Source organism: Parus major, chromosome 4, assembly GCF_001522545.3.
Source record: "Parus major isolate Abel chromosome 4, Parus_major1.1, whole genome shotgun sequence".
Classification (NCBI taxonomy): domain Eukaryota; kingdom Metazoa; phylum Chordata; class Aves; order Passeriformes; family Paridae; genus Parus; species Parus major.
Window position 1 is genome coordinate 35,072,454 of NC_031771.1, and position 72,089 is coordinate 35,144,542.

The window sequence follows — 72,089 nt, forward strand, 5'->3', positions numbered from 1 at the left end:
GACAGCGACTGTAGTTAATTGTGATGGGTGACAGGTACGTTGGAGGCCAGTCAACTCCGTGAACTGTTGATGACTGTGGTATGAGGCATGGTATATATTAACAGCAAGTGGAAAATTTATGTCACCCATGACTGAAAATTCAAATCAAGTGCAGACAAATAAAGCAGACTGGAGGTGTTCATAATCCTTTTCCTTTCTTCTGCTTTCTTGCTGTCCTTAATATTAGAATAATGTGAGAATGTTTATTTCTCATAAACATGGAATAGTTTGGCAAAATAGTTGTAACTTTTTCCTCTGGAACCATCATTATTATTCCTGGTGCTATTATAATTATCTGTAGAAAAAAAAACAAAACAAGAAACCAGTGCTTTGGTTCAACCCACTCAATTTCTTCCCAGAGTTTCATTTGTGAACTTTATCAAAGCACAGTTTTGTTTACACTTTATCTGTGTCTGTTCCCTTAGACTAAGTCTTTGTGCCTTTTTTCTTCTCTTCCTTGCTACCAATTCTCCTTTATTAATATAGTGAAACATCAAATTAACTTTTTCTTTCCTGTTGTGAAGTAATAGCTGTGCAACAATCACATTTCTTTTTCCAAAACTGAATTGGAGATCTTGAGGTAGAATAGTAGTCATAGATGATTCAGTGAGAACCAGACATGATAGATTTGGAGAAGCTCTGAAAGAAGCCCTGTTAAACATTATTATCAGCAACAGAAGTTCATGTTAACTGTGCTTAAGACTTAGACACTGGATGAAGCAGGGCTGTCAGACCCATTTTGGGGGACAGAAACATTTTGACTCAGGGTTCTTTCCTTTTTGCATAAGCTGAGTGGCACAGAAGTCACTTTGAGGTTTCCAAACTAAATGCTCTACAGATCTTATAGCATGCCCTCTGTTAGTCTACCATACCATTGAAATTTAGCTTTATTCTATCACTATCTGATGTTAGTCCCCCAGTTCAATGCCAGAGTTTTATAAATTAATGTCTCTAATGTTAAAAAAACTGTAGCTAACTAGATAAGAGGGCTATGAATGTGAAATGTTCATCAGAAAAGATGGGCACAAATAGAAAAAAAATTGTCTCTATTTAGTTACAGGAAAGACTCTAAAACTATTTTCTTCTTTCTTCTAAGCCCCTATAATTCCTGAAAACAAACTCGGTATCCTACCAGGAGAATGTGGGATTATAACAGACTCCATGATTTTTATGTAAGCTAGATATTCATATCGCTTATGCATGTTTCCTTCCTTCATTTGATTCCTTCTTAAATCGATGATCTGAAGGTCTTTTTGGGACTCCAACCCTTATTTCCATTTAAGGTAACAGGAAACTCACATTGCTTTTTCTCAGTTCCTAGACACACACTGTGAGCAGCATCCCTTTCTTCTCTTCTTGTACCAGAACTTTTAAAGCCTCCTATGGCTACTGGGTCTTCAATAGTTCATTGGGATTCATGATTAACATGGCATTTTAGTGGGCTGAATTTCTTTTTACAGTATTCCTCTGTGTCAGCTCACATCATTCAATAACAATCATTATTTATGTGCTGTCCTTAATCTGAAAAGTACAGCAGGGAGGTGGTGCCTACCTACATCTTAATCTTCTACTAGAGAAACAGCTCTGATGAGATGTGCTTCTCTGATATTCAGTCATAATGGATTTCTATAGAAAGCATAGAACACGCATCTTACACCTTTTGCAGCACGGTCTCACAAACTGGAGAGCTGTAGCAGGATTGCCATATGTGCAGTTATTTATCAGATGAAGTTTACCTACAGAGGCCACTTTCTGCAAGATGTAATTTTAGCAGAAGATGCTGAGTTAGAGGAAAGTCTTCCCCAAAGAGTCATGGGGGTCGCAGTGTCAGTATAAAATTGGCATAAATTTCCAGCCAAAGGAAATAATGTTTCCACTGCTCCTTCTCTATCCACACTTCTCTGTGGTCTAGAGATGCAATATCTGGGACAGCAGGTAGATAATGTAAAGAACTGAACTCCATGCCAATAATATCTGAGCACTGGAACGTTAGAGAGTTTCTAAAAATTGTGAGGAAAAGCAGATTCTGCACTACTGACATTATTTGCCTGCTGTTTCAGCTAGCTCATACTCACTACACTCTGATAGATGCTCCAAGGTTTGGAGGCTTCCAAAATTCTGAGGACTTCCAGAAAATTGTTCTCTCAGTACAATGCCAGATACATTGTAAAAAGTCAGAATGGGTGAAAACAAGGATAACTTTCCCATCTGCATTTTCACATGATTTGGTTTCAAAAAGCGGAATTGAGCTGAAAGGTCTATTTACATCTAAATTATATGTGCCAGAATCACATTTACATTAGGCTACAAGATTAGAATAAACTGAAATTTAGTACTCTTGTACAGGTCTATAGGCTCGTGTCTACCTGGGTGTTCAGGTGAGAAATTTATTACCCATAAAGCGAGACTCAAAATGAGACTGTACAGAAGTTTTGAAGAATTATATGAGTTGTTCACTGTCAATGTACAGAAAAACATCATCAAACTGCTCTCTTTTATAGATTAGCTGAGGGGAGAGGAGGTTTTTGTTGCTACTATCTGATATGATAACTGTGGCACAACTCTCCACATTTCCTTATCCTTTTGTCCAGGCAGAGCTGTTCTTCTCTATCAATCTGCATCTGGTCCAGGTGGTGCAGCTGCAGAGAAGTGATTGCACAGAAGAGCACCAGGATGGCAAAGATAAACGTACTTGCACAGTGAAGCTTGCAAAGTGGCATGCCCTTCTGAGTACATTATATAGGAAGCTCAGTAGGGGATAATTAAACATCAAATCTGTGTTTCTTTGAGGTGTGAAAACAGTGGTTTGAGACAGTGAAAGAGAGGACAGTGGCCACACGCAGAGCAGAGTGAGTCTTTCTCCTATTAAAGCCAGAGGGAAAAGGATTCCTCAGAGAGAATGAAACACAAATGCTTTTACATGAGGTTGAATTTTTAAGGAAAAGGGCAGGAGTGCCCAGCCAGGGCCAGGTTGCTGTCTGTTGTTATGGCAACAGAGGGAGAATCTCCTATGAATGAGGAAAGAGTGGAGGGAGTGGGAGGGCAGAGAAGAACATGGCTTCAGAAAGAAGGCAAGGGGGTAGGAGCTTGCAAATGGAAAGAGAACAAAGCTAAGTGTCAAGGTCAGGCAGAAATGCATCTATGTCCATGACGACTGAAATGCCCTTAGAGACCCTGTGCACAGCCATTGCCTTTGTGGGTGGGCAGATTTGCTGGGGTCACTTCCACAGTCGTCATCTGGCTGGCGTGGTGCCCTGTCCTCTGCAGCCACTCCAGCTGAGGGCTTACATCTACCTTTGTTCACCGCCTCAGTGTGCATAATACTTACTAAAAAACTCTTTCCATTGTCAAAGACTCCTGCATCTGCCATCTTTTTAATACAGTGAACTGATCTCAATCAGTGAATTTTATTTACTTCTTGTGGTATGTTAGGAGATGTGATCCTTCAACATGGGAAGCTCCTTTTTTCCCAAGGAACAGGTGTTCTAGACAGAATACTACTTCCAAGGTGCACTCCAAAAATTCTGACTACTGAGATGTGCATATATTTTTGTCAGAAATAATGTCTTGATATATGATGGGTCCAGTAGAGAGAATTACTTTCTGTCATAGCAAAGCAACCCAGTAAGAAAGAATGGAAGTGCAGTATGAACCAGACAACCAGCTGGCCAGGGATGCAACTTAATACTTTGCTAAACAGATTCAAAATGAAATCTCTGTGCCCAGTGCACCAGAAGGAAGCATTATAAATCAGCAACACAAAACTAAGACTTTTCTTTCAGTCTTCATAATAAAAATCAAAGAAAAATAATGAACAAAGTAGTGAAACTTCCCCAAAGGGAGACTTCTGTTTTTGTTATTTTTTTCTCCCTTTCTTTCCTGAATAAAAAGTTCATGCTAGTCAGGCTGTTCATGAGTCAGTGCCGTTGTGAGAGCATGGCTATCCCTGCTCCTCCAGCACTTTTGAACTGGCTAGCCCATTTCTATCAAATATGACAGAGAGATAGGGTTTTCAGATGTTACACTCTTACAAGTTCTGTGAAAATTGCCAGCTAGGGGCAAGAAAAAGGCTACAGTGATACCTACACTGAGGGAAAGACCCAAGTATGCACTGCACCATTACTGAATACACACAATTCTTCTGTTGGAAAGTGTAGATAGGAGGGAGAGGTTATAAATGTTTTAATTCTTGGAAAAGCTTCAATCAAAGTTTGAACTTTATTAGACACCATCTAGCTTTCATTTTCCTTCTCTCTTTCCCTCCACATGCGAGTTCTCTAGTGTTTAATAAGGACAGGAAACATGCTGCAGGCTTAGTTTACTTCATTTAAAAAGCCATTTGATGAAACACAAATCATTTGAAAACACAACTCTATTAGTTGCAGTGTTTGTGGAACTATTTATTATTTAAAGCAAATGATAGCTGCATTACACTGTCTCAAAAAAGTTCTCAAGACCTGTCCATTGTCTTCCTATTACTCTTCATTTATTTTCTCCCTTTTTTCTGAAATATTCCTGTTTTCCAGATTTTTCTCTTAACTGAAGTTTCAAATCACTTCCCTAGAAGATAATGTGAATATCCTTCTCTTCCTCCCCACAAATATTCAGGTTTGAAATGTAATTCCAGTATGAAGGCAAATAGAATTCTAAAGACAATGTCTGGAATCTTATCTCACCAAGTCATGTGAAATTCTTTTAATTTAAAATCAAATATTCCTTCTTCTCTTATAGATCCTAAAGATCTCTTAAGCCTCTGAATCTCCTGGTCCATTATCATCAAACCCTTTTTTGGGGGGAGAAGTCATATAATTCAGTGTCCTCCTTGTATCACTTTATAATTTCTTCATTTTACTTTCCAAAATCACACTAATGTTGATTTTATATAGTTTTAAATTTCATCAATAGATGTGCCTACATCTGCCCTCTACTGGTTTTTCACTTTCTTGAATCTTATAATCAAAATAAAGATTGATAGAGTATTTGGACTGGTTGGACTAAAGTAAAAAATTGTAAAGGGAATTTGGAGATTTACAGCTGGGTTGTCCAACATTGAGGATTGAATCAGTTAGAAGTGATGGTTTGATGAAGACTGGCTTTCACCTTCAGAAGAGATAACACTGCTCAGGATGCAGTATCCCTGATGAACTACAATTTATTATACTGTTAATTGGACAGCAAGAAATTAAACATAAATCATTCAACAGAATACAGTGATATAAAATCAATTAAGTCATTGCACAGAAAAGAAAATATGAAGTGCTCCACGTTAGGGAACACTATGAAAAAGAGCATCAATTTTAATAAAACTTTTGTTTGATGCTTGATACAGTTATTCACACTGATTTCAGATGATTTTAATTGGGTTAAGGTCTTTGATTTTGAATCAGGAAAAACACTTCTAATATCAGCTAGTAGGGGCAAATAACCAAGCATCTACTGACCACTGAGTTACATGAGTAAAGGACCAAATTCAGAAATAATTAACAGACATCAAACTGTGATAATTTTCATCATGTTTCACCCATACAAGATGTGCAAGAAAGATTAAAGCCTGGTTTTTGAAGACATAAACTGTAATTTTTCCCTTCCTCATCTGCAGTGAGATAATCCATTGTATTTTCCAGACTCATGTTAGATGCAGTCTAAATTGTGTTATTATGCAAGACCTGAAAAACGAGTGAGTTTTCTGTAATTGCTGTAAATTGGCTGTTTCACACTCACTTCGAATGACAGTGGGGTCCTGTCAAAGTTCCCTATTTCCTCCATCTCCAGTTAGATAGCTTATTCATTTTAACTAACCCTTCCAAAACAGAGCACAATATAGGTTTTCCTTTTTTTTTAGCAAGATTTTGGATATGAGAATCTAGGTGAACCTCCTTTGGAAGCAGACTTTAGGAAAGAGAGAGAAACTCATATTCTTTGCTCAGTCAGTAGAAAAACACAGATGAGCTGCAACTTCTAAACAACCTAGATCTCTTTCAGGAATATCTCATCATGCTGCTTCAGGACTGATCTAGAAGTTAAGTGTTTAGGTTTATTTAATAAGTTCTTCATTTTACTTTCCAGAAGCACCTCAGTTAGCACTTACCAAGTGTTTTTGTCATATATCATAACTTGCAGTTCAAAAATCAACACCCAGAAATACATCTTTCATCAAGATACTAAAGCCACCAGTTACAAAGACATGCATGATAAATTAATTTTGCTTATAACATCTATTGGGATTTTGCTTATAAATGTACATATGCTGCCCCACACACATACAAGACTCCCTCTCTAATATTGCCTATTTAAAATATTGCACCTAAGGTCAATTTTTAAGTTTCTTTGCATTCAAATTTTCTGCCAGTGCCCTCAAATTAAAATCTACAATTGTTGATGTCTTTAAGTCTTAAAATTTATTTAAATGTTTCCTAAAATCATTCATTATTGTGGTTTTTATTAGCAAATATGCTGAAAACAACCTGTCATTAGATTTAATGAGGATTCCCTATGCCAGTTCAGTATACAAAAACAAATTAAGTCTATAATTAACTTATTAATTCAACACAGCACTAATTCTTAGAATTTTATCATTGCTTTCTGTAAATGGAAGTTTTAAATTCACAGCCTATCTTTAGTACTTGGGAATAGCTCCTGGAAACACGACAGCTGCTTCCCCCTCCCAGTCTCCCCAGTTATACTGAAAATCAAACCATTAATGTACTCAGGAGTGGTAAGGAAATTATATGTCTTAGTAGGTTCATTAAGAGCTCTGAAAACATATTTCACTATAAAATAATTTCTGTTCTCTTCAAATTGTCTAAAACATGAGGAATTTTAGGTAAGAAAAGGCTAAGGTGCTATGTTTCTTTACTTTAGACAACAACCTCTTACAAATCAGTACTAAATGATGCACAAAAATCCCTTGGTATCTTAAAGAGGGAAAAATTACATAGGTAAACAGATAAATCTTTAGTACATTTGTCTTTATGGGAGCAGCTCCTGCTGTTGGTCTCTAACCTGGAGGGCATTATTCTTTTCTAAATTGCCAGTAGTGTCTCACAGCACAGTGATAAATAGAAACCACTGAAAGAAATAACGTTCATTCTAACACACAAGAACTTTCCAGACAGACATTGGCCTCTGAGAACAAACACTTAGATGAAATAGATTAGTTGCAGTTGCAGAATATATCACTCTGCTTCCATATAAACCGGCATTATCCCAGCTGTGCAAATAAGTGCCTTTATGCCAATCATTAAGTAATAAATACATTTAAGAAAAAGTCTAAAACTTTAAGGAAAACGTAGGAAAAGGTCTTTCTGTATCAGCTATATTTTGTATGAAGCCAGTGATGTATTCCCAGCACTATTTTAAAAAGTCCCTAATAATGTAGATGTTTTTGTGTTATTTTGTGGCAGAAAGTTCCCTTTGTCACACTATTAATGAAACCGAAAAGAAACAATTCCTACAGAAATGCAATTAAAAGTACTAATTTAATAATAGGACAGAAAACTCCTTGGCAGTTTTTTCTCTTATTTAACATTTCACCTGAAGTACATATGCTAAGGCAGAAATTTTTTTGTTTCTGGTTATGCTGTAGTAACATTCAGCTATGCTCTTTGTGGTTTTCCTCATTGTTTCAAAAGTCTGACAAAATGGAAAACTGTCTTGGGAAGTACAGTTATTCTGCTTTGTCTGCTAGACATATGTCATATGGAATTCTTTTATGAATTGATGTGACTAATGATTTGGGCTTTGTTTCATGTAGTGGGACCCTAGGAAGGTATTGGGACACTACCAGCCATTTTCCCCATCACTTTTACTCTGGCCACAAAACTAGGAATTCAGGTACCTGGGATGGGTTCAGCTATCCAGGACAAACAGAGCAACCCCACCCTAATTACTTATCCTGTCTGAAAATTTTCTTGCTTCTTTTCTTTAGGTACCAGAAGAAGTTAGGCAGAGAGAGCCTGCCTTGCTCCTGGGGCAAGGCGTGTGTTGGGAGGGATGGGGGAGTGCAGCAAGCAGTGAGTCCAGGCAAGGATATAGAAGGGTGAGGAAAAAGGGTGGTCCTCTGGGCAGTGCCAGGAAAAGAGATGGATGCTGGATGTACCAAAGATCAAGTAGCCTGCTAGAAAGTCCTTGAATGGGCATAGATGTAGATGAGAAAATTGTACATCTGCATGTCATCTTCTTTCACAATAGAAGTTGTGTTTTCTGTCATCATTACTCTAAGATCAACCCTTTATTTTAAATACATTTTTTGTTTTGTTTCAATATATACAGAACTCAGTACAAAATCTGTACTTTTATTGACGTTTGGATTTAATTAATGAGATGTATTTTGTCTAGGACTACGTGTTTGAAAAGCTCTATTTTTTCTCTGTGGATGCACTTCAGCCAAAGGAGATGCTGAAAATAAAAATGTCCTTTTTTTGTTTCTGGTACTTTAACTTTTCTATTCAATCGTATTTTACTAACAACTGCTCTGTATGCATGCTATAACTTTTGTTTTATTTGATTACAACATTAAAAATTATACTTTTATAGTAAATTCAACTTACTAATTCAATATGATTATTCCCTATAGTTTGACAGTTGGTTTAGGGCACTATAAATAAGTATTGACTTCCAAAACGGTCAGTGGTCTTGTTTCTTTCCTACATCTTTCTGTAGATCTCAAAACAAAGAGCATATTGAACAAGCTTAAAACTTACCCATAAGCACTCCAACAGAAAATTCATAAAAGATATTGAAGAGGCTTGGGGGGGATCAGAAGCCACTGGACATCAATGGGAAGGTAGGATTCCTTTCTGTCTTCAATTTATGTTGGTGCAAATTTTAATTAGATGAAATGGATTATTAAACCTGCATGTTAGATCCAGGTCCAAAATGCAGAACAAAGGAAATGTCTGTTTGAGTTCCACAGGCTTCTGAAGCAGCCTGCAACCTTCCCTGACCCGGTTTCATGAATGTTTCTCCAACAAAGTAAATATGACAACTGTGCTGACTGGGGCTTTTTCATTTTCAGGGTGCTGTAGATTTCTTAAAATTCCATTTGTTCTGTCTTCATCACCTTTGATCAGCTTTTCTCATTTTTGTTTTACATTTTTTTGCCCTTCCTTTCATGTTCGTTTTCTTGTTATCTTTTCCATCCATCTGCTCTGGAGTACAGAATCAAAGTCTTTTCTCTTATTCACTTTTTTCTAGATTTTTTCATATTCACTTTTCTCTAGGATTATCAATCATTTCAAGGAGTACAGTAAAAGTTTTATAATTCTCTGTAACTATATACATCTGCTAATCATACTTTCAAAATAACACACAGGACACTTCTCTTCCCAACTGTGTAGTACTGATTCATATTCATTTACTTCATGTCTGATTGTAATTAATTTAGAAATAGCTGAGCTGGCAAGAAACAAGCTAGTTTGAAAATTGTGCCTTCACAGACTTCCAAAGTCACTTGTGAAATTATAGAAATATTTAGTTTCACTGAAGCCTAAGTTACCACACTGATGCTGCTGTATGTGCTGCTATCTGGTCCTACTCTTATAAATACAGTAGCTAACAATTTCAATGGAAGCATTAATGTAACTTCCACTTGAACTTTGGACTGTGGTATAAACTGACCTCTAATGATGTGGGAAGGGTGTGTTTTTGAATTTTGTTGTGATTGGCATTTTAAATCAGGAACTCCATGGATAGTTGAAACTGCATCAGCTATATATAGAGTGTTCTCTGATTTATAAGCAGTAAAGTATGAACCATCAAACATGTACAGAAAGTGTTTATATGTGTTTGTATTGACAGAATTTCCATATTTCTTGGAATAATTTTTTTTTTCCTATTATTTTTTATATTTCAAGTCTCTAGAGTTGCATTAATATTTGCCCTGAAGAAAAGAGAGATGTAAAAACCATAGGACTAAGATTTGTGTAAAATTCACATTCCTTTGACTGAGTAGATCAAGAGGCTTTGTATACTCATCCTTGAGGGAGACAAAAATTCCTCAGTAGCTTCCACTGTCCATATAATTTCATAATTCAACAGTGAATCTGCACAGTAGGGCACAGGATTAACTGCACAGTAAAAACTCCATCTCTACACATAGGAGGACCTGGTCTGAAAATAATAGTTTCTAGTCATTAAAATTTTGTGTAAAACTCATATGATCTAAGAACACACAACTAATTCCTATATTTTAGTAATCAGAAGTGCACGTTGTGTGTGCATTCCTACCTTGTCCATTTGTTCTTTCAAATGCTATTTTAAAATCTGTTGGCAATGAATGCAGTTTTCATCTTGGGAAAAACAAAAAGCAGACTGACCTGATTAATTTTCATTTTCAAAAAAATTAGTGATGCTTACCAAAATCATTGCCAGTATGCTGATTGTTTCAGTAGTCACACAATATGAAGGAAAACAAGGAAAATTCCAGAAACCTATGCAGCAAGAAGGAGGGACAAGAAAAATAGGTACATGAAAATGATAGACACAAGTGTTACAAAAATCAAATAATTTCATAGTAGTAAGTAATCTGGGAGGACAATGAAATGGTTAATGAGTATCTAAATCTATTTTGATCAACTGTATTGTTGAATTTATAGTTATGAATGTATTGAAACCCTGATACTTTTTCTAAACAAAAATCTTCCTAGAAACTCTGATAATGCAAGAAAACAACAAAGTATAAAAACCACTTGATTTAAAATGATGTACATAAGTAAAGAATTAGTGTATCATGATATACTAAGATAGAGTGCTGAGCATAAAAAAGTAATATGAAAATGAAATTAATTGCTTTAAACATATGTTGGGAATATGGCTCCTGGTAATGAAGCAGTAGTTGGACATATTGACTAAAAATAGAGGAAAAAATAACCCTACCTATTCCTTCTCAGTTCATGCAACTTTAGAACAGAAATCTGATGAGCAAAGACAAGTGTTTGAGAAATAAGATGACAGTGATGTGTGGATATTAGAGAGATTTTTACTGAATTGTAAAAAGAATTATGAATTACTCTGTATGCAAGAAACTGTGGAATTACCAAACTATAAGGAGAAATAGGAAATTCTCTGCCTCAGTGAATTTTATTGAGCATAGATCAAATCTAAATTAGATCCAGCAAAATTTGAAAACTAAAGATTGTCTGGTCTATATGGAGTTCTGTCACCAGTTCTTCACTTGCAAAGCAAAGTGAACACAAATTGGTCTAGCAGACACAGAGCCAGAAAAACTGTCACGCACTAAACCCAAGGGAGTAAATACTGACTAGATTATGCTTGAAATCCATTCTCCCGGATAACCCATTAACCTAGGCATTTATTTTCACATATCAGCACCATTACATAATGGTAAGGAGATAATTCTGTAGTTTCAAAAGCAGGTTTATTAAAGATGTGATAGAATCACTTCTATTTCTACTAAAATCCTGAAGACCCAAGGGAAAACTCACATGACATAACTCAATAGTTTCAAAGACAAGTTTATTAAAGTTGTGATAGTAGCTTTTCTGTATCCACAAAAGCCCTGAAGACCAAAGGGAATATTCCTGTGAAAATCACATTTCACCACCAAGTAGTTTGGCATAAGTCTCTTCTCAATCCAATAAAACAGAGAGTGACTGAAAATGCAAGAGGACATGGGGGTTTGCAGCTGAAGAAAGGGAGCTTAATGGACTTTGTAAAGTAAGGGAGGCCGTTCAATGTATTAAAGATAATTGGCTTAAAATATCGGCTTTCTGAAGCTTTCACAGATGTGAAGAGAGGAGATGGGAAAACTAACACAGGTAGAAAAAAAAATTCTCTCACCTAATCTGTGTTTTCTTCAGCTTATCATGTTAAATAAAGAACACAAAGGAGGCCAACAGAGAAGAAAGATTTGGCAACAGATTTATTAAATCGCTTCAGAGAGAACCAGACTACGTCTGGTTTACATTAAACTGAAGTCAATATGAAGATGGGAAGAGTAAGCACAATTTGATTTCTATCCTGAAATAAGTTGATATTTTAAGGCAAAATTTAACCTGATCATTTTAAGTCAAATAAATGGATTACATAAATAAATAAGCAAAGAAAGAAAGAATGAAATAAGGGGATTTGTACCTTCTTGTCAATACATTTTCTTGACTCTTATTGCATGGATTATTACATGCTACTGTATATAACATACTGCTAGATGCAATAACACAACCAAGACCAAACTGTTTCAAACAAAAAAATCTTGAAGAAGATTGGAAGAACAAAAACTTGAAGTTTGTTGGTTAGGGTATTACTAGTGCAAATTCAAGAGCAGGTTTGCTAATTACCATGAATTTCTGTTTCTAAATGAAGGTACTGATGCATTACCTTTTGGAATACAGCTCTAGTTGAACAGAGAGAGAGAGGGAGAGAGAGAGAGAATGAGAGAAATATGCACCATTTTCTAGGGAGACAATTATGTTTCCATAAGCTTCTGAGATACACAGATACACAAGAGGACAGTTCTGTTGAAGTTGGGTAGAGAATTTGATAAACAATACTCTAGCTGCTACAGCTTTTCTGCACATAAATAGATTTTAATAAGGCACTTTTGATTAGTATCTTCAGCATTAACAAGACTGAACTTATTAGGTAAACGCTATTTTTATTCAAACTAGGTTTTAAAGTCCAAACTTCTAACTTGTACAGCTCTTCAATCTCCAGAAATTTGACATTCTAATTTTATATTCAAGTTCACTAAATTCTATTTGCTAAAAACCTTATGAAATATTCATTTTCTAAAAACATATGGTAATGCATAGTTATCAAAATATTATCAAATTAAATTAGAGTTGGTCTCAAGTAAATAATAGTGATTTTTATAAAATAAAGTATATTGTCAAGTTTACAACTTCTTAAAGGCTTTCCTTAGCATAATAAACTTTATGAGATGGGTAAATGGGACCTTACCAAATTGCTGTCATATGCAATTACTGAGCTGTTTCATCAAAACTGAATATTGTGACAAATCTAATATGGTCTAGTACAACTTTGGAAAGCAGGTTTTTCAATTTTCTTTGGAACCCATGCAGCCCTTGAAAATAATCAATTCTCAGATGATTTCAGAAAAATTAATTAATTTACTAAAAGACATTTCTTCAGAAAAGCAGGTGTGAAAACAGTGAATTTGTTTGTTTAGAAAGATGTTGACTTCATCTGTATCCTGAGGTTTCGAAAGCTCAGTTTACCTCCTTTCCATGCAAACTGGAAGCAACAGAAAAGAGTAATCCTGGGCTAGGATTAGTGAAGAGTTAGGAAACACATCTCCAGTCATCTAGCTCATCTTCAGTAAGAAGGTGTTTCCAGATGACTAAAATTACAGATAAAAGTGTGAGCAGATCATCCTCAACATAATTTATGTATTCCCTCGAGTTCACTTATTAATTCAAAAATAGACCTGGCCTAACTTAGCAAGATGGCTTTTGTACCAAAGCTGGCATGTGTATTTGTAACTGCCTGTCTGGATTTGTAACTATATCCTACTTTAAAATTTTTAACATTTTCTAAATAAAAAAATAATTATTTTTATTAAGTAAGAAAGAAACACTTTGTGCAGTCAATGAAATCATACAAAGATCATAAAAATGTTTATCTCTTTCCATTAGGGGAGTTACAAAGGGAAAGGAAACTCAAGGTAAAGCCCAAACTATTCATGGTACAGGACAAAGTCATCATAAGCTGTGTCAGTGTCATCAGTGTCATCATAAGCTGTGACCTGGTGTGTGATGCACTACAGGCTGTGTGCAGAGACAGGAACAGGTTCCTGACTTACTACCGTGAGAGTGCTGTGAGTAAAATAATCTCTCCTAACAAACAGTTAGGACTGTTAGAACTCAGGTGGTCAAATCGCAGGTAAGACACCATTGACTTGGTAATGAAAGGTCCTCAAATGTTATTAATTTTTATTGGTTTTTGTTTCTTTTTCTCTTCATGGTGGTAGAAAAAATTGAAAATTCTATTAATATATAATATATAATTAGATAATACATAACTGAATATGATTTCTACATGGCTTTATTGCAGCTGGCAATACATATACTAATGTTAGAAACTCCTTTACATGCTTTTTCATTTGCCATAATGTTTTTCTAAGGAATATTTCAAAATTTTGAATGAGAAGTAGCATAGAAACACTAATTAATTTTAGAATCATAAAAGCAGACAATCTTCAAGGTTGGAAGGGACTTTTAAGATTGTCAGGTCCAGCTGTCAGTGCAGCACTACTGCTGGAACCCATAATTTACTAAACCACATCACCCACTGCACCATTCCAGGTCAGCTGCAGGTTTAGGATGCTGTAGATTTCAGGAAAACAAACCCCCAGTGCTAATTCTGATATTTTAAGTAGGATGCTGAGAACACTCCTGATGAGTCCTGATCAGTCCCAATCAGGTCTTGTACTATTTGCATATTTCGATTTTAATGACACTGCTACAGTAGGCTAAAAAAGCCTCAGAGAGCTAGAGTGGTGGATACTTCTTATCTGTAATATCCCTGTGGTCAGATTTTCTAGAATTGTGCCTTGAAAATCTCTGTAGTTAAATTTAGAAACTTTTAAATAGGCATTTTGTTCCATAAACATGTTTTGTTCCAAACCTAGAATTTCTCTCCTGCATTTACCCTCTCTGTGTGTTCATTAAATTGTAGATATGCCCTATGTTGTACAAGAAACTATTGATCAATCTATTTCTTCATTAATTTACCCATATCCTTACCAGTTTGAAACTAGTTTGTTAGTACAATAAATAGAATCCATGAAAAGCAGCACTATTTTGGAGAATGATTATTTTACTCATCCTGGATTTTTTTAAACATTTCAAAATAGGAAGAAAAATCAAGAACCTTCTCAACTGTCCCTCTTTTTTTCCTTATACATGTGAATGACTCCCAGTTCCTCCCTACTCTGGCAATGAATATTATATTTGAAAATAACTTTTCAAAACTAATAGTATGCATCAGATAGAGTCATATACTCTAAAGAGACTAGAGTCTCCCAATCACTTTTCCATTCAATTTTATATATTCTTTAGACCTTTTCCAAGACCAACAATAATCTGAAAAGCACAGGCCGTGAAACTTACTAGGGAAGAGCCTCATCAAAGGTGGTCAACAATAAGGCAGGGGAAAAAATCCCCAACATATATTTGTTCAATTCCTTTTCAGGGACATAACTTTAAATGAAAAATTCTGAAAGTACATTTAAGTTCACTCAAACTGATGTAATTCCGAGCTCCCTGGTCACAAAGGCTGCTTATTCTCAGAGCTGATCCTGCATATGCTAATTACGTTATCCAGAGATCATGAAGAAAAGACAAGTTCTTTGCTTCATGCAGCTATACCCCTTTCAATCAACCTCATGCTGAGAACCATTTATTACCATAACATATGACACAGAAAATCTTAAGAGGCAGTAAGGGGCAAATTTTCAGATTATCACATGCCATTCTAGCTGTGACTTTCTCATTAACTTTAAAAGAATCATGTGGCTTAGACCAGCTCAAAGCTCTGAAATATACCCCTACACATGCCCCAGAATAAACCTTTACAAACATAATAATTTTCCATATTTGACTTAATTTCAATAAAATAACAGAAGCCTGCAACTAAGCAGACTGTTCACAAATAGTCTTCAAACTGCAGACAGCCTTGCAGTGTGTTTGAGGTGACCTTGTGATATGCATGGGGACAAGCCTCAGCTCTTCAGCAATTCCAAGTCAGGAAGGGAGATAAAAGATAAGAAACTTCTGGCCATAAGGCACCATTAATGATCCTAGACTACAGTTAGCCATGCTAGTTTATTTCCTTTGACTTAGGCTTGCAAGATGCAGTTAATGAGAAAAGATTTATTTTTAAAAAATACAGAAATATAACTGAAGTAACGTGGACATAAAAGAACAAAGCTTTATTAGACAGGCACCCCGAGATAGTGTACAGCTTTATGCACTCAAAATGAGACTGGAACAATGATACGCCACCTTTTTTATCCTTTCTCCTCAAATGGAAAGTTTTTTACTCCACTCTACCCAAATCTTTCTGTCTATTACATGCTCAAAGGCCATAATTATTTCAAAAATAGACTTTTGAGAAAAGCACATAATTAGACCAGTGCAGCTGGTATAAAAATTACTGGCAGGAGTAGTAGTATCATTAAAAAATTGGAACTAAAGTACACCAACTATACTCCAGGGCAAGTTAAACACACAGAAACTCTAGTAAATATTTTAGCATCCAGCATAGTACACACTCAGGGCACCCAATTTTTTTTAACACCACTGATCCAGACTCAACAGAAAGTCATTTCTGCCAAAATGGAACTATAGTGCATTCTGGTTTACACAGATTTAGTAAGGTGATTTTCTTTGACTCTTTCATAGAATTAGACTGCAGTAGGAAAAAAATGCAGGTGTGTCCCAGAGTCACGCAATGATATTAGAATTCCAATTTTTATTTCATCTGTTTTCCTCTCTATGAGAAAAGTTTTCGAAATTCTGAACTGAAATACAAACTATTTTGTAATGGCTGTGTGACTCTAAAGGGAACCTAATATAGAACTTTCTCGGATAAGACATATCCCCTTTTGTTGTGACTTAGAATTATTCAAGAGCTTAGCCTGGGATGCTCTTAGAACTGAGATACCTACAACCAAAATTACACTTATTGATATGTCTACTTAGATGCCTAAAAAATTGTGTTTCTAGAACCGTTAGCATCTTATGTTTAATTTTCAAACAGCTTGAGGTCTAATCCTAGCCATGTGTGCACCATTTTATTTAAGGTCAAGCAGTTTCAGACTCTGCTAGAGACAAAATGGGATCTCTGTACCTGAAAGGTCTGAAGGTGTTAATCTGGCAATTATATTTTGTATTTAGTTATCTGGTCTAACACCAGTTTCACACCAAAATCCCACAGAGTGCCAGTTTATACAACAGCCTAACCACAAAAAAAAACCACAAAAAACCAAAACTTGAGCTTGGGTTAAATGATCTTCATGGTCTTCAGGTATTCAGTTGTATACTTTACCTCCACAAGTGATGAGAACCACTTAAGTGAAAGGATATATTCCTGATTGAATATATCCTGTATAGTGCTATATCTGTATAGTGCTTTAAAAAGCTGGAGATTCACTAGGTGAAAGAGTTTCAGGAATCTCCAGGGCTAGATACAGAATTTGGTTTCTTCATTTTTATGCTAAATATCCCTAAGAGAAGGAGCAGCAGCCTAGGAGGGAGAGAGGACAAGGAACCACAGTGCAACAAAAAATAATGGCTGGTCCACTGGGTCAGTCAGGAGACACTGAAATGAGCAGCCCTTGATTTCAACCACACGGTACACATGTGTTGTAGAGAGTCTACATATTGCAGTAGACCCAAAATACCTTTTTGTTTAAAGCTGGCTTGGGAAATATGAGCCAAAGATCTATTTTAGAAGTTTTTTCCTTTCTGAATCAATTTTGAACTTCAACTTCGCTTCCCTGTATTTGTCTCTTTATTCTACTGGCTTTCTGATCCTTTCTCCTCCTTTACCCCATGCCTTTTTTTATGTTTGTATCTATTTTTCTCCCCCATCATTGTCTTTTGTGTGTGAACATTATTATCCTTATCACTGTATTTTTACTACTCGTGAAAAATAAACACTTGAAAAATAATCACTGCACAGTGGCCAAACAGAAGGCAATCCTTCCTGTAAATACTACTTTTGTGTAATGGGAATGGTCAGATCAGTGCTAGAAATGTAGTGAGAACAATTCATCTACATCATTTTTTTCCTCTACAGAAACATTGCTGTGGTTTTTTCATTCTTTAAACTTCATGTAGAATTTATCTTTTTTTCCTCTCTTATTTTTTTAGGTCTTGCTCTTTCATACTTCTACTTTATGAAAAACAGGCTTCTGTCATACAGACTCTCTCAAAGTCATCATTCATCCATGTGTTAAGACGTTTGTGAGCTTTCTTTTCCTACATCAATGACACACAGTTTTCTTTTGACTCTAACACTTTTTGTTCTTCCTATTTTATAATGCATGCACAGTTGTGTTATAAAGACTCATCAAAGTCACCACTGTTCTACATTTATCTGCATTGAACTGGCTTTGTCATTTATTAGTCTTTTAAATGTTCTTTATATTTTCTATCTAGTTACATTCTCCTTCATTATTTACTGTTCCTCTATCATGTCTTTCTGATTCACATTACTCTGCTCTTTGACTTTAATATTCCGGGCCTAAAATACTTGCCACTAAATCTTCAAAGTCAAAAGTCTTAGCATTGATTTTATTCTAAGTTAGTAATGTAACTTACATATTAATATTATTTGAATAAACACACCCATTCCTGCTTTGGGAAGCTAAGAGCAGGGTTTTGAAACACTGTGTGAGGGTATATTAATGAATTCCCCATTGATTTTTATGGAAATGGTATTACTTTAATCCTGGGGTATGCTTTGGCACTTTAAATTGAGGCTCTAACACACATTTAGTAAAATGACTGCCCACTCTAGAAGCTGAATGCTAAATTCTGCCCTTGAGCCATCATACCACTTCCATTTCTTCAGAGTGTGGCACGCCAAAGCAAAGGGGAAAGTTTTGCCCACAGCATACACACTCAAACTTCAAATAGCAGACATTTTAACTTGGGATTGTTTAACAGTCATTAGAATTAATCACAAGCGTGGATCAAGAGAGAAAATCTCCTAAATGCTTCATATTTTTTATGCATCTCCTATGATGGTAGCAAGCTCTGCTCAGTGTGCTCATCAATCCCTTTATCCTGGGAAGAGAAAAATTGTTCTGTCTGACTTATTTGATGCTCTGTCTTTTAGTCAGTAGTAGATGACTCTAGAAAAAATAGTTCTGCTGGGTAAGGTGGACTGTGGGAAAGATCTGTGCCATTACACTTAATTAATATAAAATCTATGAGGCAAAAAACAGGTTAGAAAATGTATTTACACAGAAAGTACACTTGAGAAGATTTCCATCCATACTGGATTTTTTTGCTCAGTTGTGAATTTTAATGCAAACACTGCCAAAACCACAGTCTTGTGCTGTAGTCATAAAGAGCACTAAACACTGACCAGTAAAACAACTTCCTCATAAGCCCTGCATACACAATAGATATTTGAGACTCTTCCTCTCTTTCTCTAGCTGCTTTTTCCTTTCCTCTCTAGCTGCTTCTCTTTTTGAGTATATGTTCATACTTGCATAGTCTACACTGTCTGAGAGTTCATCAGCCAAACCAGTGAAAAAGACAACTATACTATCAACACTATTTTTTCATCCAGGACATTTGTTGTATGTTCAAGTTTCTCCGTGTTGGGGTTTTTATGCTTTATTTTGTATCGTCCTCTGGTCCTAAAGAACTTTTATAAACGTAGAAGTCATTTCTCACTTCCTTTTCTGTGTCTCCTTGCAACAATTTCTTCTCTCAGAATTTCTTATCTATTTATTTGTCAGGTTGCTGTAACCAGGTGTCATGGTTACACCCTGACAACAGCTAAGCACATTGTAGCCCCTTGCTCATTCCCCCACCAGGGGGCTCAGGCAGAGAACTGGAATGATAAAAGTGAGGAAACTCGTGGGTTGAGATATTTTAACAGGCAAAGCAAAGTAAAACACTCTGTATGCAAGCAAGGTAAAAGAAATTTTACTGTATAAATTCACCACTTCCCACTGACAGGCAGGTGTTCATCCATCCCCAGGAAAGCTAGGTTCCATCACGTGTTAACAGTGACTTTGGAAGACAAATGGTATAACTCCTAACATCCTTCTGCTTCCTTCCTCCTCACCTCACTTCATATACTGATCATGATGTCATATGCTATGGACTGTCCCTCTGGTCAGGGGGTCAGCTGTCCCTGCTGGAAGATTCTCCTTTAATAACTGTTGGCATTAGTATCATCTAGAAGAAAAAAGTGTGCATCTAAGTATTCAGGCTTCACTAAAAGTTATTGAAAAACTTTATTATAATTTTTGGTTATGCAATTTTCTACCCACCATCAATATTTACTAATAAAGTAGTAAATTTTATTGACATTTAATTCTTACTTTTTTGCTGCAGCTATAAATTTAGAAGTTGTATGATAAACTATCTATTTCAAAAGTACTGAAGCCATTGTAGAAACAGTTTGCAAAGACATCAATTCATTCTTTTCCTTGGGCCTTTGGTGAGAATTCCTGCAGTTCAAAAAGGGATTTAATGGTCTTCTATGCTAGCAGGAAGTGGATGCTGTGACCAACAGGGAAGCATCGCTGCAGATTTAGGATGGGAGATACGTGCCTTCACTAGCTTTGCAACTCTCTTCTCAGTGGAGAAATTATGGACTGCTGATGTAGAGTGCAGTCATGTGTCATGAGGAATATTTGCTGCTACTTGGATTCCTCTTGACCTCATTTCCTTTGTTTGGAACTTAGTTATTTTCAAAGCTCAGTTAGTTACATTTATTGTGTGCACTCTCTATAGTTTGTGCACATGATTAATCTGCCATTTGTATTCATTCTTCATGCTTGGAGGCCAACAAATACTAGGATTTCCTTGTACCCTCCAAAAATATCACTCTTCATTTTCTGGATTGAGCACAGAACATTTGCAGAGAACAATCTAATAGTTCATTCAAAATTAATTTAGATATTGAGCCTTAACTTCATAGCTTTACACTTTCCATCTTATGGAGTTATACAAATGCATTGTAATGAGAGAATCAAAGAATCATAGAATGTCCTGACTTAGAAAGGATCCACAAGGGTTATTGAGTCCAGTTCCTGGCCCCACACAGGACCTTTCCTTCTTTCCCAAAATAATGGGCAATAACCAGGGCAATTATTTTTAATGTAATGAAAAAAAAAGCTTAGTTGTTAACAATGCTTTACAGACAATAGTGTCTACCAACACATCTGCAAATATCATTGAGGATATTTTCTCAGTAAATGTCTGCATTGTGGCTCATCTTTCTGTCTCTCCATACCAAAGTTTGGCAAAAAACATTGGCTTGTGACATGTGAAGTTGTACATACTTTGTAGTTTACAAAGATGGAAACTCTCAGCAGAGAGTTATTAAAGATGTTTTTCTGTCACCATTTCACTAAGACATCAAATTGCATGTTACTTTTAACTTAAATGGAATGAAAGATTAAAGCATTTGCCTTGAATCAAGCATATTTAACTAGACTGCAAATGAACACCATAAGAGAAAGACATTTAACCACAGAGAGCTGTAAGTTGATTAAAGTATATTTTTCTTTTTCTTAATTTATTAAAAGAAGCTGATAATTATTAGTACATATTTTGCATAGTGAAAAGTGAAAGAAACCTAATTATAAACTCATACTAAGCAAAAGAAATAGACATCAAGAACTAGCTAATTTAACACATGATGCCTCTGTGCATTTGTGCATGCAGAGTGAAGGGACAAATGAAAATTTTGAAAAATCTCAACTTTCTATGTACCAAATATTTCCATGTAAATAAGTCAGAAATGAGCACCTGTAAGAACTGTTAGTGTGAATTGTCTTGTTGCACCGGGTGATTGTGAAAAGGAGAAATGGAGGAAGAATATGTTTATTCTCCACGAGATTCTTCCTAACTTCCCTCATAGAAATGTAGGAACTCTGTGGATCAGCTGGCCCTGCATCTGCTTTGCAAAGCAGTTGCTGAACTTGTGAGAGCTCTCATGAAAGCAAATGTGCAGGTGCATATTTTGTGGCAGTCACAGAATATAAGGTTTCAGAAATTTGTACTTGTCCTAAGGGAAAATCTAAAATATTCCCTTTTATGTCCAAACAACCTACTTCTTAAGAATTGTTATATATTTTTCCCTTTTAAATTATAAATTACAAAAAATTCCATAAATTCCTTTTATCACACTTAAAACATGGCAAATGAAGCAATTTATCAAAAGAGAAATCAAAAGTCTATTTTTTTTGCTTCAAATGGAAGAACATTTATCATCTTAAGGAAGAAAAAAAACAACTCCTGTGTTGTTAGCGTTTCTGGTATTCTAATTCCATTGTTTTTCCCTGAGTTTCAGTATATGTTCTATTTTATAAGACTTTCCATTCTGGTTATTTCTGTCAGGCCTGTAATGCAAAGTCATTCCATTCTAGATTTTCTTCAGATATCCTTTGTTTCTGACTGACAAATAAAGACGGCTTTATTTTTATTGTGGTGTATCCATAAGGACTGAATATTGAAAGTATTTATAGTTTCCAAACTTCACAGAGTTTTTCAGAAAAATAATCCAAAAGCAAAAGAAAAACTACAGAAATTCAGAAGTTTCTAAGAGACTACAAACAGACTAAAATCTATGCAGGACTGCTGGCATTCTATTATTGCTACAGTTAAAACATACAAACCATTGTACCTATTGTTACAAAACAATGCAAAACAATTGTCCTGAGAATCTCATTTTAAAAATCAGAGATTAATAAAAAATATTCAGATTTTTTTTCACCTTCATAGCTGGAAAAATTCTTGCATCTGTGCAATCTTTCTTCCTACAGTTAGATTTTGCAAGCAGGAAAAAAGATAAAAAAAAATATACCTTAATGCATTAAAAATATGACACATAAGTGTCCATTTTAGGCAGTCTGGAAATACACATTTGTGATCCATGGAAATGAACTGCCATATGGTACACACAAATCAGGAAAGAAATATCACAAATGTGTAAAGTTGTTTCAATATGGATGCAATTGTCTGAAGTAATGTAAAATATGTCCTGCAATAGATTATGAAAAGCAAACACTTTTCTGTCACCTGGCATTATGAATTTGTGAATAATTCCTAGAGATAACACAGAACTTTATCTATTTCACTCTGTTGTGATTTATTTTCCTGAAATTTCTGTATTAAAGGAAATGAAAGGCAGTTCTTTTTACTTATTTAATTTTTCTTCTTATATCCAGATATGTTATTATGAGTGTGATGATCACTATAATCTAGAAATATGGGTCCCACATACAGATCATATGAAACAATAATTTTGGTGAAAAAATATTTTAAACATAAATTATGTTACTTCAATTTTTGTAAAAAAGTTTCTAGAATCTGCCAGTTTCCTTAATGATGAGTTAAGGAGTCACTTCATCATATCTAAGGTTTTTAATCTCATTTGAAGGAATGCATTATGGATCTTGGTCAGAGAGTGTCTTTTTTATTATTACTTACTCATCAAAACACCATTTTAAGAAGCTAATAATTGCTGTGAGTGATCTAGTATAAATGATTGTATCTTATGTCAGTTTTTATTAATTAATGAAAAAATGCATATTTTGCCACCATGATTAACTCTTTACATTTCTCTCATCAGTTTAACGTAAGATGTGACAAACTGATCTCTTGCTTTAATTACTATACCAGTAACATTTACATGACAACTATTTCATATTTTGCAGGTCTCCCTTAAGAAAAACAGTGAATAATAGCATTGTTCTAAGATAGTAGGAAAAAAGCAAAATTGTGAGCATGAGAAAGCAAGGAGAATAATACCCTAAAGGTAGAGTTCTTAAATGCCAGGTGCCCCTTCTCAGCCTCAACCATTCATTCTGAAAATGGCCTATCAAAAAGGCTTAGAGGGAGCAGTTTAATTACTGTTCCTTTGACAAATGTGATATATTTTCAGAAACAGGCCCATGCATTCATTTAGGGCCAAATATTGTACAACAAAACTGTCCTTAGAGGTATTTCATTCTACCATCCTATTTTTTTTCCACCTGGCTTGCACTGCTTTTTCTTTTTTCTAATGACTATGTCATTCCTAGAGACATTTTAAAATGAGTCTTAAATTATGTTTTCCTTTAACAGAACATAAGCTACATGAGCAGGGTGGGAGAAAGAGAAAAATAGTGTAAATAATCACAAGGTTTTTATAATGCTTTCATAAGAAAAGAATGACCAACAACCCTATAACAGTCCCTATATATCTTGTCCTGAACTCAGCTGAGAAAAACACTTAAGTGTTCTCCTGGATCCTTACAAATATGAAAGGAAGTCCAACATACTTCCACAGGTCTACTTTTTCCTCCCCACTCTCAGGAATACAGCAAAACATTTCCTGCTTCTTTATCTATCTAAGGTTAAAAAGAAACCTAAAGCAGTCTGGAAGGCAGTTTTAGCAAGCAGTCAACTCAGGTGAAAGTCCAGAAGGCAATGACCACTTCTAGACAGTATCCAGTTTCAGGAGTATCAGTTTACAGATGTGCAGCAGGAATACACTGAAAAGTCTTTCTGCTCTTGGCACATACTTAACATAGTTCTGAATGTTCAATTATATAAGCACAAGAAATGAGCAAGGCACTTGTTACCACCTGTTGTGGCAAAACCAGAATAAAATGAGTATTTGGGAAATTTATACAAAGGCAAAAAAAAAAAAATAATTAGATAAATTTGATCTCCTCTTCCCACTTCATGAACCTAGGAACTATCAAGTAATCCTAAATAAATCTGGTGTATTGTTCCCAGCTGACTCACAGATGCTTCTATGACCTAATCCTCAGAGCTATTTCTCCAGAATTATTTCTTTATACTAATAGGTTCTATTTATCATATGGCACTGCAAACATATTTGTTTTATCGGCCTCTATGTGAAGGTGAAATTTGTCTCCAAAGCTGAAAAATTCACCAGCTAGTTCCTAAGCACTATAGTGCTGTCTCAGTATTCTGTGCATGTGGAAAAAAAGTCTAAATAGACTTTTCATTTTATCTTATCCTGTGTAGCCAAAGAGAGTCATGTTCCCAGTAATTAGAATTGCATTCAGTGATACTTACATCTGAATAAGTTTTAGACTGTAATTGCAAAATCCATGAAAAGGAAAAAATACCAAATAATCCCGGTATAGCATCTCTTTACTGTATTCAAATTTGCTGAATTTAATTAATTTTTTTTTGTTTCTAAATTAAACTCAGTTTAATTATTTAATATGTTTTTAAAGTTGAAATGAATCTTTGAAAAAGAAACAGCTACAGTTATGTACTGAGTTTAAAAATTAGTTATGGTATTGTTTCTAAATAATAAAAGATATAGCTGAAAGACACATTTTCAGATTGGTGCAAATGGAGAACAGTTAATATCTATTTCATCTTTTCCTTCATCCACGGAGAACATAATATAATTTCTTTTTCTTTCTAAACTGTCTAGACAAAGAAGAAAAAAAATCCTTTCTTCTTGTGCTTTTCTTTTCCAGATGTGTGTGATGATTAATCACAGTATGTGTCTAGACCCCATGGTAATCTCTGTCCCTGTTTCTGTCTCTACATTCATCTTTGACACCGTGGGTTTAGTTTTAATACAGTCCGATTGATTTGTTTGCTGCTACAACACTGTTTTCATTCTTTTCCTCTCTGAAACGTCTTCATAGCACAAATACAAACTTGCCCATATTCTCAAGCTGTGTAAAATTGATTTGTGAGAAACAGATTGGAAAACTTAAGTGTATGGTAATGCACATCCTAGATTGCAATGCCTGCATTAAAGATGCTACAGTGGAGTTAAGAAGGACATGATTTTTTAGGATTTTGCAAAGATTTCCATCTCCTTTATTAATTTTTTCATCTCAACTGTCATGAAAGAAATGGGAATCAAAATAGCTTTTTATGGTGTAAATAAAAATGTCTGTATTGATTCCCACATCTCTGTCATTTCTCTTTATTTGTATGACTACACAACCTCTCATCCTCCAGGAAAGTGAGGAAAATTAGAACCAGAGGTGGATGCTCCAACAGTTCACACTGAGAAAAATAACAGTTTTGTGAGATCAAAATAGTCATATGAAAGCTTCATACTTTTCATTTTGAATTGGCATTGAGTGATCTTTTAATTAACTTGGGACATTTCTATAGCATACGTAGGGCAGAGAAAATCCATTTTGGATGGATTTTTTTTGTTCTTGATTACAACAAAGTGTTCCTATCTTTGGTTCCTTACTGGATTACAAACTGGATGATTCTGACTCCTGGTCAATTTAGTGTCCAAAAAACCTTACAAGAGTAGCTATGTTAATGAGTTGGTTACTCTTAAATGAAAATAATCTTAGAGAAACTGGAAAATCATACACAATTTCATTCTTATATGCATTTGATAAAACTGAAGAATCACACAATATTTTGACCAACTTTTCCTGTATGCCCTAGGTTTATTATGTGAAACAGATTTCAAGACAAATCCAGCCTAAAATTTGTCTCATACCTAAGCTTTTAATAACGAATAAGTACAGAAAATGTCTAAGAATCCTGGGATTCAGGGACCAATCCTCTCCATTCTCTTCTAAAAATGTACAGACTAGAAAACTTTTCCTAATAAGTATTTCCATTTTCTTCAGTATTTAGGCTCTTTTTTATTATTCATGAGTTCAGTACTGTCTTCTTTTGAAGAAAGAACAAATTTTTTACATGGCTTTTAGAGGAGACAACATGAGTAAAAAAACCAAAATAATCATGGTCAGGCCTGTGGTTAATTCCAGGACTGAAAACTAGAACACTTGTCTTAGTTTCAACTTCTACATTTTTGAATGCAGCAAGTACTGCACTTTTGATTTAATGTGATCTGTCTATAATCTGTTCAGCACCTACTGTCCCCTTTTTAAACATTCATGTTTTCTGTGAGCGACTTATTTTTTGGCTGTCTGTTAATTAAAATATTGCAATAATTTAGAATTTTTTTGTCTTGTAAATTATTTTACAGTACCAGATAGTATTGTAAAAAAAAATTCAAATACAGTTTTTCAAAAATAATTTATATGTGCTCAACAATATTAGGAAAAAAAATCCACAAAATTATTCTGCAGAAATGATGAGGAGAGTAGTTCCTACCTGGGTTTGGTATATGGAAGATACTGAATAATATCTGAACCTACTACAGGTACGAAATCTGAAAGTAGAACTGAATATCTGAGCAACAGACCTGGAATAGCTTGATTGACAGTGCTACTCACAGTCATCAATTTGTATTGTAAACTACTTTTAATGTAATATTTTCTTAAAAACTTGGATGCTGTTATTAAGAATCTTAGTATTATACATATTTATTTATTTATTTATTTATTTAAATACATTTATATCATTGCATGAAAGCAACATTCTTTCTATTTATTTCCTGAGTTCCAATTTAAAGTCAAACAGATGAAAATAAATTTTGAGTCCTGCAGAACAAAAATAAAGGTAAGACCAATTAGATCCTGGTGTGCTTGGTTGGACAGATTTGAAATAAACACCAGACTGCTGAATCTCAAATTTATTCCACTGTAGTCAAAAATGTAACAACTTTTGTTGGTTAGCTAATTTTTACAAGTATTTTTGAACAACTAACCTAAGCATTATTTTCATTTTTAGAAATACTAAGATGTCCTAGAAAGACCTCTATTCCAAAGTAGGTTTTCCTGAAAAAAAAAAACAAAAAAAAAAACCAGAGACAGCAAGCTGCCTGACTACTGAATATGGTAATTGTGCTTAAAAATATGAGACTGAAAATGCACTTTGGTATTTAGGAATATCAAAGGCTTAGTTTCAGCAGTAAAAGTTCCAAAGAAATTCTGGAAATAAACTTATTTTCCTAAGAATAAAAGAAATTCTGAAGCCACTTGAGTTTTATAAATTATGAAAGCCATTCCTGCAGCTAATCTCCAGCAATCTCTGAACATAGAAGTCAAAAAAGATAATTTCCATATTTAAGACAAGAAAAATATGAACTAATTAAGAAAATTTTCTTGGCCCAGCTAAAAAGTAGAATTTGTAGCTGTATCATTCTCCTCACTTGTGGAAGGTCAAGCCAGTCTTTAAAACTCCCAAAGTTTTAGTGTCAAAAGCCCTGCGTAAAAAGACCCCAGATGGGGTTTGAGGGTGGAGAGAGAGATACACAGAGACAGAAATAGGATTGGTTTTCCTGTGCTTGAAATTGTCCATTTTTTAATCTTTTATCAAAAGGAAAAGCCATGTTCATTTCTTTCCCCAATAATTATAGTCATCATTATGGGCCAGATTAATCACACAAATCCTACTAAAGAGATATTAAAGGGCAATTTATAAGAATAAAGACTATGTCATGGGGTGACTTTAAGGTGGTTTGAGAGCTAAGGAAGTTGAAACTGCTGGTGACTGATGGGAGTCTTTTCTCCTGACCAATTATTGGTCATTTCTAAGAATTGACAGCAGTTTTAACCATTAAAAAGTTAAGTCAACCTGTAAACACCTCCTTAAGATGTAAAGTCAGAAGACTCCTGTTCTCTTTGTTTCCTGGCTGTGAAAGGTTACAGAGCTCCAGCTGGCTCCCGTTCCCTGCCCAGGCCATGCAGCCCCGTGGGGCAGGGGCTGGGCTGGGCCCAGCGGCTCCCGGCCGGGAGATGGGGCCTGCGGGGCTTGCCCCGGGCTCTGGCCAGGCCAGGCCAGTCCCTGGCTCGGCTGCAGATTTTGCTGTGACTGAATTCACCAGAGACTGCCGAGTAAAGAAAGGAAAAAAAGCTCTTGACCTGAGGCAGGCTGAGACAGCGACCACACTCTCCAGAGCAGCCATGAAGAATCTTCCATCGCAGACAACTCCAGCTCCTGCTCCAGCAGAGATCACAGAACCATCTACAAAAGCCTGGGCAAGATTTTAACCTTTTCATTGCCCAGATGAGACTTGCAGATTAATTCTTTTATCCAGAGAGAGAAAAAGAGAGTAATGAACATGTAAAGAGACTTTATAAACTATCAGAGACAGTAAAGAAAAGAAGCTTCAGAAAAGGTAGAGAATAAGGAGATGCTTTATAAGCTGAAATATTTTTCTGTTAAAGCTATAGAGATGGACAATAAGGTCCTGAAAAAACTCCTTTAATTCATGATAGAGTATATAGGGAGGAATAGAGTGTTCACAGTGTGGATTTTGAGTAAAAAGTAGAGTAATTGTGATACAGTGAAGTGCTGGAACAGAGCGAAGCAAAGATTTGAAGCCTTGGGGGACAATGAGAAAACTGTTTTCCAGCGAAACTCACAGAGAAAGATGAAGAAGACTTTTGCCTTTGAATAACTCATCCTTAAAATGATATCCCTAGTCATGGCCCATACACGCCTCAGAGTGATGTGAAATGGGAGGAGTGAGCTCTGATGACAGACTACCTCACAGCAAGAAATAGTAATTTTTTAGTTACTAGTTTAAAACCACGACAGACTATAAGGAGGTTTGTCCTTCATGACATCTATAAACCAGCAAATGGAAGTACAAAGACTGTCTTTGAAGACTGTCAGAAGAGAGTATAGCTATCAAAATACCGGTTTAACAACCAAAAATACTCTAAAAAATCCAGGCCCTCTCAGGTTGGCTTTGTATTTATATGATTGTAGTTGGGATTTGGTATTTGCATCCAAGTGTTCAGTTCCAAGTCACCCTGTCATAGCAGTTGTCATTTCCTTCACAGGAAAATTCCCTGTCATTTCCTGCACAGCAAAATTTTGCCTCAAATGTATTCAGCAAATTCAATGTATTAAAACACGATAAAAATTATGAATTTTTTGCAGGCTAGCAATTCATCATAACCAAATTTGTATCAAAGTTTGACAGACATCAAAAATGAGAATTTAAAGGCAAATTAGGAGAACAAATCCTGCTCTATAGAAGGTACTGGTTCAGTTGTCTCTTTGTGACAGAGTCCAGGGTAATTTCCACAGGTATCCTTCTTTCAGGGCTCTCTATATCTTGAATAAAACTACCATTTAGTACAATTAGTAAATTAATAATTGCTAGGTGATCAGTGAGCATCATCCCCAACATTATACTTTTCTCAGAACCCAGGGAGGATGATCACATTTTGTATTTCTGTCTATGGCAATTCATTACTGTAGATATGGATATGCAAACACAGACCTAATGGAATTATTCCAATATATGAAAAAAATACTTTAAATCCCTACATAGGAAAATACATTTCTTTTCAATACTGGCAATTCTCAAGTGGTATTATTTAATTCACACAATTAAAATCTGCAAACATTCTCATCATCATTCTTTTCATTAAAACTATGCTTTTTATTAAAAACACATACTAGAAATAGTCCTTAATTTATTCATTAAGGGCAATGCAGTATAAAAATTGATTTTTTTAGTCCACTTCAAGTAAGAGTCTGCAAAGCATAGGGCCCTTCCACATAATAGTCAAGATAAAAATCATCATTTGAAATAAACAGAGTGACTATGGAAAATGTACCCACTTGTAATTTCTGAAGTACTTATTCCTTATAATAACATTTCTAAATACTCTTTATTTCAGGTCATATTTTTATCAACATAAGAATGTGCTCAATGGATTAGAACATACTTACGTGTAAAGAGCTCTGAAGTTACATCTTTGCTGCTATACAAAATTAGGACATGAAGGAAAAGGTATAGTTAGTGATAGGTCATTAGCTAAAAGAAAAATCTGTCCAATTTAATGATATCTTAATAAAAAAATAGTGTATTACTTTTCTCCTATTGTCCTAAAACATGGCTGGTATTGCTTAAAGTTTCAGTTCCGATAATTTAGAGTGTTTTGTATATTCTAAAAAGAATGATTTGATTTAAATATCAGACTGAAAGTATTTTCTTTTATTAGAAAATAATTAAAAACCAACCTACTTTGGATGTCCAAAAGCATTGGAACTGTTTAAAATATAGTATTATTAGAACAATATATTATTGAGGCTACTTCCTTAAAACAACTGTATTTTAACAGCCCTTTGTATTTTAGTGGAACATATCTGTATTCAGCTGTCTCCAACCTTACCTCAAATATACATTTTTTTACTGTACCATTTAAAGAAATTGAACAAAGAGTTTTGAATCATTCAATATTGAGGCATCTGTTTTTTGCCCTATTCCCTCTCCTGATCTTCACCTACCTGCTTGAATACAAGCCATGAAGATGCATGACTAGAGTAAATATGTGTTTCTTTATGCTCTAAAAAAAAAAAATTATTCTCAACTGCATGCTGGCTTTCTCATTTCTTCGGCTAGTGGCCAGTAGTATCTCTTGCTTGAGAGGAAAGAGAAAAAAATAAATATTAATTTTTGCCTTTTCAAGATACTGATGAAATAAAATGGAATGAAATTAAATGAAAGTGATTATCAATTACTAAATTATGAGGCTTACCCACAAAATAAAGGTAATTATTAAACAAATCTAATCATATTTACACAAAGCTGTCAAAAATGTTAAAATGTTTTCTAAATGTTTCTTTTTGCCAGATATGCGTCTCCTTATAGCAATAACTGAAAAGTTTATTGCAAAATATGTTACATAGTCCTACTGACTTCCAAATTTTTGGACTTTTGAGGGGTTGGGTTTTTTTTTTTTGGTTTTTTTTTCCTTTAAAAGTATCAGAAGTATGAATTTAAAGTTAATAAGTGTCTTAGACTCACGCTCTTATAATATCTCTGTGATACTGACTTCTATAAAATCTTCCTTAAAACATTATCATGTGCAATTTGTGAGTGGTCATATGGTGCTGAGATCGAACAGTGTTTTCTTCCCTTATACCAGTTAAGAACCACTCCTTGTGCCTGTATATTATAATATCAAATATTATAATTATTGACATTATAATATCAAATATTGACAATGATAACCAACCTCTTCACTGAAGACTTATAAATTAAAATCTTATAATACTGAGCTGAAAAAATAATGCTTATTTCATTATTGTTTAGATGTATATTCCACTTACATTTACAATAATTGATCATTTTTAAAAAAACAAAATGACAAAGTAGAATTATCTATTTTTTGCTAGCTTTTTTTCATGAGTTGATGTAAAGTACACACAATTTTAATTTGGTAGGCATCCCTTGTAGTCCATTAGACCACTCTGATACTAAGAAACGAGAATTTACCAATGATGTTCAGGTTCTGGCAATAAGAAAAGAGTTGTGGGAAATTTATATATGGAAAACATGCAAAAGTCAGTCTGAAAGACAATATCCTCTGAATATCATGTTGCAGTAACTTTTCAGTTTGCTAGAATCAAATCAGCTATTCAATCTCTAAAAATGCTCCCCTGAAGAGATGATTCTACAGTGGGAACTTCAGAGTATGAAACCCTGAAAGGAACACAGAAAATGGGAATATTCTAATGGGTTCCTAGACTTCCTAAAATTCACACTAATTACTTTTGATCTTTTATATCAAAAGAGTAACAGGTGGTTGTTTTCTAAAATCAAAGGCTAAGGTGACTTTGAACATTCACAGAAATTTTCAAGGAGGGGAAATTTATTAGCTAGTCAACATTTTCCTTGAGGTTTCACTTCAAACATTTCCTCATAGTATGGAAACCAGGAAACCAGACACTTCTAAGCATTTAAAGGCAGAGGTAATCTATTTAGTCTATCACTTAGAAAATGGTTGCACTTTGCTGTACAAAATAAGAAGTAAAAACATGAGGTGATTTTAAATGTACAGACCAGTCATGGTTATACACCAATGTAAAGGTCAGAGAGAATCTCTACTATGGGATAATTTTTTACACATGGACTGTAAGTTAGGCTTGATATTCCAAAAACTTAATAGCATCTAACCTATATTTTTTAATATATATTTTTTAAATTTTATTTTGTGGTGATGATGGTGTCACATAAATTCATAATGCTGTATTAATAAAAAAAAAAAAGGTTGCAGTTCAGGTGCTATTCTTCTCATTAGAGCATGAATATCCATGGAAATACCACATGTCATCAATTTTTTCTGTTCTTCTTCCTTCAGGCAAAATTTTGCATTATCATCCAGATGATTGTTTGGAAAGTTGTAATATGGATTTCATCTCACTCTGATTGACTAAACCCCAGCTCATATGGCACTATTTCCTAGAGCCAGGATTTAATCAGTGTGACTTGATAAATGTCTACCTCAGAATTTTTTTTCCCATGAGAAATGTTTTGCACTGATAACTAGACCATTTCATATGTATTTGCACAACCAAATGAATTGTATTGATTAGCAACACTTAGTATCTATTCAAGCACCTATTTCAGTGGATGTTTAAATTCTCTAATTTAATTTTTTTTTTATATTTGAATACTCAAGTCAATATTCAAGCTTATTGGTAATGCATATCATTTTTGGCTACAGCTTAGAATACTGAACTATTTAAAGAGGTAATATCTCCCAGGATTGAGATCAGTATCACCAACTTTCTAATAAATATTCAGTCATGGAGAGACAGAGCATTTTAGAAAACCTGCTGGGCTCCTGTAGTGCTGAATGTTTCACATAAATATGGCTGAATGAACTAAAACTTTGTCATGCAGAATATTATCAAGAAATTAAATTTCTGAACTATAACTTGTTCTTTTCCAGCTTCTTTGGTTCATTTATTCCATCAATTAGCAAAAATATTTGAATATGTCAGTTTCAGTAATTTCAATGCCTATGACAAATGTAAATTAAATTAAACATGGCACTGAGACTCTAAACTCAGGGCTTCAGTATCTGTGTCCATTTGATTGGTGACTCTAAGCCATGCATAGACAGGTTCAAAAACTGAAACCAAACTAATATGAATCAAATGTAATCATTGTTGCTGGCATGAAACAATACACTTTTGGGGAAAATTTACAAAAGCAACAAATGAAACAGAACTTACAGAGCTTCAAACATTTGTGTTTACCTACAAAATTGCTGATAATAAATTAAATTCTAGATTAAATAAATAAAGCAAATTCTATAACTGCATGAAAGCTGGTCAGAAAATTTTAATGTAACTGCACAAGTTACAGTAATTACATTGCTACTTTCATTGTGTTTATTCATTCTCTACAAAATGCCGCATACCAAGATTTTGTTAATGAGCTCACTTTTCTGTTAGTAAAATTTGAGTACTTTGATGCTTCAAGATGAACCTCCATCCTTCAGAACAGATCCTATCCTAGGTGCCTTTGACCTTTACATGTGTATAGAGAACAACAGTGAAAAAAAGCATGCTGGTCATCTAAAATCTGTCCCTGTAGTATGCAACTGATAAATAACAATGGGAAAAATATTTCTTTTATCCATTCTTTCACCTACCTAACTGAAAACTCCACAGAAAGCAGCTCCAATCCTTAAGCTAAAGTCTCTCTGAATGTGTGGCATCTTTGTCTTTGCTTTCATAAATGGAGCAGAGTTCATTCTCTTCTTCCAAAACATAGCAGGTCACAGTGCCTGTAACACCTTGTTACAAAGTGGTTGTACCATTTCGGTACATACTCACTCGCTTCACTGGGTACGTAGGACACAAACTTCAAACCTTCACCTCCCAGAGGATATTATAATACAGAAACTACTCTGGGGTGTTCTGGATGCAGAAATAAAAGACACTCACAAGCACTTTAGTAGAAATTTTATCACCATGAAGCAAACAAAGAATTCTGACTTCACTGAAGAAAAAGGAAGTAAAGGAAGAAATGCCAGTAAATGGTCAGGGCACTTGGATGGGACAGAAGAGATTTAGCCACTGAAATTACTTTTCTCTTCTTGCACAAAACTATGACCTCACCACAAACGTCTAGTGGCGGAAGACACTTTGAAAAGGAACTCAGTCCCTTCAGTGAACTTTGATGCAGTTTATCCAGCATGAGACTGCTTTTATTCCACAGGGGGCAGTTAAAGACAGGGACACGTCACTCCCAACTCAGAGCAGTGATGGTCTGAGCTAGCCCACTCCTCTTTCCATGCCTGTCAGAATGGATTCAGCTCTATTCTGCATGAGAACCAACAGAGGTCTGGGATGTTTTCAGGGTGTAAAGAGTCCCATGGTCTGCAAGTACCTTTAAACTGCATTTCAACATAGCAGGATAACGTACACCATAAGGAGCTTTACAAAAGCTTCTTCACTACTCATTCAATGTATGGATGTTTACACACACTAAAATATACAGAGGGGAAAATATTCTACCTTCTTGTGTGATCCTGGAGTGAGGAGACACAAAATCATACTGTCTTTATCTTGCAGGCATTTCTGTCAATTTTAATATAAATTTGTGGCAACTAGCCTATAATAGATTGTTTTACTATAGAACAGAAAAATTTCAGTCCTATATCCTCTGCTGGGAGGCTTTCCATTAAAATTAAGTGTCAAAAAGCAAACAGAAAATGAAAACAAGTGGATCTTGCCACGGCATAGGAAATTATTACTTCCTGCTGTTGGGCTACAACCCCAAAGCAGGTGCTTCTATCTGTGTTGCCTGATTCAGATGAGTATGTCACCACTTTTGGATTTCATTATTATTTGGGTAATCTCTTGCATTTCTAGCTTGTTTCCATTTCTTCCATCATAATAAATTATTAAAAATCCCCTCTGTGTCTTCATTAAATGACTTCTATTCAAACTGGCCTCTGTAGGTTAATGAGGGCTCTAAATATGCTTCAAATGGACCTAGAGTTCATAGGTTGTTGGTTTATTATTTTCTTGTGACAGAACACAGCACTAAAAGCTATTTCCCTTCATTTATGTGATGTACTATGTTCATGATAATTATGCAAAATACAGCAAGATGTACTCTGTGAAATTATAGATATTTCTTCATTTCCAACTATTCATGAATGTGTACAATGTATTAAAAACACTATGGGATTCATTTTGAAGGTCTTAGAATCGTGAGGTATGGTGCTGAAACAGTTTGCAATCTCATAAGGTATTATTTCCATTGCAGATAATGGTTTATGACCATGGAAACTCCTGGGACAAGCCTGAATATGGAAGTGAAACATAAATTGTGCCAGGATGGCTAAAGTTGTGCCTAGATATCTGCACATCTTTAAGTATGGTACACAAAAATATTATTAAGTAATCCAACAGTGAATGAAGTAGAAGACTACTAAAACTTCTATCTGTATCAATTGTTTAAGGCAAAATCAATCAATTACATATTCACATATTTTAATATTTTTGTTGGACTCATTCAGAAAATAGTGTGTGTGAAGCATTTCCTTACAAAAGTATGACACAATTCAGAAGCTGAGATTGAAAGAAAAGATTTCTGAAATCTTAAGTAGTTTAATTATATTATGTCATTGTTTTAATAGAATTTATCTGCATTTATCAACCCTACTCTTTACATTTTAGAGGACGTTTGGTTTTCCAATCATTAATCTTCCTGATTTTGAACAACACTTGTATAGTATGTGGCTATATAAGTATAGCTTCTAGAGCCACTCATCTTCCTTCCTTTCTAAATTCTTCCAGAAACTTTCTTATGAAAAAAATCTGTATTTGTTTGCACAACTTCAAGATATTACGGACAGCCCTTGCTAAGGCGCTTCATGTCCTATATGGGTCAGATTTGGGATTTGTTGATTGTCTAACCTTTAGCTCTAGTTCTGTAGATGTTCTGTATCTGCTCATATTGTCTTATACCCTTTCAGGAACCAAAGGGATGAGCATTCTGCCAAAACAAGTCAAAATTAGGTCATTAATGGGTCATTGATAAAAAATGGAAATATTTTAAGTTTCTGATACATATTTTTAGGGGAATCAGTGTATTCTTGCATGTTTTAAGTATATCTAAAAGATGTTGATATCATAACTGTTGCTATGTGTTCACATTTTTGGCTACAATTATGTTTTTTTTATTTGGGGGGAGGTGGTTAGTGTTTTAGCAGCTGCCAGAGTCCCAGTCTTGGTGATTACTGTACTTAAAGCCACAGGATGAACTCTTTCTTCATGAATATAATTTACCTCGTATAAAATTTTTTGCCAAAATCCATTCAAACAAATATAATTTGGTTTAGTGCTAAAGCAAAGGGTGTACACAGATAAATTTATTTCAGATATAGTTATGTCTTATGTTTAACACATAAGCACACAAAAATTTACATCATTTAAGAACTTGTGCTGAATGCCGTCTCAATGTCTGAATTTCAAATAAGCTTCTCTGAGAATGCTTTTTCTCCAATTTTTGGTGAAAAAAAACTAGAACTTTAAAAGAACAGCATAATCCTGTACAGGATATATAGATGTCTTTAGATTAATTATAGCATAGGATTGAGATTTGCAAACTGAGCAGTAGGTAAAAGGATTTGTAGGCAAAGAGTTTCCATCTCTTCCTCTTTTTTCCCCTTTTTTTCTGCATTAACCTCTGTTCATGGAACAGTCACCTAATCCCTGTGTACAACAACACCCTTTTAATTCTGGATCTCTCTTCTTTCCATTACATTTCTTTTCACGGATCCCCCTTACCTCAGTTTAAGTGGCATGGGCTTGAGTATTCTGTATGTCTCAAGAAAGGACATTCTCTTTACCAGAATTCATTTGTGTTACTGTAAATATTGTTCCAGAAAAGGAAAACAATGTTTTACTTGACAAATGAATAAGTAAATTAAAAAACAAAAAACCAGTGGAAATATATCAAGTAAAATAAGAAGCTGATGTGTAGCTCCTGTAAAATACCTAAAAATATTGATGCTACATAAAATAAATTATAAATGGAAAAGCATTAAAAATATTTTTTTATATTTGGATGTTACATATTATTGATAAAATATGTGAAAAAGTAACATATTGTGCAACCTATAATAATTTCTTATATTTAATAAGTAGTGTGATACCTGAAATTGAAGCTAACTTAAAAGGAGATAATACATTAAATTATTGTAATGTCATACACTTTTTCTTATTTAGGCTTATAAAATGAAAAGATATTTGCATATTCTCCATTACATTTAGACAGTGTGCAGAGCAAGATGTTGCTCTTTCTTGAATGGTATTAATTTGAATTTTCTCGAAAAATAAATTGCAGGTGAAATGTATCAACCTTCTTAACCCCAGGCTCATTAGTAGATGAAAATATAAAGACCCTGGGAAACACTGTTATAATACAGAAGAAATTCGCATTTTGGAATACATCCAAAGATATACAAAACAGAACTTGAATGAAAGTGTAGTCTTCAAGCAGATTAAAGGTTTCTGTGGTTGTTGTAGATTCTTTATCCAGGACTCTTCATAACGCAAAATATGAAAATTGTTTCGATTCCAACAGCTGTTTGGTCAGAATTTCCATCATTCAGTTTTAATTTCCCTCCTTGGTTTTGCCAAAAGTGTTTGGAAAATCCTAGGAAGATTCATTAGCCCCTGCATTTCAGACATGGTAACACTTACTCCAGTGTCAAAAGGAGCTGTCGGCAAACAGTCAATGCTGTCTTATTAGCCTCAAGCTGAATTTTATCCAATTATTGCTAATCTCCTAATTTGTATTTTGCTGAAAAGGAGATGATAAGGCTTTTGATTAATTGGGCTCATGCTTAAATAGGACATTGTTTTGTGCTCTTTGCTGTTTACAGATAATGGTGTAGCTCCTGTAACTTCAGATAATTGTAATCCACTGACAAAATTCCCTTTTCCCCCACAGCTCTAAGACAATATGCTTATGGTAATATTTCCTGCATGTTGCCATTTTAAAGAAATATTCCTCTTATCTAAGGAACTGTTTGTTCACCACGTGTTTAAAATTTCTGCATAATTTCTCTGTGTTGGAGTTCTCAGATTCTTAGTTAAAATAAGAATATGTTTATGGGGAAAAGAAGTTCATCTTATACATAAAAATAAAGCCAAGAATTTATTGTTAATTGTTATTGTTAATAATTAATTAATAATTAAAACCTTAATAGTCTAGTTAAAAAATCCTCACTAGTCTAAATCTAATTATTACAGTAAAAAAAGAATAATAATGCATTTAGACTATTTAGGTACATAAAAGGTTAAAATACTACCAGTAATACAATTAAAATTGTAACATATCTGCAGTCCTTAGCCAGGAGAAGTATTATGCTCTTGTTAATGATTTTTCCTCTTATTTTTTTCCCCATTTCAACTTTGGTTCATTTATATATGTTTGCTAACGTGTAAACTATGCTTTCTTTACTGGTCCACTGGTCTGGACTACATTGAAATTTACCATATATGGTACCCTTCTATGTATGTTAGACATTATTTCATCTCTATACTACATCACTGTGTGTGGTAAAGTTATCATTTTTCTACAACAACCTTTTGTTACTGCTATCTGCATAAAACTGTGGCTGTTAAAATACACCACTAAACAAAAGTAGATTAAAAACTGACACCCAGTCAGTTGGAGGAATTGCTGTTGTTACTAAGCCAAGTAAAATTAAGTGGGCAGGTCACTGAGTAAGACTGATGAAAAAGAGCAGTCCTTTTCTTCCCAGAACTTCCTTGTTGATTATCATCCACCCTGGTTTTCTATACAGATGGATAAATATTAAGTTTGCAATGTCTGCAAAAGACCTTGATTCTGCACCTAGTGAAATCCAACGTTTTTATTTGTCCTTTCTCCCTCTTGTCAGAGAAATAAATAAAATAGATCCCAAAAAGATCATGAGAGTGAATGCTGCAGAGCTTCTGTACCTTTTCATCACAAAGAGATACATTAAGCATGCATGATAACCTGTATTTAATCTGGCAATAGTGTTCAGGTTCTGCTCAGACTAACAATTAACACCCTTAATTGCTAAACCCTTAAAAAATTCTAAACACTCTTCTCTAGTTTCCATATCAGTTATCACAATATGTAGCACAATATTAAATATTATAGGGTCTGTGGCAAAGAAAGTAAACCTAGATTTGTTTACTTTTTATGATACATGATATCACGGCAACTGACCACACCAGACATTTTGAAATGTTCTATATCAAAATTTGTCTACAACTTTACCTTTTCATTCTCCAATATTTGCTCATCTTTTGAAATGTAAATCAACAACTGAAGATGGATGTGACATTCTCATACCTCAGTACTTTTGTTCCCTAACATATATCAAGGTCAAAACATTACAAGAATGTCTGAATTACAGGAAGGATTTTATCAATTTTTGGAACAATGCAAAATTGGCCACCAAACATAGCTAGTAACATGGTATCTTGAAAAAATAAACATAGAAAAATAACATATTTGACAATGAACTGTATACTTCTTTTATTGAACTTATAGTCAGAAATTTAAAAAAAGGAATCAATAAATGTCATATATTAAAACATGTAAAAAGTAGTTTCCATTCTCTTTTGTGCAAATGTAACCTTTACAAATAGGGATACTTGAATTTTATTAAGCTCAGAATCATGTGATTTTAAACCAGAATTACTGGCATGAAGTTGTGTTTTACAATGCATCTTTTAAACCCAAAATTTATGGCAAACTCTAGCCCAAAGAATTATTATTGGTATCTATAAAAACCTGACTGTATTTTATTGGCACTGCTTTCTTGTTTACAGCCAAGATTGGGTAAATTGCACAAAGACATTTCTGTATTTGCAGTAGATAAGATTTTTAATAGATCTTCATCATTTGAATGTAAAAGAATATAATCCGTGGGACTCTTTGCATTAGTATTTGAATAGTTATTGACAAGTTCAGTTGCAGATTCAGATAGGAACAAAGCCATTTTGTACATCAGGACAGCCACATTCTTCTGTTTACATTTTCCAGCTTGAGCTATGACTTAATAATTTCTCAGCTTTTTCAATACTTGAGAGATTCTCAATACTTGAGAGATCAGTCAAGAATTAAGGAGAAACACTTGACAAATTTCATACATATATTATTAAAATTAATTCTTATAGGTAAGTTTAGTCTTACTACATCTTTTTCAGTCAAATAATTTGAAATATCTTGGGGAGGCTTGCTACATTATACTTGGACCTGTTAAAGAGGCTACTTTGACAGATACTTTATCACTAATCACTAAGATATGTTTTAGCCTTTTCCAACTAATTTACAGCACAAAATAGATCTTATCCTATAATAGTAGATATTTCTATTCCAAACATATTTTGATTTTAAACCAATACCAAAAAAAAAAAAAAAATGAAAGAAGTTTTAGGAAAACTACTGTGAAGAAGGATTTATCCTGTTTGTTTGTGGTTCATGACTAAATCATTTGAAATGCTTCTAATGCTATTTTTCTTTTCCCTTTAAAGAAACAAGACCATAATATACCTCAGTGTTGCAAGGTGGAAATGAAATATTAGTGATAGGAAATTGAGCAGAGTGTTACAAACTCCTCTTGTGGCTTATCAAAAAGCTTCTATTTTTTTGAATTATTACAGTGAAATTGAAGATTCAGATTGGATTTTAGATGCAGAGATTTTTCTTTTTAATTCATGTTCTATAAAGAAAGGAAGGTAGTGATAGCACCTGATATAATTGACAGGTGTCTATAGAATATAGTGGGGTAGGAAAAATCTGTTCAACTCTTACATAATGTCTGTGTTTTTTAAAAACAGAGAAGATACTAGTAAACCTCAAAGCTTATCTAGCCTTTCATTTTCATCCCTCATCCCTAGTTTGGTGAAAACCATGGAAGACAGACATGGGCATTTTGTGAGCAGCAGCAAGCAGTGGTACAGGGTGAGAGGGATGAGACTGGGCAAAAGAGGCTGCAAACTCATGGCCAATCACCTCTTAATTACCTTCTTAGCTCATCTCTGCAATCTGCTAATTCTTCCTGAAAAACATACACTTAACAGCTCTTATCTTGCTGGAGTGTATATTTAGTGAAGTAATGACACAAAAGCTGCTATACTTACAGTAAAATAAGTGAAAACCCATCACAATTCAACATTTGCAATCTACTTTCAACTTTGGGAATATTTAAAAGCAACATTTGAAAAGTACTTAGTCTCTGATTGGACCCTTCAACCTTTGATATGTATTTCTTCACTGAACACTTTTTGTTTCATTAATAAATATATTTTTTCCTGTATACTTTTTATTCTGTTTACATTACTTTTCACTGCAGTTTAATATTGGAACCATCACATTTTATAGCCCCATAAAGTTATAAAGGCTATACCAATTTCTAGCATAATATTTTCTATGGAAATTATGAAGATTTTTCATTAAGTAAGCCTACCAAAAAGAGCTTATAGTGCTGCTCTCCACAGACAGTAATAATAGCAGTAATATTTATTTAGCACCTATCATCTAAGATTGGCAAATATTTTGCATGAAGTCCTAGCTCTGTGTTTGCTTCAGAGTATGCCACTGCATTTTGTCTCAGCAGGAAAAAGAAGGCAAATCAGAGTATTGCTTTTATAAATTCTCTACCTATTGTGAGAATGTAAATTACAACCCCTTCACTGAAATTTGGTCATCAGCCATATCAGGCATAATATTTAAAAAAATAATAAAAAAAGTTGGGGATGGTACTAAATACTGGCAAATAGTGACACATCATCCTTTACCTACAGTTCTTTTGGGACCCACATGCATTTTCTTCCCAATTATTTGGGTCTTCATTTTGCTTTAAGGAAAATTAATATTTTTCTACTTTTCTGAGGGGAAAATTAAACTGAAAGAACTAAGGTGATCATGCAGGTATCTATCAATAGTAAAGATGGGTTTGATGTAAAATACACTGTTCCAAACTAACAGTTTTTTCCTTTTTATTAATTGATTAGTTTCTTTAGAGTATAAATCATTTAACTTTGAATCATATTTCAAAGGCATACATCCACACAATTTGGTATCAATACATATATTTTTCTGCATACAGCAGGGAACTTGAAATAACTAGATTTCAGAAAAAAAATTACAAACAAAAATAATCCATCTCCTCATAGAATGGCTTTCCTAATTTTCTTCACAGACTGTTAACATTTGTTAACATTTTTTTCTCTTCCAATCAAGTAAAAAATTATTCACTTGCAGAGAAAATCCAATATGACCATGCTTTTTCATGTTATTTTGGAATTATTGGGTCAAAAGAGGTTATATTTTAGCAGCTTTAATCTAGTAAGCCTCAATATTCAATTTTCTAAAGACATAGATTTAGAAAGAAGCTTCATGCAGTATTTGTAATATTACCTGAAAGCTCAAGTGAATTTGCAAATTCACAGTATAGCTCAAGTTTGTCCTGGAAGCCAAAAGCTGTAGACCTTTTAAATATAGCAAGAATGTGGTTGCTGACTTGAAATTGCCAGAATTTAATCATTTTGTAGTGTGCAAATAGGAATGCAGAGTAAAAGTATCCAGAAGAACCACTTCAAGCTGTTGTAGTAGTAACAATAATTATGTACATGTCACTCTTCTAGAATTTAACTTTGAGAATTAGAAACTATAGTCTCTTCTGTGAAAGAAAGAACTGTTCATAAGATTGTTATTTTATATACTTAACATAGGTAAATTACAAATAAAATCAAGATTGATTGATTGATGCTGTTCCCAGTATATATGAGTTTTCCCCTCTCACGTAGTGTTTTATTACAGAATTGTTCAGAAATTATTTCAAAAGCTTTTTTATTGTAGAGTTATTGTGTGAATATTCAGTTTATTTCACTTAATGCCAGGACGATTTTGGTTTTTAAATAAAAAAGGTAAAGATAGGACATGGACTCAATAATTAGTGTCACCTCTTCACCATAGCTGTCAGGATCATTTTCCTACACCTATTACCTGACGTATTAGTGCCTCACAATTTGGTCTCTGGTTGCTTGTCTGTTTTCCCACCGCAGTATCAGCCCAGTAAACATGGCAGTGCCATGATCTGAAATGGCTTGGTGCCAAGTGGCACCACAGAATTCAAATAGCACCCTGTCTGAACCTCCCTGGATACAGTTTAGCTTGCAATACCAATTATCCACTGACCTATTGTCTGCCCTGATTTAGATTTCTCTTTCTTTGGTAAAATATGCATCTATTGTTATATATACCAATACAGTAATGAGGAGTTACTGGCTAGAATGAAATACCTCTGGCCCTAATATAAAATGCATGTAGAAAAATGAATGCATGGCCAGATAAAAGAAGCCTGTACTATCATGTGCAGTATGACAGTAGAGATTGCAAGTCTCCAAACATATGATCTATGACCATGAAATCACTTCAGTCTTCAGAACTTTGCAAAATCAGTGTTCTGGCTAATTAAGAGAACAAAGAACAAGTATTCAGCTCATGTAACATACACTTTATACAGTAAATAGAGACATAATGTGAATTTGCAAGAAAAGGAGGAAAAAAGAAAAGCATAGTAGTCTAAAGCATAATAGAAAAAAGTATCAAAATCATGTAAAAAAAATCTAGGACTGGGGCAAAAATACAATAAACATTAATGATTTATTAGAAAACTTACTCATCTCAGTGAAGGACTTGGGATTCTGAAAAGTCTTGCTCTAAACATCTCTCCTCATAGGGTGTTGAGTATAGGATCCAGTAGGGCAGTAAAAGATTGAGCATTCCACCAAGAAAGAGGTAGGTAACAGAATTCTTCCATTAAACTGGTATGACTTTAACTGAAGAAATGAAAACAATTGGTTTTACATATAAGGTGTGCTTTTCTTGTCTGCAATAAGGTTCTGATTGCAAGAAACAAGTAAGAATCTCAAATTTATGTTCAATTAATTGGTAATATGATTCAGTGCAGTATTTTTACCCTTTTTTCCCTATTGGTCTTTTTCCTGTTCTTCAGTGGTTTTTTGTGTTTTTTTTCCTTTTGTCACTCTACCACATTATCACATCCATTTACTTTTCAAATTAATGCTTGGACCACAAAACTTCAAATGTACACTTCCTCAAGTGTTTATTATAAGCTCACTAACCTTTCTTCCATAACATCCTTCCTTACAAGCCATAGAAGGTACAAAAGAATTGCGTGAGTCAGGAAGAAGTTGGATTCTCTGATCTTCTGGTTTTGTTTTTTTAATTGCAAATAAATTGCATTAAAAAATACTTTTTATGCTTTTCTGCCATCTGATTTGCCCACCAGTTGTATTAATCACAAGAAAGGACGCTGTTTGTCAATGGTTCCTTAGAAACCTTCCATGAATGTGCAATAAAGATGTGGCACCCTTCTACAGGCCTTCGTGCCCATGGACTGAGTTCCCCAGGCCTTTCTTACCTGCAGCCTGTGTTCTTCATTACAGTGATGTGAAAACTACTACACTTTTGACATTTTTATAATTACAAGGGTGTTTTTCAGGAAAAAGAATTTCAAATACATATAGAAATAAAATGGGAAATCGATTTACCTTTGCAAATCTACCTATTACATTATAAGCTTTTCAATAAAGGAGTAAAACTGCATTATTGTGCACCAGTATGAAGACATAATCCTAATAAAAGCCTCTATTCTCTGCAGTGATAATAATTCAAGGTTATAAGAACTAAACAGTTTTTCCTTTTTTATAGGGGCTTTTTTGTTTTAATAATATGAATAATTAATTTATTTTTTTTTAAAGAACACCCCCCTACCCCCAAAAAGATAAAAAAAAGGATTAATACACTTCTTAGACCAGGGGACAGAAAGTGAATAAGAGCAAAGTTAATTTTATGGCATCATTATGCACCGGATTTTTGATGGCTAAATACTGGCTGATCTGCTTGCCCATTTTCAATGTCTTTGCTCTCTATTACCTTTATTTGCTTTTGCCTTATGAATAGATGTCTATTTCTTATAAAAATTTAGATCTAACAAAGTTTAATGAAGCTATAATTTAAACAGGGGCACATTTTTCTGTAAGGCTGCAGGCGACTGGCTAGACGAGCCTATAGACTAGCAGCCGCATTCTCTTTTGTGGAATGTCTACGCACTTCATTACGTGGCTATTAACTTTGATTTACGTTTGTTCAGGCATGAAGTAGCTCCCGTTACATTTCCTTATATCTCTGCAAGGTATTAGATTTCTGAAAATCCAGGCTCTGTGTAGTGGTTGTATTGATTTAAGAAATGGCATGTGTTAAATCAAACCCAGAGGCTACAGCTAGTTGCTGTGTCTTCATAGAGAACTGGAGGAGAACACTTAAGTAGTAAATACTCCAAGTACCTCATTGCCCATATGCTGGGCCTCTCTAGGAGAATATTATGTGTGCCTTTTAGGGAAAGATGGACACAGAGGGAGAGAGAGGATGTGTGTGAACCACTGTGCAGGCTACAGAGATTCTGTGTCCCCAGGTATGGGGCTGCTGAGAAAACGCTGATGAAGAGAAGAGGGAGAAAAGAACCATCGCTTTCTGGGGCAATTACAGACACAGCTTCTGGCCTTCTGCCATCTGCAGTGCCCTGGCTGCCTCCTGTTGGTCTCGTCACCAATGGACAAAGTCAAACAAAACTTCCATTTCCAACAGTCATGGTCAGCTGCAGAAGAGACAACTTTCGTCACCCATTGCACGTGTGCCTACCAGTGTAGCTTTTGACCAAAAACCTCTTTCTGTCACAACATATTTGAGCTTTAAAAATCTAAGACATTCTTTGCAACATTTAGACCTGCCATACAGCCCTTACAATTAGCCCTTTCTTTTTTGGATAAATGAAACTGTATCTTAACTAATTTGCTTCAGGTGAATGTGTTAGTCTCATGAGAAATAGAAGAGGAAGAGCTGAAAAGCATATTATGGAAAAAATAAATCATATCATGCCAGAGTGTCATTGTCCTGCTCCGCAGCCATTTTTCACTATCTTCCAGTGTCATCATAACCTTCTGTGCAAGGTTAAATGTCACAGTGTGGTTTTATCAAAATAGTAACCTTTCTCACATGTGAAAATTACTATACCATAGACTACACCATATTTCCTGGAGAGATTTGTTACAAAAACATGTTAGCACACTAAAAAGAAAAGCTGAACTGATTTCTATATTTGAATTAAGATGTATCAATCATAAGAAATTGCATAAATATCAGCATACACTCAGGCCAGAAATTATTTCTGTCAATTTCCCAGGTTTCACTTGGTTTTGTGTATGATCCTTGTATACAAATTTTTGTTTTAAATTACATCAAATTTACTTTAGCAAGCCAAAAAATATTAAAAAATAGATGATTTTACTTTGATTGACCCCAAAATAACACATATAAGCAACAAAATACTTGCAGAGCTGATTAGTATGGATAACAGAGAGGATGAGGATGTCCACGAAATGAGAATTGAAGGAGCTATCTAAAGGACACAAGCAGACTGAAGTTCAAAAGACCTCACAATATTTCCTAGCAAACAAAATGATAACATCAGAAAGAGGCAGTGCAGGTCTCAGACATCTGTGAAAGGTGCTCCTAAGCAAAGTCTTGTTAGGAATGTCATACCAGAGAACAAAACGTAGGTAACAATACCCTATTTGACATTAGCATGTTACATATTTGCCTCCTCATACAGTTTTATTCCACCCTCTTTCTTTCTGTCTTACAGGGAGGTGGGATTTTTTTGGTCACCCTTATTTGCCTGCTGTTGCTTCGTAAATTTCTGTAGCTAAGTACAGAAATATGAAGACATAGAAAAATCTTTATTTTTCAAATTTAATTTTCCTGGATAAGAGCCTTAATCCATTTCCTTATATATTTTATTTTAATAAAATCCTTCATTTTTTAATGATTTCTTTTCAAATTTCCTTTCATTCTGGAAACATTTAGACCGCCAGATTAGAATTTGATTGCAATTATGATGTCCATTATAGAATCTTCAAGGATAGTGTTAAACACAGTCAAAAGGAGCTCTTTTTTTCACAAAATTTTACATTAATAAGAAGCCTTTCTAGAAAGGAAGAAGTAAATGAAATATTTATTTCTCTATATCAAATGTTATATGTCAGTGTGGGATGGAACTATTCTTTAGAAATTCCACATTCTCAGATGGGAAGAGAGTGTTTTGTGCTTCTCTTATTCTCCCCACTGCAGTCAAAGGGTGAATACAGCATTTCTCCTTTACCACTCCTCTAGCCAGTGGGGCCTTTCTCCACCTATATTTCTGGCTAGTGAGTGCTCTATTCATCTGTTCTGTTATTTTTGTCCTTTATATATATCTGCCCAGTTATTGATTTTAGCTAATACTTGCACAGATTGTTAAAACATGGAGAGCTGATTTATTTAGCTCTTTAGAAAATGTTCCAGACAATGCAATGTATACCACTTTACCTCCCAATTATACTGGAATTCAGTTGTTGTCAGCAACTGAGAGAATAATCAAAATAGATGTTTTACTAGGAAATTTCAAACAGAAAACTGAATACGATTTTAATATATATTTTTTTTTTCCTGAAAGTCTATTTTCGTAGAATAATTATTCTAAATAAAATAAAATAGAAACTCCACTAAACCCAGGAATTTTTTCCTGGTATCTAGTTTTCTAGCTTTTTATCTTATGATTTTACCCAACTAGATTTATTGCTGCCATTTTGTTCCTTCCTAAATCCTCTTTTTTTCTTTGGATTGTGCAACCTTTATACAGACAGAGTGCTCTCACAGCCCTTTTCTGTTGTCATATGGCCAAGGTATACAGAGTGAAATTTGTCTTTATGCATTTTCATCCTCAAATATTCTCCCTCATCTTTTGTTCATTTTTGCTATTCTGCTTTGAAATTAATTTCATTTGTTCATTTACTTTCCTAGTAAACCGATGCCCAGGGCTGAGTGCAATATTCCAGGCTTGGTTGCAGGAGTGTTATGCTGTGAATGATGATTATTTCCTCAGACTTTGACACCTCTTTGCATGAAGCCCAAGAGCTCATTGGCCTCCCTTAATGCCATATCACTATATAGATTCATGCCTAATTTTCTGCCCATTACCACCACCATGGTTCTTTAAGCATTGCTGCTTTCCAGGTTTCTCTCTCCTACTCCATAGCAATGGTTTGGCTTATTTTAATTCATATGATACTAGATACCCTTTTTCCAAACTGAATCTCATTTTGCTCATATGTCCCTGTTTCTAATATTGCTTGGTCTTTTCTTATTAATTTGTGCCATCAGTAGTGTTTACAGCACCTCCCAATTTAGTATGATATGTGAATTTCATTAACTTGTTGTTTATTCTCACTTCCAAATCATTAATGAGGTTGTCAAATAAAACTCAAACTAACGCTAGTCCTTTCAGTGTTACCAGAGATCTCCCCCACAACTTGATACATGGTTGTGTATCATTAGCCCTTGGCAGCATCATTCAGTCACTTTTCAGTCCATATGACAGTGTCCCTAGAAAAACAATTTTTAATTAATTTGGAAAGTGATTCTGAGAAATAATATAAATTGGGGTGGTTTTTTTTCATCTCTGACAGGATTCATACAAAAATAATTTTTTGTCTATTTTCCTTCTTTTTGTACTAAAATTAAAATTTTATCATCAACACCAAACTTTTTTTTTTTTTCCCTGAAAAAGTTCATTCTGTTAATTCCTAATGATTCCATTATCTTCAAGCTATTCAATGGCCATTTTGCACCTGACATTTATTTCCTTGATTCATTCAAGTTGAAATTTAGGCTTATGATCTGATAAGTTCAGGATTATTCCCAATTCTATTGCTTGCTTTGTTTTTTTGTTGTTGTTTTTTATTTTAGAAATGCTGTAGTTCTCTCTGAATTTGACAGCAAAATAATAATAAATCAGGCATTCTTTTCCTTTATTGTCATTCCTTTAAATGCATATCAGGTACAATCAAATTGTCTGTTACAGTATTTCCAAGGCTTCTCTTACATCCCCCTTTTTCAGTAACTTCATGTATGAGTTGTTTTGAAATTGCCTAGCCTATTTTCTCTCTTTCTTAATAGGTAAAAAAATCTATCTATAATTTGCATCACAATATTCCCCCATCTACTCTGGACCCTTACTAGGAGTGATGGGAGAGGGGTGTGCATTCTCCCAATCATATTTGATTGCTTCCTCTGTAACTAGTGTTTTTAAACAGATTTTTTAGCACTTACAGTTCCCCAGGAGTATAGATTCATAGATTATACAGCTACAAGGAATCATTATGGTCATCTACTCTGACCTTCTGCACAGTACATAACAGCAGTGGTTAGGAGAACCTTCAAACCACCTACTGTGAAAGCAAGGAAACACATAAAATGTTTAGTTAAAATGTTCTCATTTGTCTCTATTCAATTCTCCTGATATACTCATTACAGTAATATCTCCTGAAGGATTCAAGGGAATTTCTGCAGGAACACACCTAATATGATATATGCCTCTCTGAGGATCAGCTTGGTGGGGGACATGGTTTATTAGAACACTGCTCCTATGCCCTTAGGTAAGAAAAAAAAGCTACACAAAAACCTGCAAAAACCATGGACTTCACAAGACCATTTATAAAGATTAGGAAAACACTTCACCCTGGGGATCAAAAGGCTAAAGAGTTCTTTCTCTTCTCCTCGGCATAGCAATCATTTGGTGGGTTGTGTTTAAATGCTGAGTACACATTGAGCTCCATCAGGTATGTACAGAATTCCCTAGTTCTTTCAGGATAAGCAATTATCAGGTAATGACAGTCAGATATGGGAATGATGAAAGATTCAATTAAATTACTGATGCACTGCAGGATCTCACATCAGATCCTAAATTATATTTCCATTGGCAGTTTGGGTACTGGCTGTGGTGGCATGCCATAAACCCAGCACATTATGTCCTGATAACAGCACCATAAAAGAGATTCACTACTACTCTTACCCTCACTATTCACCAGAGTACATTTGTGGCAACCTTCCAATAAGACTATGAACTTTTCTGTTTCTTTCCCAGTTTATGATGTTCATGTAAAGATTCTGAAAAATCATTGTTTTATAAATACATAAAATATACAGATATATGGTGTATACAGCTACCTCCCTCTGCACTTATATTTGTATGTGCAATCCACCAATTTACTTTGAGTGTGTTTTATTTCTTCTGCCTGAGCATTTAAAGACCTAGGAGAGAGCCTATTAAAAGTAATACTTTTTTTTTTTTCTTAAATCTTGCTACATATGTATCATTGCATTCTCATACGCTGCTTGGGAAAGCAAGAGGAAAATAGGGAATACCCACTCTTGGTATCTTTTTTCATGACTTCTTACAGTCTAAAGGAACTTCTAATGGAAGTTTCTGAATGACAGTCAGGGCTGGAGCACTGTTTGTTGTGAAGTGGCTTTTATTGCTATTTCAGAAAAAACTGATAACCTCACTATCCCCAAAGCATAAGCTTTTGAAGTTTTGAAGGAATATCTAGGGACCTAACTTCTTCCCAAAAGAGCCTGACCGCACTTCTCACTGCATTTTTGACTCAGTTAGGAACCCATCACTTGTCTCAACACACCTTAGAATATGTCCTCCAACAATTCTGCCTAAATTTAAAAACTAAAAAATTATAAATACTCACATATGAAGAAAATTAGCTTGAGATCTATAACATATTTATATAATAAAATAAAAAAGGTGAGTCCTTAACTATCTGGACATAGTGCTTGCTATATTACGTGTTTAGCAGGGAACATACATTCAATAGGACCACAATTCATCCAGCGGTCTATATCTCATTTTATTAAATGCTAGAGATGTATAGCATCTCTACAAGAGTACTAAATATTAATTTAAAATAAAATTCTCAAATAATTGCAGGTCAAAAAATTAGAGTGCTTGCATTAAGGTGATCTTGGATGTTTGCAATGGGAATAAACTTATAAAAAATAAAAAACTGAGACAGTACATTTACGTTCCTCTTTTTAAATCTTCCCCACTTACTGAAAAGATGAAACTGAAGGAATCACATATCTTTCAGCTTGAAGATTACCTGTTGTCTTTCATTTGGCATTAAAATAGTTTGTATAGCCACAGAAACAAACTTGAATAATACATGAAAAGCAGTACTTGACACCAAGTAATGTTTCTGCCAACTCTGTGTAGGAATGGCATAGCCAGAGGTCAGAGAGCAAGTACTGGCAAACTGAAACTAATCACAAAAAATCAAAAAAAAAAAATGTTTGAACCTGAAAAACAAAAAAATTTGTATACATTCATCATGACAAATGTAGTGATTAAACCAAATTGTATCATTCCATTCTCTCCATTCCCATCCCAGGGATGGGTCTCTGTCCTGATGAAAATGCAGAGTAATCAACAGTGAGAGGAAGATCTCACGGAGGCTTTTAGTTAGAACAGCATCAAAATAATTACAATAATTAACAGCATTAAAATTTGCTTTGAACCACAAATATTCCAAGCCCATAAAATAACCAATAAAAAAAGGAGTAGAAAGAGTTGGACGTTGTGGGGAAAAGCAGAATTAAAATAGGAATCATTTTTCATACTGGGGAACACTGTGTGTACCCAGCAGACTGTCCAATTTTTATGTCTGTAATATTTTGGCAAGCACAAGATACTATCTCACCCTGTCAACATCTACATGTTTAAGAGCAGGTAAATGTTTCAGATTAGATTCCAATGAATCTTAAGCATCTGTAAATACTGGTAGTTGTGCTCAACATAACTTCATGCTTAGCTTGAAGGTTTGTATGAGTCTGGGCATGGATTCCCAATTCTCACAGTAGTATCTGATCTTATCTTCTTGAACTGGATTTTACTCTGGACTTCTAAAGCTATAACTAAAGATGGAAAAGTATTCAAAATCTCCCTTAGAAACAGACTAGTTCTAAGTTGAAGTTCCTGTGAGAAGAAATCTTATTAAAGTACCTTAGCTGTATCAAGATAATTATTAGATAAAAAAGCATTACAATGGAAATGAGAAGGCTAGTTGCAAGAACCAGTTAATAAAACTCAGCATATATTACCAGTGGACTGAACTGAATCATATTTGTGATAAAATAAAATCAGTTAAAAGCTTCCATGTTCACAATATTAATGCTTCTTTCTCTGAGCTAGAAAGGGAAAAATAAAATATGAAAAAAATACAGTTTTCTGGAAAAATTGCTAGGCAATAAGAAAGAATTAATTCTAATCCCTTCAGCAGAAACAGTCACTGGCCATCTTCCCATCCATTTTCATGGAGTGAATGCTGACATAGCACTTGCATTGTCCAGGACCTGGAAATGAAAAGGAAATCAGAGCTGATCTATGTCTTGGGTAAAGGATTTAACAACCAAGAATTTAAGAAACTATGGTGTTTAGGGCTGCAATACTCTGCCTGGGGACTTGAAGAAACTACAGACATCAAGGTTTCTGAAACTATTTTAAGACTAAGGATGATTTAAGAAGAACTCATGCTGCTCTTATCTACTGTTGGAGAGAGTTTTGAATTAAGTAGGAGACTGAACTTGATGATCTCTGGTGGTCCCTTCCTAGCAGCAGTTCTATGATTTTGTGTCAAATTGCACCATCTGATTTTATTTTGGTATCTTAGGCAGTAAAAAAGCTATATTGCTTCCTTCATCTAAAAGGAGTAGGAGTCAGCACTATCTTCAAAAGACACCTTCCCATGGGATTTTACTTTTTTGTTACACTGAAGCCTTCCAGCTGTAATAGAACCCTAAATGAGTATTGTTTTTAATGCAGATACCCAGATTTATTTAAATTCCCCTGATTTAAGATCAGACTCCACCTCTCTACTATCAGAGCAGTTTTTAAAATTCTGGGTGACTGGGAGCAGTACTGTCAAGGGACAGGACTACCAGTGAAGTGTGCAAAACACCATTCACTGAGCATCAGTGAACAAACCAGAGGTGACAATGTGCAATCCACACTGGTCTGCTGCTACCCACATCAGCTATATATTCACTTTCCCAGCAATTGCTTTTCCAGATATCTCACAGACCTAGAAAACCTGTTTGGAGAAGGAAGGAAGGGCTTTGTTTAATAGCTCTCAAAGTAGAGATGGAGTTCACCCATATGACAGAAGAGCTTCACAAGATTTAAAGAGAACAAGGGACAATTAAAGCTGTTTTGGCATCCCCATCTCTAGACTGCAAGTCCTGCCTCTGACTACCAGGATCCCAAATATTTATCTCGAATGCAAGTGTTTTAAAAAATGTGAAACTGAAAGATGAGTTCTGACATACTGGGCATAGGTTTGCGTATGTATTATGATACAAGCTTTGCAAAAAAATTCCTAATTATCACTGTAAAATCAGATTAGTGCCTCTGTTTTTGTTTCTCTGTGATCATCTATATTCCATGCCTAAATTTGTGCTATGAATAACAACTTTTTGTGCCCATTTGTTCCCAATTTTTTTAGCATTGTTTAGACACTGGTATTTTAAAATTATGTCCTTTTACTTCATTTCTTCCTGCTTTGTTTCAATTGCATCTGGCTTCATCAACTGAGCATATAAAGAAAGGAAAATGTGCCAAATACCGCACATTTGATATATGAAGTGTACCTATTGACCTTTGACTGGAATGGATATTTTAATCCCACACTTGAAAATTACCCTTCAAAAGACTTGACTCCAAATTGCCAACATGATATGTCATCGTCTAATCTGATGTGACTGGAATGATAACATTTGCTTTCATGTGCAATGTAATCCACTTTGACTGATCAGATGCAACCTGCCATAGCACTGCAAAGGGCAATGAATCACGCTCAGAAATTAAAATTATCCTATTTTTTGGAAGTCAGAGTGAAAGTAGTCTGCCTGCAGTTTGCAGATTCAGGGATTTTTCAAGTGCATTTTGACTAAACAATGATAACTGTTTTATATAAATTATTTGTTTTCGTTGTCTCTTGAGTCTGATTCTAGCTTTTGCTACAGCACCTGCATTTTTCAGTCAAGAAATAGCCTTTCTAAATCACTGCAGAATTTATAAAAATTTGATTTAAATTGTATTAGAATATTCTGCTTGGAAAGAACACAGTTTGCAGCTTTTAAACTCAAGCAGCTTACAACAGTTTCTTCCATTAGCAAGGCAGGAAGTGTTTCTTTGTGGTCTGAGATGCAGCACCAGATGCAGGAGAAAGTAGCACCCAGCAGCACAAGAAATCAGCAGCTATTTATTTTTTCTCTCCTGTGATTTCAGATTAGAGCATTTTTGGGGAAGATTTTGCAGACCCCAGTGTCTCCCCGTGTGACTTCATAAAATTGCTTACAACCTGGAATGGCAAGCTTCACCCACAGAGTCGGGACGAGTCTTTCTAGTCCTCTGAAAATGGCAGAAAACTTCAATTTTAAACCAATGGAGGGATAGATAAAAGTATGTGATGGTTACCCGAGTTACCTGAGTGAAGGAGATGGACCAAAGCAAAAAGTGATCATTTTACCTTTTACCAAAGAAGTTGTTACCGTTCAGTCTGCGACACACGATTTGATTAATTATTTAAAATGTTAATTTCCTGTAATGACAGTTTTGGTGATACACAGAGCAGGAGCAGTCATTGCTCATGATGCATTCAGCAGGCCAGGGCACTGAACAGAGCAAAGCCATGCTGTCCAAGTATGGGTTTAAAGATGGGATACACTGATGTCCAGTTGTCATTTGTATCCACAAAGGAAAGACCCTCACACAAGAAGAATATTTCCTTCTCTAATGTCTTGACAATTTATATAAAACCCTGTTCTTCTTTTCTTTTTTTTTTTTTTTTTAACTTTACCTAAGTCATAGGCTATCAAACATGTTTTCTTCTTCCTGAGTAGGACAGAAGTATAGACAATCTGAAATAGAAAATTACAAGTTTTAAAAATAGATGGCAATTGGAGGCTTCTATTTCCATTACAAATTCAAATATTTAAACTTCATTCTTTAATTTCTGGCCTAAGGGCCTTAGTGGGACTTGTCCGTAGTTTATCCAGGTCCAGTTTAATTCTGCTCCACTGGGATTAGAAATTCAGGAAGGGGAAAGTAGGTGCTACTTGAAAACAATGTTCCCGTTCTTGCAGAGACAAGAAGGTGTTTAAAGATATTGAAAGTGTTAGTTAGGCTTCTGATGCAACATGATTTGCAACAGTATTTTTTTATATGGGGGCATACAAAAGGTAGTGATAGTTACAGAGGAAATAGTTTTCTGCTTTAAGCATTTTCATTAAATCCCTGAATATGTAAGCAACATTACATTAAAAAAAAAATAAAAGTAAAAATAAATCAAACTGCATTTGATAAAGATAGTCACCTGACAGTCAAATAATTCTGCAGCTTTCTAAAGTTAAGGTTACTATGCTGATGTTAGACCACACCTAGAATAATTAGTTTTATTTGTCAGTTCACTTCCCAGAAATGTAATTACTAAAAATGGTTCTCCTTTTGATTCAAATTTCCAATGTGATATGCCATTTTCTAACGTGAGGTGACTAGAATGATAACACATGCTTCTTGATGAGACTTGATGTGATTGATCAGATTCAAAATGCCGTACCACAACATTAGGCAATGCCTTTCCCCTGAAAATTTAACCTAATCTGTTTTTCCAGAAATCTGCAATGAAAGAGAAAACCTGTGTCTGGCCTTGCAGAATTGGAGATCCTAGGGTTGTATTTTTCCTTTCGTCTTCCTGGCGGAAGAGATAGGCACACATTTACCCATACATCCAAGGAAAAAGTGATGTTCCTTTTTCCTAACTTGCACTGAAAAGCAATTGCAAATCCTTTTCCTCAGGTGCCCTTTCCACAAAGTCATCCTTACGTGTGTATCCTTGCTGGATGACACCCAAGCTGTCTTCCCTGCTACAATTCATTCTAATTCATCAATATTTATCCTGACCATGTTGTGCTTGCAATTGCAAGTGCAGTTTTAATGCTGTGGTTGTCACTGGACCAAACAGTAAATAGACATTGCAGTTTAACACATGCATATGGAATGAGTGTATTCTTACTGCTGTCTTGTACCCAGAATTTTGAACTGACATTTTTGTTACTCCTAATACTATTAGTGTTAATGGAAAAGCGCCAAAATGTCAAATCACTTTCTATAAACATGCACTAATACCAGATGTCCAGGAATGGGAATTAAGAAGTTAACTGTATTTTTTATTTGATTTCTGACAACTTTACATTTCCATTTTTATAGATCAGGAATAAATATACAAAAATCAACCCACAAACTTTGAGCCATTCCCTAAGATCTGGTAAGATTTTGGTAAGAACAAGTCTTTTAATTCTCACAGATTTCTTCCCTCTTTTCCACAGAAAGACCAATGCCTTTACATCTACTCTGTAGAATAGGGGAAAGGAGAAAGCAACCAATATGCCTTTCTAATGAAATCTAACTACTCAGTCCATGCAGAATTTTCATGCTTCTCCTTCAAAAATACGATCAGGATCTTTATCTAGGCCTATTGAAAGCCCTTAAAAGATTTTTAAAGACCTTAGTGGAACTTATCTACAAAGTGATGCTATAAGGAGAACAAATAAAGGAATTTACTGAACAAATAATTTCTGAAATAAAGATAAATGAGAAAAAGTAGAAAGGTAAAGAGTTAGAAGAACCTGGAATAAAACTGAATGAATATTTGAGTCAAAGAGAAGAAGGATCAATTGAAGGAAAGGCAGGATTGAAAGGATAATATTACACCACATGATTTCTTACACATAGGCAAATGTAATGTTTAGAGTAACCTCTTTTTTTTAAACCATAGATAATAAATACAGATTTATTATTACAGAAACAGTTTTGACACCCTGCTGATTTGATGAGCTGTGAATTTAGAAAAGGAACAAGTCTGAAGAAAAATATATCTTAATTTAAAAGTAGTATTACATTTAAAAATCTATCAATTTAGAGAAAGAAAAAAAAAGTTGAAGTATTTTTAATAAAAGAATAAAAATGTAAAAAAATTTAGAACATTCTCCCATTTTTTTATTTGACCAACAAACAGAAGATTCTTTTACTTGTACAACCGGATTTCTAAGTAGTGACATGCAGAAAGATAAAGCAAGCGACAAACCCAAATAATTGTGCACTTTTTCATAAAATTGCACACATTTCTATTTCAAAAGAATCCTTGCCTGCTAATAATTCAGAAGAACTGTTGTAACTTCCCACTTTGTTACAAATTTCTTCCCCTTAATGACAAGCCTCATTTGTCAATATTTTTGCAGTAGCAATACTACAGAATCTAAAAGAAGAAAGGCAAATAAAGACAGAAAGAAGGATAGACCAAGAGAGAATGAAACTCTGAAAACTGTATAGTAAAAAAGATCATAGCAGAAACAAATGATGCATGGTTGTGTTGAGGTTGAATATTTGTCTCTTTCACAAATTTCAAAAATATCAGGTAGCTTATTAAGCAATACAGTACAATTTTTAATTTTTTGCCTGATTTGCACATTATTAATTACCTATTTTGTAAAGAAAGGTGATAGATTTTAAATGGTAATAAAATCTTAGCTGAACTAATGTCAACACAACAAAAGAGATCTGATATCAATACATGTGACTGGAAATATAAGACTCAGTAAAACTAAAATAAGACACCATGGTGATAGGAACAATTATATGAGTCTGTACAGAATGAGGTTTTTCATCCTAGCAGTAAATTGTTGGCAGAGAAGATGGGAATAATAGGACTTGTCCCTTTTTGAGCTCCCTTACAATCTTCCCTCTTCTAAAGGAACAAATCTCTTCAAGAGGCGTTTAAAGGTGAAGCAATAGTAGATTGTTTTATAGTTTTTCCCATCTTATTTTTCCCCAGTCATGCTCCATCCAAATCAGGAGCCCATGACTCACAGGAAAACGTTTTCCATCCTGTTTTAGTCACATAGGCACCCTATCCACTACCTTTTACAACACTGGGGTTTTTTTCAGCGACACAAATTTCCTTACATTTTGGTTATGACATGAAATAATTTCAACCATTCTAGGTGGAGATGGGAGCAGACAAAAAGACAAGAGGTACTCCTAGTGTTACACAGCTGCAGTAGCTGGCAGGTGGAAGTTTTGCCAGACATGTTTCTGCAAATATCTGTTTCTCAAAAAAGAAAACAAAAAAGAAAGATTTTTTTGGTACAAATGCTATATTTTTAAAGCCCATCATATTTTTATAATGATGCTTATTTTACACTCTTACCATATGCTCTGCAAGTGATGCAGGCATATGTTTCATATAAAAATACCATATGTCTGATAATATTTTGCTGTATATTACAGCAATAGCAAACATTTATAATTTGTAGAGGGACTCAATTTAAATTACACTTTATCTTCATTTTTTATATTTATAAATACTTCTGAAGACATATGTGAAGAAGGCTCTAAATCCCCCAAAGTGTTTAATATTTCAAACTAAACATTCAGGGAGTATTTTATGGCTAAAATCAGGAATTAATCACTGTGAAAAGAGACTATTGCCCTTCGGTAAATATGGAGAAAAATAAAATAATAATTTTTAAAAAATTATAATTAAAAAAACCAAAACAACATACATTCAAATTACAATGTATTTAAGCAACTCTTTTTCTTTTTTTTTTTTTAAACACATATTTTCCATTGTATCATCTGAAATGCAGTGTCTGAAGCGTTTGGGTTTTTCTTCCTGTCCTTGGGTGAATTTATGATGCTTGTATCCGAAATCGCCTTGTTGATGTCACATATTAAGTTCTGCACCTTTGAGACTGGCTCTGAGAGCGAAGGGGGGAAGAAGAAGCCGCAGTTTGTGTTGAGAAAGAGCCCTCACAGCCCCGCATGCTGCTCCTGGACTGTGCTGTCTGCAGCACGGACAGACAGAGGGACAGATCTCTCCTGTGCTGTTAGTTTCTACCCAGCTGAGGCAGGGAAGTTCCCCGGACTGTTTTTTTTCATTTTCTTGGATCTGTTCAAGCCAGCTCTGGACTGTAAACCCAGCCAAACCCCAGGAGCTCAGGCCTGTGATCCACCTGGGCATTTCCAGCACTGGAGGGACTGATAAGGGACTGAGTGAGCCGAGCTACTCCCCACAACAAGGACTTTCTGCATTTGCCATCTCATCCAACAGCGAGAGATTTTATTGTTTAATATTATTCTTTATTTTATGCTTGTGAATACTTTGCTTCTTGAATAAACGGGTTTTTTTCCACTTTTCTCCAAGGAAATCTTTTTTCCAAACCTGTTGTGGGAAGAACAACTTGAATTTGTTTTCTAGAGATACCCCATTCGTAGATTTTCTCCCAAATGTACCTTAAACCAGGACACTTCCTTCTCTTTGATGATGTTTAGTTCTTAAATGAATCAACAAGGAAATGAGAGGTGAACCAAAAGCAAATATGTATGAGACTCATCTTTCCCTGGACAAGACTGCATGTGAAGAGGGGAAAGGAGAATAATTCTATATTCTTTTTTCTTGCTTGTGCTATTGTACAGGGGTCCTGCTCAGAGTCAGGTACCACCACAAGTAAATGCTGTAGTCACTTTTGAGAAATATTTACAGCCCTATCTTAACATTTCTTAAGTGCCAATAAAGGACAAAATTTGGGTATGATAAAGAGAACACAGATATGCTGAACTTACTTCTTATCTATATGGTAACATACTATGTAAGATGTGTCAGCCTCACTGATCTATCTGCTGATATCTGAGCAATTACAATGAAAGGAATTCTACATTTTTAAAAAGACATAAGTGCTACAAATGTTCACACACAGTCATCTTTCCTGTTTTTGCTTTTTGCTCCTTCTTTTTTTTTTTAATAATTCAGTTGATGTTACAGTAAAATGTGACTTAAAGGAAGATTTATGGTTTTAAACTATTGTGGTGTGTTGACCTTGGCTGGCTGCCAGATACCCATCCAGCTGCTCTCTCATTACCCTCCATCACCTCCAAGACAGGATGAGAAAGCTTGTGGGTTTATTTGCCAGTTATGATCAGAGACAAAACAGACTTGATTTGGGGAAAATTAATTCAATGTATTGCAAATTTAAAATAGAGCAGGATAATGAGAAACAAAGGCAAAACTGAAAACTTCTTTCCCCAGCCTCTCCCCTCCTCCAAACATCAGCTTCATTCCTGATTCTTCCACAGTCTCCCTTCCAAAGCAGCTCAGAGAGGGTGAGTAGCCATGGCTTGTGGTCAGTTCATAACACTCTCGCTCTACTGCTCTTCCTCAAAATTTTCCCTTGATTGAGCATGGGATACAATCCTTCACACATTGTTCTATTGGTGGTCCATTCCATGGGTTGTGTTTTTTCAAGAACTGCTCCAGTGTGGGTCCTGATGATCATGGTTCATCAGGAGTAGACTGCTCCAGCACAGGTCACCTACAGGCCACAGGTCCTGCCAGGAGCCTGCTCCAGTGTGGGTTCTCCATGGGCTGCAGCTTCCTCCAGGACCCATCCACCTGTTCCATGGGGGTTCTCCAGAGGCTGCAGAGTGGATAATTGCTCCAGGGGTGTCATCCACGGGCAGCAGCAGAGCAACTTTCTTCTCCAGAATCTGCACAGGCTGCAGGGGATTCTTCATTCTGACACATGGAGCACATCCTCCTGCTTCCTCTTCACTGACCTGAATGTCTGCATAGTCCTTTCCTATCATTTGTCTCTCTGTCACAGCTGCTGCCTGGTGTATTTTACCTTTTCTAAAACATACTGCTAGAGAGATGCCTCCAGGTGCTGAGAGCCTCAGCAATGCCCTGCTGTGGGCTTGTTTTTGTAGCTGGAAGTAACAGGCTTTGCCCAGCCCTCGGTGTCTTCTCACAGGGGTCTGTGAGACCTCTGCAGCCCTCTCTCAGAACAAACTCTCTTGCCATGTAAAACTGGTATGAGTATTTTTGGTTTTCACAGAAATTTCAAAATGATATAACAAAGCAATAAATCTCAAAACAATCATTTAAATTGCACAGGGAGCCAAAATATATTCAGATATATGGACAATGTGTTCACAACTGGCCTTGCTTTTCCCTATTCTCTTAAGCTTCTTTTATTTCTACAGTTTACCTCTAAATAACCTTCATGAACATCTTTATAATTTACTCAATTTCAACAGAAATTTCAAACATTCTATGGTTTGCATAAAAAGATTGTTAAATGCAGATTTTTAGTTTGAAATCAGAAATATTGATGTTCAAAGTGTCAATTCATTTTAATGCCAACTGAATCACCCTGTTTGATGATGGTTTAAAAGTGTATTGTTGATTATAACACTGATTATTTATTCTCTCTTAAAACTGATTATTTATACTCTCTTATCAATGGCATATTAATAAATTATTTCCTATAACATAATATAACTAATTGATATCTACAAGAGCTTAGTGATAAATTAATTTTAAAAATTATGCTTTGATTCCAGTTCACTATTATAGAAAAGAATCTCTGTATCAACACTGTCAAAATATGAATTATTTACTGAAACTTTTGGCAAAAGGTTGTTGACTTCTGAAATATAAACCAGCAAAAAAAGTATCATGCTGACATTTTTCTGTTAGTTAAAAAATATATTTAAAACCACCTCACTAAGCCAAAAGGAATTTTAGAAACAATACAATCGAAAAATCAAGAATCCAAAAAGCTGTATTTTTCATACTTTCAGCTTTTATACGTAAGTCCTTTTAAGGCAACTATTTTATCTACTGCAATCTGTAGAATTTGAAGCTGCTTCTCAGTTAAGTTCATAACAAATTTTGCATGTGACTCATCCTCTAAATTCCAAAAATAAATCTTCCTTTTTCCTGCAATTTTGCGTAATTGGTCTCTGATAAGAGCAAAAGAATTATGCAACTATTTGATATGCGTTAAAGCAGATGTTTGAGACATATGTGGTTTCAAAAAGTTACTCATATTTCACTTTTTGAAAGTAGCGCATCTTTCTCATGGCATATTTTTAAAAGAAGGCTGAGCCTGGAAGCTCAGAACTTGCTGTATAAAGAACTTATGTAAAACTGGCTATGGGTAGAATGTGTGTTGAAAAAGACAGGAATACTTGATTACATGAGTTTTGGATCAAACCATATCTGAATAAGGTTGTATTGAATTACATCTGACTCTCAACTACAAAGGTAAAGTGTGCTCTATCATCAGTAAAGTTATGGTAAAAATGTGACTGCTGTAAGAAACATAGATTTCCATTGAGACAGAAACAGAGACTTCCATCAAAACTGTTAAGAATTCCACAGCAAATAAATTCCAGTGCCCGACCTAAACAAAACCCATCCTTTCTTCAAGGCTTATAATATTACAGAGGGGGAAAACGCTTCATTTTGAAACTGCATTTCTGTATTACAGCTTTTCCAGTATAATTTAAATTGTTAAAAAGAACAATGCCATCAAATGTTTTGTTTCCTTGGATCCATGACACATATTTACTCACTGTTGTGTCATCAAACAAAAAAAAAAAATCTTTTGCAGAGCTCTAGTTAATATAATGTGCCTGCCCTGACCTTCCAAGAAAGCTGTGCATAAACAGGAAATACAAATTCAATTTATAACCACAATGATGAGATGAAAGAAGGCAGTTCTTTTAAATGAACCTAAATAATTTTCGCCTGACCTCTCCTCACACTTCATACAACAAAAAGAGATAAAAAGCAACTTGTTTGATTGCTTCTTGCTGAACTGAATGTAGATACAAAAGCAATCACTAAAAAGCTGGTCCTCCATTTCAGCATTTATGTAGTATTTGAATGGAAATACATCTGATTTTTCAACATTGTATGCATCTGAAGTATTAAAGGGTTTATGTTATATAAGGCATACTTCATTAAAGATTCCCAGAAACAATAGGATTTTTCTTAATTTTTTTTACTTTCTTAAAGTAAAGAACTTAGTAAAGACTTAGACAATACAATATATCAAATAAAACACATAAAACAGATAAACTGCACTGTAAATTCTGGGGGTTCCAGGGATTTGTGTTTAGAAGTTAGGCAATGCCAGACGTACGTAAAAACTTACATGATCATGTACCTCTCATATTTGTCACTGCACACTCTTTCACCTCCTGATCACATAATAGTGCTTTAAGATTCCAATTTTTTTCAAGCACACCATGAATAGCTCTCATTTAATAAAATTCAGTTATATCCTTTGTTTCTTTTACCTTTTAGTAGTGTCTCTAGTAATTTAATGGAGTCGATTGAAACTCACAACACAGATTTATTAATTTCTACAGGAACTTTTCTGTTCCAATCAGAAAAATATTACTAGAACTCTTCACAAGTACTATTCAACTGAATTTGTGATCAGAGTGGTCTGCTGGAATAAGTATTATTTAGTCCATTTTATAGAAGAAGCAATGAGTTGTAGGGACATTTTGTAGCCAGAAAACACATACTGATGCCCAGCCATTAGAACCCAATTTTCCAGTAGATTTTATGTTATGCCCAAATTACAGCTGCTGCATCATAAAGGCTTAAATGCATATGTATATATATATATATATATATATATGTGGCTACAGAGTTCTCAGGAAATGAGAAAGACATGAAATGAAAAACCACTTTGTCCTATGATGTTAGCTTTCACTTTTATCACAGCAGAATCTAGCAGGAGTCAGCTACAATAATGAGCCCAGCTGCAATCTCTAGGTAACATTATTCTTAAGCCATAGATTCCTACAAAGTAAAAATTCATCCCATTGCAATGGCTTCCAAATCTTTGTCAGTTTTCTTTTTTTATAGCGTCGTTCCAAACTTCTCCTGATTATGTTCAGAAACAAAACACAGGGTAGCTCATTTTAGCCATTTTTGCCTCTCTTTTGACCAGATTATTAATTATATTTATTAAGTAATTGATTATCTTCTGTTATCTTCACCAATGTCCTGTATATAAAGAATCTATTTTGCCAAGGGCTTTTATATTAGCTCTGACTGACAAACTTAGGATTCAGAAAGAGTTTTCTTCTGCTCTTGTAAGGAGAGCAAGCTCTAATCATAGACTCATAAAATGGTTTGGGTTGGAAGAGAATTTAAAGATCTTCTAGTTCCAACCCCCTGCCAAAACCCTGTCTGCTAAAGTGACACCTTTTCCCTCTATTCTGTCCAATTTCTATGCCACTGTCTCTTTTATCTACCTTTGCTGACTTCTGCTTCTTTCAATGCTTTCTACATACGCATTTCCAGGCCCCCAACTAAGACGTTAATCTCATGTCCAGCACTAGCAGAACATCAACTCCTTTTTCCAGAACTGCCAGTCCCTCTTCCAATATTTTCCCCACTTTCCATGTTCATAGGAAATTCTCTCTTTCAGTTTTTGTAGGCTCAGTACTTCTCCCCTGTGCCTAAGTGCTTTGTTCCTGCAGATTACTGCTACTCCAGTTGTTGTCTCTTGCCAATGCCTGTTTCCAGTTACCCCAGCGTCTGTAAGGCAGCTGCTTGAGACATATGTGATTTCAAAAAGCAACTCATATTTCACTTATGCTCCTGACAGTCTCATTTTTGCTATTTCTGTGCAGGTTCCTCACCCAGTCAGGAAATAACCAGGGCTGTTCAGGATGGTGCCTTTTCTAGTATCAGTCTGAGGCAAGCTTAGCATAAAAAAACTCCTCTGGAAAATGTTAAGATTCCTATATCAAATTTATGTGAACTATGCTTTTCTTTTTATTCATTTAGCTCACAGAAAATTTCCAACAGCATTCACTGTGACAGAAAAAAGCACGTACTATAATAGTTGGCCAATTTTCAAGTGCAAAGCATGAGTTTTTTGGGTTTTTTTAGTGTTGGCCAATCAACAGGTTTTTATTGGTATCACTTTCTTGAAAAGAACTGAACCACTTTGGCTAGCAAAATCCAAATAATTTCACTTTGAAACAGACACTCAGCACAAGAAATTTCAATCTGACTGCTTAGCTTGGCAAAGTCTTAAGTGCCTGAACACAAAATCTTGTAGTTAGTGGTACTGGATCCTTAATGACTTACAGTCTTACGATGTGTGTGGGAAATAGCCTCTCCATCTCTGATTTAATTTGCTTCTCCTCTAACTATTTATTCTTAAGTGCTTAGAGAAAATTCTGAAGATATTCTGAAACATCGGTTAAATTATGAAGGGGTTTGTTTTCCCCATTTTCAACATTTTTATCATACAGACTAGTGAGAAGCCCATGCAAAGAAGCTTAGACTTCACCTACTGAAGCAGAATTTGACAAATGCAGGTAGGATTTTCCTTTTATTCGTATTGAGACAAGGAAATATGATTTCTCCCTTTTTTCCCTTCTTCCCCCTTGTTAAAATTCCTTGCTACAACTGTTCAAAATGTTAAGTACATATAACAGTGGTAAGCAAAAATCTGATGCTCTCTACTTTTCTCTGGCATTGTCTAGGTGGTGAAACTAACTGAGATTTGTATCTCTAGTATAAGTATCACTTGTATATAAATGCACAGTTCTTGAATGCTCAGATAAATCTTATTGTTTACGCTTCTGTTTCTAAATCCACAGCTATGATTCAGTGTGTGTTTATTACTTATTACACTTATTCATGGCACAGTCACATGCCATATACCAAAAATATCCAGAAGAGGAAAGATTGTGAGCATGGCTGGATGCGGATAGTCCCTTACTCTCCTGCAGCTAAGGAATTTGAACAGTGTCCTCTCTCTCTGCAACTCAGACATCTTCACCTCCAAAATGCTTTATACCTGTTGCTCTTACAAAGCATCTGGGTGGAAAATTTTATTTGAGTACAAAATGGAACGTGACAAAGTCTAGAGCAGTCTAATAAGAGGCCTGAATGCCTAGAATAACATCAGTTTCAGACAAGAAAATATAATTGCTTTTTGACAAAGTCCAAAATAGGCTTTTCTTCTGTTGAGCTTACCTACATATAATATAATGAAGAATATATTCCTGTCATCACACATCTATTACAAGAAGCAGAAGCTCCTCATGGAATCTTAGCATATGTGTTTTAGAAGATTCACCTTTTAAATATGTCATGAAAATAGAAATGAAAAGAATTTCTGCAAATTAATGAGAAACGAGAGATCTACCCAGCAAGGGTGGTAGCAAACCCTTAAAGCTGTCCTTAGGGGCAAAATAATTGCCTTCACATCAAGCTGAAGAAGTAATGGTCACAGAAAGTTTAAATCCCTTCTGACTATACTTGATTATGTTAAAACAAAACAGTGACTAACTTGGCAAAATGTTTGTTAAAACCCTAGAAAGGAAGAGGGCTTCTTTAATTCAAGTACTTGATGTCAAGGCAAAATAATAAAATTGTAAATTATATGAGCTTCTTTTTAGAAAAATAGAAGCATGGTCTGAGTTGAGAAAATATCAGTTTACAAAAACAACAGCCCTTGATTTAAGATTAAAACATACACAAATAAAATTGAAATTTATATCATTATTTTGTATAATATAAAAATTGTTTAAAAATAAGCTGACAGAAAGGAACTAATACACTGCTGGTATTTTTTTAATAAGTGTAACCTTATTAACAGGTATTTGGATATGTCCATAGTATCCTTAGAATCAAACGAACCCACAGGTGCTATTAAATCCTTTAGGAAACCCAAGATGCTTAAGTTTGATTCGGCCTGGGGTGCCAGTTTTGATGAACACTCTGTGGAAAGACACATTCTGGAAATATATGCCCTAAACCCAGGGCATTGTACACACATTCTGTGTACCAGGAAAGTGCTGACGAATTCCTGGACTCTTACAAGATCTTCTGAAGCCTGAGTTAAACACGTTATATCTTCAAACAAATTGTGCTACACTGTGGCAGTCATACATATGTTGCAGAATCTCAAGTTTTTTCACCACATGCATTATTATAACTTTATCTTTTTTAACCATATCTCAAATTTCTAATTATAAGGAGTAATTCCACTGAAAAATTAATTTGAATTATTTCTTTGATATTGTATTTCCCCCCATTCCCATGTGTACTGTACTCTGTGCACAGTCTTTAAAGACAGTTGTATACTACTAATTATTTAGAAGTGTCCATAATGCAAAATTTGATTTAAGCATAACTATGCTTAATTGACATAATTGTCAAAGCTATCAGAGAAATATCAGTTAGAAACTTAACTTTGAGTCAAAAAGATGAAATTTTGCAGTGTCGAGATAAGATGAAGTTTAATGGGTCATTACATAGTAAAGATAAATTTTGAAAATTTTTCTAGAAAATAAAATAATAACACAATTGACTTAATTGGAATAAAAAATTGTAATTAAGGTTGTTGTACCACCATAAATCAATATCATCAGTGTGTTGATATCAGTGTTAATTTGCTGGAGTTATTTCAGACTTCTAGGTCATACATATGTTTACATATGTAATGGGAGTGTGCAGTATTTATTATTATATGAACTTAATTATCAAACTTAAATGCTACCCAGATGTCTTTCACTTTTCTGAATACCTTTAAATTTTTTTTTTTAGATTAAAGAAAACTCTTTCTCGATTTTTTTTCTAGCCATTTTGTAAACAATTCAGTGATAAAAATTGGTGTAGTTTAATTACTTTATAGAAAATAAACAGCCTGTTTCTAGAGTAGCAGTAATTAAAAGAAGCAATAGATGAAGAGAAGCAAATACAAGTATCTGCTGGGGTGATGCAGACAACAAATTCTCTGTAAGTCCCTGGCCAAGTTAGACACGGATAGCAATGAATCTGAAAGTGAAAACAATCTTGACCAGGTAGATAAAGAGAGGCAAGAGTCTCTTTCAAGTGAAAGGTTCTTCATCAGGCAGATGTCAGCTGGAACAAGAGGAGAATCCATCAACCCTGAACCTCAAGATTGAGATTGAAAAAAGCAGTTTCTATTTGTTCAATTATACTCACCACTGGACTTCTTCAGGATTTCTTTTGTACTGCCAGAGTTGTTGAAGGCTATATTAACCTTCGTAGTTATAAGGCTTTGTCTAAAAAGTAGGATGGTCAAGGGACCCACTTTTAGAAATAAAGGTTTGGAGAAATCATTCAGGGAGACCTGTGGTCACATTTGGTGGGTGACATAGTCTGAATAACAATTACTGCCTACAGAGAGAGGAAAAGCAAAATATTCTATTTTGATTCAGAATTCAGGGGTTCATTTAACATACATTACTAATATATTGCTAATATAGATGCCAAAAGAAAATATCTGAAATTCCACAGTGGAAGCTTGTTTTTTTTCTCCAAAAATCTTTGTGTACATAACAAAGCAGTGTCATATGTGCACTGGGTTCTGGATTTCCTGGAAATTATTAAATGTTTTGTCACATCTAGCAGTTTGCTATTCATAAGTCCCTTAGAATCAGGTTGCCTTCTCAAGCCTATAGATGAATTACTGAAGTTATCACATAACCCCTGTAGATGTTTATCTGGCACAGAATTAGGCTGGGGAAAGACTTGCCTATAAGCTTCAAACAACACAAAAACATATAGTCTAAGCACAGGAAAACAGACTCCTAATCTAACCACTTGCACTGATCTTCTTTCTGCAATCTGAAATTTCATCCTAGGCTGGAAACTGGTGCAAGGAGTAGTTAGAAAGTCTTTCAGTCAAATACATATAAAGCTGAATTGTACACAGGATTACTACAAATGAGAGGAAGGTAGAGAGGCAGAATGAGTTTGAAAAAATGTCTCATAAAATAGCATTTTACACTGAAAATTTTGTGTATGATGAAATTTATCCTAAATGAGTATATACTGTATTTTCTTATCTCTCAAGTAAAATAATTCTAACATTTTAATGTGACTGAACTTTGTGTTTTCTATCATAGTACTAAGCCAAAGGTTACAAAAAGGTTTTGAAGACACGTAGACACCTCTTTATTTTAAAAAAGAGTTAAGTAATCCCTTATTGCATAGCAAAACTAGAAATGGAACCCAAATTAAAAATTCCTACAAAAATATGCTTTATATATTACCTTCAAGAGCAAACTTCTCCCTTAGAATCACAAAACTTTTAGGGTTGGAATGACCTCTGGAGACAATCTAGTCCAACTCCCCCTGCTTAGGCAGGGTCACCCAGAGTAGGTGACACAGGAATGCATCCAGGCTGGTTTTGTATGTCTCCAGAGAGGGGAAACTCCACCACCTCCCTGAGCAGCCTCTTCCAGTGCTCTGCCATCCTCAAAGTGCAGAAGTTCTTCCTCATGTTGAGGTGAAATTCTTGTGTTTTAGTTTATGGCCATTGCTCTTTATCCTGTTGCTGAGCACCACTCAAAAGAATCTGGCACCATCCTTTTGGCATCCCCCTTTGAATTTTTATATTCCTTAATGAGATTGCCTTTCAGTCTTCTGTTCTCTAGACTAAACAGGCCCAGCTCCCAGAGGTCTGCTCATAGCAGAGTTACTCCAGATTCCTGATACTCTTTGCTGGACCCCTGGCACTAGTTCCTTGTGTTTCTTGCATTGAGGAGCTCAGAACTGGACACAAAGTAAAGACATTAACATCCAAGAACCAGCAAAACCCAAAAAACAGCTGCATTTACAAAATTAATTGACATTTTCTTACATCTAGTAGGAAAAAAAATAAATTCTCTATTTTCACTGCTCATACTATTTCCCTTATTAAAAAAATCTGGCATTTTGCTATTTAAAAATAGTTTTTTGAATAATTCCTTTATTAGTTAAGTTTAACTTTTGAGATTTGTGAGCTCGAAGGAACTGTCATGATTCATCTTATATTTGGCAGACAAATTTTGCTTAATGAGTTTTGCTTTATCTATATGTGAAGGAAAGTTGTCATCATGTTCTCATTAGGTACCTTTATGTGTCCTAGAGAAAATTCAGAGGATATAAAACTAGTGTAAATGTTTCTTTTCAGGGACAGCTTGCTTAATAATGCCCATAAATACAGAATCTAGAACTTAATCCTGGATAACAAGCATTTGTAATTTATTTGGAACTGGTGCTCTCAAATATTGTGATTGTAATATTAAAGGGGAAAACGTATTTTTGCTATTTAATTTCTACTTCTTTTATCTAACTCCACAGTTTTAACCATTTTACATTTCAACAGTACAATGCATAATCTCCAGTTCCTTTGCAATATCAGATGCAAAGGAATTGTACACTCTGTGTACACCATATATAAGAAAAAGGCTGTGTGGATATGCATTGAGGGAACTATACTGAATTTTGCATAGGACCTGTACTTCAGAGTTTGATGGTACAAAGTGTGAGTATTGAGACTGAGATACACTGGAGCAAGGGAGTACCAGCATCATGCCGTGGTTAGATACTGGTTAGCCACAATGCATTCTGTGAAGAAATAGGTTTATCAAAGAAATGATTATGACATTCTCCTGTCAGACCTTGATATCAGAGCCCTACTGAGTGCACTCTTAATCTGATATCAAGAAGTTACACATTTCTGGCTGCCATGCAGTGAGTGGCTCAGCTCATCCAGACTTGGAAACACATTGCAATGATATATTGTGGCAAAGAAGAGGTTATTTATGCTCTTCCCCTGTCCATCCCATGATGATTTGCAGCTTCATTTGTTTGTAAGAGATGTGACCCAGTTTAGGAAGACAGGACAAGTGTCCACCTGAGAGAGGACAACCATGGATATACATACAGACTGGGGAATGAGAGACTGGAGAGCAGCACTGTGGAAAAGGGTCTGGTGGTCCTGGTAAATATCAAGCTGAATAAGGGTCCAAGGTGTGCCTTGGTAGCCAAAAGTGCCAGCCATGTCCTGGATGCATGAGGAGCAGCATCACCAGCTGGGCAAGGGAGGGGATTGTCCTGCACTGCTCTGCGCTGCGCTGCTGCGGTCTCATCTTGTGTTCAGCTTTGGGCACCAAAATGTAACAATGATCCAGGGCTACTAGAGAGTGTCCAAAGGAAGGCCATGAGGATGGTGAAGGGCCTTGAGGGGAAGCCATATGAGGAGCAGCTGAGGTCACTTGGTCTGTTCACCCTGGAGAAGAGACTGAGGGAAGGCCTCACTGCGGTTACAGCTTCCTTGTGCGGGGAAGAGGAGGGTCAGCGGTGACCAGTGACAGGACCTGAGGGAATGGCCTGAAGCTGTGCCAGGGGAGGTTTAGCTTTGAAGCTTTTAGGAAAAGGTTCTTCACCCAGAGGGGAATTGAATGCTGTAAGAGGCTCCCCAGAAAAGTGGTGATGGCACCAAGTTTGTAAGAGTTCAGTGAGCTTTTGGACAATGTTCTCAGGCACGTGCTGTGTTTTACGGGGCTGTCCTGTGCAGGGCCAGAAGTTGGACTCAGGTGATCTTTTTGACTTGAGATATTCTCTGATTTTACTCAAAGTGACATTAGTACCAGGAAAGAATTGTACAGGTTTATATTTGTTGTACTATTAAATATCTGTAAAAATATATAAGAAATACAGTTCATGTCATAATGCATTTAATATGTTTTATATTTGTATTTCATTCAGCATGGACAAGCAGGCTGACAGTATAGAACCCTTCTTGTTTTTGTATGCATGACACAATCCTGCACCTGAATATTTAAATAAACCAATTCAAATTTGTTTTTAAATTGTTTTTTACTTTGTAAGTAAAAAAAAACTTTTATTTACTTACAAGTATAAGTAAAAAAATTATTTTTCTGATTATACACTGTATTTTCTTCCTCTTTGAATGCCGATTTAATTTGCTTTTTCATAATTTTCAATAGTATAGTCAAATACTCA

At 34.9% G+C, this 72,089-nt stretch overlaps 1 long non-coding RNA gene across 1 annotated transcript; it reads left to right on the forward strand.

Moving 5' to 3' along the window:
* Positions 1-8,757: 8,757 nt before the first annotated feature.
* Positions 8,758-36,789, forward strand: LOC117244308. Its single transcript, XR_004497129.1, has 3 exons — positions 8,758-8,824; positions 30,272-30,384; positions 35,665-36,789. It is a non-coding gene; the product is annotated as an uncharacterized LOC117244308 (long non-coding RNA).
* Positions 36,790-72,089: the final 35,300 nt, after the last annotated feature.